Source organism: Lissotriton vulgaris, chromosome 1_1 (genome assembly GCF_964263255.1).
Source record: "Lissotriton vulgaris chromosome 1_1, aLisVul1.2, whole genome shotgun sequence".
Taxonomy (NCBI): Eukaryota; Metazoa; Chordata; class Amphibia; order Caudata; family Salamandridae; genus Lissotriton; species Lissotriton vulgaris.
In genome coordinates this window covers 881227474-881299562 of record NC_141685.1, presented here as the reverse complement: position 1 = coordinate 881299562, position 72089 = coordinate 881227474, and the positions used below count along the sequence as shown (strand labels likewise).

The following is a 72089-nucleotide window of genomic DNA, read 5'->3' as shown; positions in this document are numbered from 1 at the left end:
CAGCCACCCCTCCTATGTCTGGGCACTGCTGGGAGTTCTATGTTCACCCCTCTCCTATGTCTGGGCACTGCTGGGAGTCCTACCCACACCCCCCTTCTATGTCTGGGCACTGCTGGGAGTCCTACGCACACCCCGCTCCGATGTATTGGCACTGCTGGGAGTCCTATCCAGCCACCCCTCCTATGTCTGGGCACTGCTGGGAGTTCTGCGCACACCCCCCTCCAATGTCTGGGCACTGCTGGGATCCTACGCACACCCCCCTCCTATGTCTGGGCACTGCTGGGAGTCCTATCCAGCCTCCCCTCCTACGTCCGGGCACTGCTGGGAGTCCTATCCAGCCACCCCTCCTATGTCTGGGCACTGCTGGGAGTCCTGTGCACACCCCCCTCCTATGTCTGGGCATTGCTGGGAGTCCTAAGCACACCCCCCTCCTATGTCTGGGCACTGCTGGGAGTTCTACGTTCACCCCCTCCTATGTCTGGGCACTGCTTTGAGTCCTATCCAGCCACCCCTCGTATGTCTGGGCACTGCTGGGAGTCCTATCTACACCCCCTCCTATGTCTGGGCACCGCTGGGAGTCCTATCAAGCCACCCCTCCTATGTCTGGGCACTGCTGGGAGTCATATCTACACCCCCTCCTATGTCTGGGCACAGCTGGGAGTCCTACGCACACCCCCCTCCTATGTCTGGGCACTGCTGAGAGACCTACGCACACACCCCTCCTATGTCTGGGCACTGCTGGGAGTCCTGTGCACACCCCCCTCCTATGTCTGGGCACTGCTAGGAGTCCTACGCACACCCCCTCCTATGTCTGGGCACTGCTGGGAGTCCTGTGCACACCCCCCTCCTATGTCTGGGCACTGCTGGGAGTCCTACGCACACCCCCCTCCTATGGCTGGGCACTGCTGGGCGTCCTATCCATCCTCCCCTCCTATGTCTGGGCACTGCTGGGAGTCCTATCCAGCCACCTCTCCTATGTCTGGGCACTGCTGGGAGTCCTGTGCACACCCCCTCCTATGTCTGGGCACTGCTGGGAGTCCTGTGTACACCACCCTCCTATGTCTGGGCACTGCTGGGAGTCCTACGCACACCCCCCTCCTATGTCTGGGCACTGCTGGGAGTCCTACACACACTCCCCTCTTATGTCTGGGCCCTGCTGGGAGTCCTGTGCACACCCGTCTCCTATGTCTGGGCACTGCTGAGAGACCTACGCACACACCCCTCCTATGTCTGGGCACTGCTGGGAGTCCTACGCACACCCCCCTCCTATGTCTGGGCACTGCTGGGAGTCCTACGCACCCCCCCCTCCTATGTCTGGGCACTGCTGGGAGTCCTATCCAGCCACCCCTCCTATGTCTGGGCACTGCTGGGAGTCCTACGCATACTGCCCTCCTATGTCTGGGCACTGCTGGGAGTCCTATTCAGCCACCCCTCCTATGTCTGAGCACTGCTGGGAGTCCTATCTAGTCACCTCTCCTATGTCTGGGCATTGCTGGGAGTCCTGTAAACACCCCCCTCCTATGTCTGGGCACTGCTGGGAGTCCTATCCAGCCACCCCTCCTATGTCTGGACACTGCTGGGAGTCATATCTACACCCCCTCCTATGTCTGGGCACAGCTGGGAGTCCTACGCACACCCCCCTCCTATGTCTGGGCACTGCTGAGAGACCTACGCACACACCCCTCCTATGTCTGGGCACTGCTGGGAGTCCTGTGCACACCCCCCTCCTATGTCTCGGCACTGCTGGGAGTCCTACGCACACCCCCTCCTATGTCTGGGCACTGCTGGGAGTCCTGTGCACACCCCCCTCCTATGTCTCGGCACTGTTGGGAGTCCTACGCACACCCTCCTCCTATGTCTGGGCACTGCTGGGAGTCCTATCCAGCCACACCTCCTATGTCTGGGCACTGCTGGGAGTCCTACGCACACCCCCTCCTATGTCTGGGAATTGCTGGGAGTCCTATCCAGCCACCCCTCCTATGTCTGGGCACTGCTGGGAATGCTACGCACACTACCCTCCTATGTCTAGGCACTGCTGGGAGTCCTAACACACCCTCTTTTATGTCTGGGCACTGCTGGGAGTCCTGTGCACACCCCCCTCCTATGTCTGGGCACTGCTGGGAGTCCTACGCACACCCCCCTTCTATGTCTGGGCACTGCTGGGAGTCCTACGCACACCCCGCTCCTATGTATGGGCACTGCTGGGAGTCCTATCCAGCCACCCCTCCTATGTCTCGGCACTGCTGGGAGTTTTGCGCACACACCCCTCCTATGTCTGGGCACTGCTGGGATCCTACGCACACCCCCCTCCTATGTCTGGGCACTGCTGGGAGTTCTATCCAGCCACCCCTCCTATGTCTGGGCACTGCTGGGAGTCCTATCCAGCCACCCCTCCTATGCCTGGCACTGCTGGGAGTCCTGTGCACACCCCCCTCCTATGTCTGGGCACTGCTGGGAGTCCTAAGCAAACCCCCCTCCTATGTCTGGGCACTGCTTGGAGTCCTACGCACACCCCCCTCCTATGTTTGGGCACTGCTTTGAGTCCTATCCAGCCACCCCTCGTATGTCTGGGCACTGCTGGGAGTCCTATCTACACCCCCTCCTATGTCTGGACACTGCTGGGAGTCCTATCAAGCCACCCCTCCTTTGTCTGGGCACTGCTGGGAGTCCTACGCACACCCCCTCCTATGTCTGGGCACTGCTGGGAGTACTATCCAGCCACCCCTCCTATATCTGGGCACTGCTGGGAGTCCTGTGCACACCCCCCTCCTATGTCTTGGCACTGCTAGGAGTCCTACACACACCCCTCCTATGTCTGGGCACTGCTGGGAGTCCTGTGCACACCCCCCTCCTATGTCTGGGCACTGCTGGGAGTCCTACGCACACACCCCTCCTATGTCTGGGCACTGCTGGGCGTCCTATCCATCCTCCCCTCTTATGTCTGGGCACTGCTGGGAGTCCTATCCAGCCACCTCTCCTATGTCTGGGCACTGCTGGGAGTCCTGTGCACACCCCCCTCCTATGTCTGGGCACTGCTGGGAGTCCTACGCACACCCCCTTCCTATGTCTGGGCACTGCTGGGAGTCCTAGGCACACCCCCCTCCTATGTCTGGGCACTGCTGGGAGTCCTATCCAACCACCCCTCCTATGTCTGGGCACTGCTGGGAGTCCTGGGCACACCCCCCTCCTATGTCTGGGCACTGCTGGGAGTCCTACGCACACCCCCTTCCTATGTCTGGGTACTGCTGGGAGTCCTAGGCACACCCCCCTCCTATGTCTGGGCACTGCTGGGAGTCCTATCCAACCACCCCTCCTATGTCTGGGCACTACTGGGAGTCCTGTGCACACCCCCTCCTATGTCTGGGCACTGCTGGGAGTCCTATCCAGCCACCCCTCCTATGTCTGGGCACTGCTGGGAGTCCTAGGCACACTGCCCTCCTATGTCTGGGCACTGCTGGGAGTCCTATTCAGCCACCCCTCCTATGTCTGGGCACTGCTGGGAGTCCTATCTAGCCACCTCTCCTATGTCTGGGCATTGCTGGGAGTCCTGTGCACACCCCCCTCCTATGTTTGGGCACTGCTGGGAGTCATGTGCACACCCCCCTCCTATGTCTGGGCACTGCTGGGAATCCTACGCACACTCCCCTCCTATGTCTGGGCACTGCTGGGAGTCCTGTGCACACCCCTCTCCTATGTCTGGGCACTGCTGGGAGACATACGCACACACCCCTCCTAGGTCTGGGCACTGCTTGGAGTCCTACGCACACCCCCCTCCTATGTCTGGGCGTCCTATCCAGCCACCCCTCCTATGTCTGGGCACTGCTGAGAGTCCTATGCACACCCTCCTCCTATGTCTGGGCACTGCTGGGAGTCCTATTCAGCCACTCCTCCTATGTCTGGGCACTGCTGGGAGTCCTATCTAGCCACCTCTCCTATGTCTGGGCATTGATGGGAGTCCTGTGCACACCCCACTCCTATGTCTGGGCACTGCTGGGAGTCCTACGCACACTCCCCTCCTATGTCTGGGCACTGCTGGGAGTCCTGTGCACACCCCTCTCCTATGTCTGGGCACTGCTGGGAGACCTACGCACACCCCCCTGCTATGACTGGGCACTGCTGGGAGTCCGACGCACACCCCCCTCCTATGTCTGGGCACTGCTGGGAGTCCTACGCACAACCCCCTCCTATGTCTGGGCGTCCTATCCAGCCACCCCTCCTATGTCTGAGCACTGCTGGGAGTCCTACGCACACCCACCTCTTATGTCTTGGCACTGCTGGGAGTCCTATCCAGCCACCCCTCCTATGTCTGGGCACTGCTGGGAGTCCTTTCCAGCCACCCGCTCCTATGTCTGGGCACTGCTGGGAATCCTGTGCACAACCCCCTCCTATGTCTGGGCACTGCTGGGAGTCCAACGCACACCCCCTCCTATGTCTGGGCACTGCTGGGAGTCCTAAGCACACGCCCTCCTATGTCTGGGCACTGCTGGGAGTCCTATCCAGCCACCCCTCCTATGTCTGGGCACTGCTGGGAGTCCTATCCAGCCACCTCTCCTATGTCTGGGCACTGATGTGAGTCCTGTGCACACCCCCCTCCTATGTCTGGGCACTGCTGGGAGTCCTGTGCACGCCCACTCCTATGTCTGGGCACTGCTGGGAGTCCTGTGCACACTCCCCTCCTATGTCTGGGCACTGCTGGGAGTCCTGTGCACACCCCCTCCTATGTCTGCGCACTGCTGGGAGTCCTACCCACACCCCCCTCCTATGTCTGGGCACTGCTGGGAGACCTACGCACACCCCCCTCCTATTTCTGGGCACTGCTGGGAGTCCTACGCACACCCCCCTCCTATGTCTGGGCACTGCTGGGAGTCCTACGCACAACCCCCTCCTATGTCTGGGCATCCTATCCAGCCACCCCTCCTATGTCTGGGCACTGCTGGGAGTCCTACGCACACTCTCCTCCTATGTCTGGGCACTGCTGGGAGTCCTACGCACACCCCCTCTTATTTCGTGGCACTGCTGGGAGTTCTATCCAGCCACCCCTCCTATGTCTGGGCACTGCTGGGAGTCCTATCTACACCCCCCTCCTATGTCTGGGCACTGCTGGGAGTCCTATACAGCCACCCCTCCTATGTCTGGGCACTGCTGGGAGTCCTATCCAGCCACCCCTCCTATGTCTGGGCACTGCTGGGAATCCTGTGCACACCCCCCTCCTATGTCTGGGCACTGCTGGGAGTCCTACGCACACCCCCCTCCTATGTCTAGGCACTGCTGGGAGTCCTGAGCACACCCCCTCCTATGTCTGGGCACTGCTGGGAATCCTATCCAGCCACCCCTCCTATGTCTGGGCACTGCTGGGAGTCCTATCCAGCCACCTCTCCTATATCTGGGCACTGCTGTGAGTCCTGTGCACACCCCCCTCCTATGTCTGGACACTGCTGGGAGTCCTGTGCACGCCCCTCCTATGTCTGGGCACTGCTGGGAGTCCTGTGCACACTCACTCTTGGGCACTGCTGGGAGTCCTGCGCACACCCCCCTCCTATGTCTGGGCACTGCTGGGAGTCCTACACACACCCCCCTCCTATGTCTGGGCACTGCTGGGAGTCCTATCCAGCCACCCCTCCTATGTCTGGGCACTGCTGGGAGTCCTACGCACACCCCTTCCTATGTCTGGGCACTGCTGGGGGTCCTACACACACCCCCTTCCTATGTCTGGGCACTGCTGGGAGTCCTATCCAGCCACCCCTCCTATGTCTGGGCACTGCTGGGAGTCCTACGCACCCCCCCCCCCTCCTATGTCTGGGCACTGCTGGGAGTCCTATCCAGCCACCCCTCCTATGTCTGGGCACTGCTGGGAGTCCTATCTACACCCCCTTCCTATGTCTGTGCACTGCTGGGAGTTCTACGCACACCCCCCTCCTATGTCTGGGCACGGATTGGTGTCAGTACAACGCGATGTATTACAACGCGTTCCGTTACAATGCGTTTTTTACATCGCAAATACCATTACAATGCATGCCATTACAACGCATGGCATTACATAGCAGATACTTTTACAACGCATGGCATTACATCGTAAGTATAGGTAAGTATATCTTTTTTAAAAAAAATGTAATAAAGTTAATTAAATTAATTTAAAATAATAAAAATAATATAACATTTTTAAAACAGTAATTAATTTAATTATAGTAATTTAATTAATATTAAAATTGATATTAATGTAATATATGTAAAATAATATAATTAATGATATATAAAAAATGTATAAATAGAAAATAATATAATGTAATTAATAACAATAAATATAATTATAATTTAATTAAGTTATAAATAATACATAATATAATTATATTTAATAAAATTAAAAGAATTTAATTAATTAAACATTTTTAAATAATATAATTTAATTATAATCGTTTATTAATACAATTAAATTAATAATTGTAAATATAGTTATTATTTTAATTAAATTAAATAAAATTAATTTAATTAATTTAATTTATATAAAGTCGTAATACCCCTGTACCCCAAAAAACAAACCCAGCCAAAAAACCTAAAAACACCCCTGTACCCCAAAACCCAAACCCTGCCCTAAAACCTAAAAACACCCCTGTACCCCAAAACCCAAACCCTGCCCTAAAACCTAAAAACACCCCTGTACCCCAAAACCCAAACCCTGCCCTAAAACCTAAAAACACCCCTGTACCCCAAAACCCAAACCCTGCCCTAAAACCTAAAAACACCCCTGTACCCCAAAACCCAAACCCTGCCCTAAAACCTAAAAACACCCCTGTACCCCAAAACCCAAACCCTGCCCTAAAACCTAAAAACACCCCTGTACCCCAAAACCCAAACCCTGCCCTAAAACCTAAAAACACCCCTGTACCCCAAAACCCAAACACTGCCCTAAAACCTAAAAACACCCCTGTACCCCAAAACCCAAACACTGCCCTAAAACCTAAAAATACCCAAACACCCCAAAACATATACATCAGTACCCCAAAACATATACTCCTATACTCATACTTATTTTAAAAAATACTTAAATTAATATATTTAATTTATAATATTTAAAAACGAAATAAATATTTTTAAATAATTAATAATAATTAAATCAATTATAAAATATTAAATAAAATAAAAAAAAAAATTAAATACTTACCAATACTTACGATGTAATGCCATGCGTTGTAATAGCATCTGCTATGTAATGCCATGCGTTGTAATGGCATGCATTGTAATGGTATTTGCGATGTAAAAATCGCGTTGTAACGGAACGCGTTGTAAAAGATGCGTTGTAGTGGTAACACACCCTGGGCACTGCTGGGAGTCCTATCCAGCCACCACTCCTATGTCTGGCACTGCTGGGAGTCCTATCTACACATCCCTCAGATGTGAGCAACGTACCCCAAAATTAATTGTGTGTGTACGGCTCGTATCACTATTGCAATGGTGATATAGGCGAGCGTGTAACGCACCGTACCCCAACTTTAATGGCGTGTTTGCGGCTCATATTACTATTGCAATGGTGATATAAGCCAGCGTGAGACGCACCGTACCCCAAATTTAATGGTGTGTGTGCGACTCGTATCACTATTGCAATGGTGACATACGTGAGCGTGTGAAGCACCATCCCCCAACATTAATGGCGTGTGTGCGGCTCGTATCACTATTGCAATAGTGATATATGCGAGCGTGTGACGCACCGTACATGTACACTTCCGTTGCTGCGGTACGTTGTACTCACCGTCTGCGCCGTCGTCTGTTTCTGTGCACCAGGTTGTAGGCGTACAGGACTGGGATGACACGGTCGATGGGGTTCATGGCGTGTCTGTCCCGTACCGGGGTGCGGTTCGGACCGGACTCAGCTTTTACGGTGGTTTTCAGCTCCCGTAGCAATAGGGTCGTACGGAGTGTCATCGAGACGAATCGTACTTGCTGGGCCGGAAACTGCTGCCTGTTTACGTACGGGGTCGTATGGAGTGTCGCCGAGACGAATCGTACTTGCTGGGCCGGAAACTGCTGCCTGTTTACATACGGAGGGCGCATACAGCGTAACCTTGATATGTAGCAAATGTATTTTTGGTTCGTAGTTCATCGTACGTACGGGGATGGTGTAGGTGTACGAATCGTATGGTAAAAACGGACCGTACTGCGATTCGTAGGGGATTTTACCGGATCCGACTTGACCCAATAATGTTTTTCTGCAGTTTTTATTTCAAACCCAGATCTTGCACTATCAAAGCCCTCTTGAATAAACACTCCATAAGACAATGCACAAAGGCACTTTATATCCATCAATGTCTAGCCTCTAATAAAATAATAGCGACAGTTTATACTCATCTCAGATCTCTGATCAAGATCAGGAACACTTATGAGCATGGCTATAAGTGATTTGTCTGGGCTTATTTTTAATTTAGTAGGAGCACATAGTGAACCTGTTTATTTGAGATTTTTCTTCTCCTTTCCTCACACTTGTTGTTTGTTTAATGTATTTACCCGTGTAGGAGGGCCCTGGATATGCATGTTCAAATATCATTAAATTATTTTTATTTATGACGATTGCTAAAATATGGAACTGCTTAAGCATTATGTCATTTTAATCTCAATATTTTTAACTATCTGTATTGTTTTGCATTTCTTGATATTGTATTGTAATGTATTATTTTGTACTTTTATGGCGAAATTTTAACGAGACTAAAGAAAGGTATTTCAATCAAATCAAGAATTACTCAGTGTTGCTGTGACTCACTCAGTTGCATACTCAGTTACGCTCAGTCATTCTCCCTCACTCACTTACATTCATCCTCACACATACTCGCTCTTACTGTTACTCATTTCCACTCACTCTGACTCACTCCTTCACTGACTCTTTCTCACTTTAACTCGCTCACATAGTCACTCCGACATGCCCACAGTGCTGGCATGGCACAGGCCCCTTCATGTACCTGTGTCAGCAATCAGACAGTGTCCCTAGCCGGGCCAGAGGCGGGTCTGCATTTTATTATTATTATACCAAGGGTGACTAATTGTTCACTCTTGATATAATAAAAGGGTCAGAAAACAAGAAGAGTGTTGTGCAGCTGTGGGGTTCATAAAGGAGAGCCGCCACTGGTCCAGGGATCAAATGTGAGGGCCCACCATCTGATGCAATGAATATCGCACCTAATAAAATCAGACGCCCCCGTGCTTGGAAATTATTGGTTATGATCATTATCGGCTACTCTGAGCTATCCCATCAAAAACTGGGCATAACAGACAGATTTTGGAACTTTCAATCGAAACAGGGCGGTCAGATGACCTTTACTAACACTAACACTAGGAGAGAGAGTGTGTGATGTGTGTGTTTACTCGTCCATCCTGGAGCAAGGGGAGGGATATTTTAACAATCAACCAAAGGATCTCATTGGAGTGAGTCCGTGCATTCACACTCCCTCCCACCTCTACCGGGTGCGATGAAATAGTCCTTACTCACACGGCATAAACTGCCTGGAAACAGAATCAACAATACTGAGAACCAATAATACAACATCTTTATAAATGTATTTTCGCATCGTCATTCATTGTTATTTTTACTTAATAGTTAATTGACACCAACTGTACAGAGGGTGTCAGATAGAGCTCTAATTGACAGGATCCCATTGGCCGAAAGGGCATGAGCTGGCATTGAAGGGGGTACTGGAGCTTTTCATTGGCATGAGCCATGTGCAGCCCAAAGGGTCAGTTCTAGGATGCTCTGCTGCGAGCGGTGCAGCTTGCTAGCCAGTAACAAAGAGAGGAGGGATGGGCAATGAAGCACTGCCACCTACAGATGTCCACAGGAGACGGTCTACCGAATTGAACAAGTGGCTCAGTAGGAGGTTCGAGCAAGAAGGTCAGGCCGCACAGGGCAGTTTCTGTCTACACCCCACAGGTGCCGAAAAAATACATTTGCTGGATAGGGGAAAAGGAGGATGCCTAATTGTTAGTAGACTGTCCCCATCAAAGAGTCCGGGACAGGAGAGAGAGGGCAGCTGCTCCATCACTCTCACCAGGCAACAACAAATGACATTTAAAGGAGCAGCAAGGGTAGCAGCAAGGGTGCCCAGGGTTCATGACGTCTTGGAGAATACCATAATATACTAGCACAAGCACATTCTCAGGGATTGATAGAACCTCTCTGGACCTGCTATCACCTGCTCAGCCTTGCCTGCAAGTCAGTGAGCCTGAGGAGTTGCAATGAATGGAGGATGGGGCAGTTTTCGGTCATAGATAAGGCAAACATTCACATTTGTGATTCAGCCGTGTGAAGGCTCTTTACGTCACTTAACTCACCCTCATTCTTTTGCATGTTTCTTCCTTAGTATTGTTTTGTTATTGATTTATATTTTGGATACCAACATCCTTGTTCCTTTGTGTCTGGTGAATGTTGCTAGTGATTGGTTTGCCTCCTGTTCGACTGTCGTACAAATGACATTCTTGAGTGGTTTTTGTCAGAACAGTGGAACGTTTATAAAAAGGGGCGCAGCACAAAATTGTTTTAATTCATCAACTTTCTAGAGCACTGACATGAAAGCACAGAACATTGTGTGATATGATACAAAAAGGAGAGGCAAAAGGAAACTGCATCAGCATTATTATGAATGTGAATCAGAAGCAAGTCGTTGCTTGTTATTAGTAGTGTAGCAACAATGCCATGGGCCATGGTGCAAGTAAGGAAGGGGCCCTCTTATGTTGTTGCGGTAGTAAAATACCGAGGGGCAGATGGCGCATTGCTGGAGTTGCGTCGCAAGTGCGACGCAGCTCCAGCAAGTCTCGGGGTGCCCTATCTCTAACATGCTGCGTCAATCCTTGCGCCTGCTTCAAGCAGGCGCAGGGTTTTGACGCAGCATGGCCCTAAAAGTGATTTCACTCAGCCACTTTTAGGAGGCGTTCCTGCACCGGAACGCCCCCCCCCCCCCCCCCCCTGCGCAGGAACGCCTTCTTGTGGCGCAGGGCTTTGCAACGTGACGCATCTCCCAGATGCGTGCCGTTGTAAGTACCCCGCACCATGGCACTGGATTTGCGCCGCCGCTGCATCACAAAAGTGACGCAATGGTGGCGTAAAGGAGGTGCAAGGGGCTTGTAAATCTGCCCCAGAGATTGTTAGGGTTCAATGAGGCCCACATGGCTCTGGTGTCACTGCACCTGCTGTAGCTATGCCCCAGCTTGCTAGAAGGAAACAACGGAATGTAAAGAAACAGCGAAGCAGACAGAGAGGAAGGGGTGCTTATGGGCATGGCACAAGAAGGACAGAAAATAAAAGTGAGCGAAGGGAGTATGGGTGGGGGGTGCACAAGTGATAAAGTGGAGTTTTGCCTGGACATCCGAAAAATATTGTACAGTAGCACATAGAAAACAAAAAGAGAAAGGAAGCCTGCAGATAGAACAACGAGATGGAGAAACAGGAGTGCCTGTTAGGAAAAGAGCAGTGAATGATTAGAAGTTGGCTGTTGGCGCGCTTGGAGTCCAGGAAAGATGAAAGAGTATTAGCGCGAGCGAGCAACATCGCGCCAGGTTGGAGAGTAGGGTCTTGGCAGAGGGAAAGTCAATAAACCCCCTGGCAGTGCCTGAGATCGGGCAATGCCTTTGACTTGATTTGTGGCATCCTGGCAGATCTCCGAATAAAACTACTCAGCTCAGCTCCAGTTCTAGAGTGCGAGGCCGGCCAGTCAGCCACATCCTACATGTTTCCATGCCTCTCTTTCCCTGCAGGGAGAGGAGTCAGTATGCTTGTGAAAAGAGGGTTTCTAAATCACCCTGCATCCTGCAACCCCGTCGTGCACAGGTCAGCCCTCATGACAACTCCTAGCAGAGGCATTCAATGCCTCACCAGATGTATTCTCCAAGAATGGCTCGCGTGAGCAAAATGCAGAAGCTTAACTGCATGGTGGCCTCTTGGTCCACTAATAATTATTGTCCGCTGCTGGCTGCTTCCATCTCTTGGGCCGCTGCTGCATAAACGAGTCAAGATAAGGAGCCCTCTGAAGGGACAGGCTCAGCTCTATCATTTTATTTCAAAGGGAAGCCAATGCACTACTAAAACGTGTTACTGCAAGGAGAGCGACCCCCCTGCAACTCTCCTACAGCCCTCTGTGATGACCAACTAAATGCTGCCGCCCACCCTTGTCCTCATCGGTCTGTCCCACCCCCAGGGCCGGACTGGGAATGCAAACCGGCCATAGCAATTAAGTCTGACCGGCCGCGGGGGTGGGGGAGAAGGAGGGGGCTTGGGTTCTCTGGTGGGATCACTGCTGCTACTTTTGGTACAGGGGGCCGATAGTGCAGTACTGCTGCAAAACCTGCCCCCTGTACCGAAACCGGACCCCTGCCAGTCCAAAACCGGCCCCCAGCCTTCCGGCCGACATGGAAAATGCCCGGTGCTGGCTATGGCCAGTCCGGCCCTGCCTACCCCCAGCCATTGAAGTGCATGCAGTTTTGCTAACTGCTCCCAGGGGCACTGTTCATGCGCCCCAAAAGCCACCGGGTCAATGGTACTCTATTTCAGCATTCCCTCTCATGTGACGTCACTGCTGTAGCCTGCGCCTCGCCCTGCTGGCACCCACAGGAGGACACCTCCAAAGTTCATCGCAGTTCACCTAAGAGGGCATATTCAGCAGACTGTCTCGGATTAGTAATTTGTTCTCAGCTGCTCCTTGCTTTTATTCCTTGTTCTTGCCAGTCACCCCAGGGTGACTGGCGCAGCCGCACCCCTTGCACCCATTAACACCCGCCACCCCTGCCAGAACCGTCTGCAGTGAGGAAAAGAGCCGCCCAAGCGATCACTGCAGAGAAGGACCGACTGTCGACATGACCTCCACTCAGAGCCCCCGCTCTCACAGGTGAGTGACAACTGCCCTCTGTCTTCAGCCGACATCCACCCTCATTCCTCATGCCTCCTCTTCTTAACCCTTTCTTTGCCACTATTTCTGGTGGGTTGGTGTCTGTACAAATCAGAGGTATCTTTTTGTGAAGATGATGGGATCTCCCTGGACCTCGCGCCCCATCCTTACAAACAACGGGGAGGCTTCTAAACCTTTCGAGCGCTGGTAGTAGGCTCATAGGCGCTACATGGAAGCCAGTCCACAGGTGTTTGTGGGCTGAGGGCACAGGCATGTTGGGTATGTGCGGGGAATGCAGCATTTTTCGGACTGCATGGAGTAAGTTACTGACTGGGAGAGAAATAATTTCCTTACCTTAGATAGGGAACAGACCGGAGTGGTTGTCTTTGGTAACCCTTCCCAAAGACAGGGGTGGTGATCGTCTCAGGGGTGGTGATCGTCACAACTAGGGACATACCCAATCCCAGTGTAAGAGGCAAGAAACTAGGGATCGTATTTGATTCCAAGGTGACCTTTAAACCCCAAATACCGCGACTGATCTCCCAAAATATCTAACCGACAAAGTACATAGAGTTCAGAATGCGTCAGTGATTCAAAACGTAAGTGCCGGGACCCTCCTGTGGAGCCCACTGCAGTCTACACCACCCACTGCCTCTGCCAGCGCTGCCAATGACAGAACCAACACATGTACCAACTACCGCACTCCTACAGGGTGACAGTTCAGACTATTCCAGGCACCCAGAGCTATAATTATGTCTTGGGTGGCGTGTATTAGTTGTTTTTAATGTGCATTGAATTAACAACTGTTGTTGTGCTCATCTATAAATTAGACAGATTGTCATAAGTGCTTGTGTTGACAAGTGCTGGTGCTGAGCACTGGAAACCACTGGCTCAAAGTAAGCACTGGAATGTGGCGGGTAGACTGGTCCTTGGACTTAAGTGCAGATCGTCAATCTCAAATCATCTTGGCTAGCTTCACTGGATTCCAATGGCAAATAGGCAGTGGCGGCTGGCTTGTACCGAAGGCGGTGAGTAGGGCACAAATAAATTCTCTTACCTTCGCAGAACGACGTCCTCCTCCCTCGGTGTCTTCCAGGAAGCTCCAGATGCAGGAAACTGTAATACCCAATTCTGGCGCTGCTCTGACACCATGAAAGCAGCGCCAGGATTGGATAGAGCAGGCTCTCCCAGCGCTCCTCAGAGCAGTGGAGGCTTGCGCTTTCTCTAACCCAGCAATATAAGACAGCTTGGTTAGAGAACTTTAAAATGTGCATGTCTGGCTGGTCGTCCCAAGACGGGCAATCAAAGAGATAAGCACATTTAAAAGTGCACAGCTCCCTGCTACTGCCACTCAACAGTTCTGGTTCCCACCCGCCTTGACAATTAGGAATATCTCCTTTCTGCCAACCACTGTTCATTTTAGAAAGACAGATCATAAAGCTGTAATGCGAGTTCCTGTTTTTCATTTTTAAACAACAGCTGTAATGATGATCCCTCACCAGCCTTCCACATTGGCTCGTGGCAGAAGGCACTATGATGCCACAACTCAACTGTAATAAGTTATTACAGTTGAGCAGCTATATAATTTGTTTTGACGGGTGACTAAAGACATCACAACTCGACTGTAGAAAGGAAATGAGAACAAATATTTATACACTGACTAGCTTACCCGTCGCGCGTTGCTGCGATCTCAGAAGAAAGGAAATTTAAGGAAACTTGTTATGATAACATTCAATTTACATTGTGTCATTTTTATTAAAACGTATTCATTTTAATATGGAAAACATTTCAAAGTGTCTTTTTAATTCAGTTTATTCATTCGAGTGCTTGTGGATACACGCTATTTTTTGTTTTTCCGTCTGGTGCGTACACAAATAAATCAGCTGGCCACATAGAGTTGTCCATGTGAGAAGCACGGATTCTCCAAATCTAGTCCACACACTTGCAGCGATTGTCCTTGTGCTTTGTTGATGGTTATTGCAAAAGCGAGTCGCACCGGAAACTGTAAACGTTTGAATTCAAATGGCATATCTGTTGGGATCATTGAAATACGTGGCAACAATACATCTTCGCCGTTGAATTTCCCATTTAAAATTATAGCTTCGATGACATTGTTACTCATCTTTTTCACCGAAAGTCTTGTACCGTTGCATAGTCGTGGTGGATTGATGTTTCAGAGAAGAATGGTAGGCACGCCAATTTTTAATGTTAAAATGTGAGGGGGTCCGATATTTAACAAATTGTTATGCCAGAAACCTTCGCGGGAGTGTACTCAACAACTTCCCAAAGTTTCATGGCGATCGGATGAATGGTGTAGTAATGCATAAAGGACAAACAGACAGGCAGACAGAAAGACATACATTCGTTTATATATATATATAGATTGTAGACTGCCCTGTATACTAATCAGGCCCACATGAATTATGTGGCAGGGGAAGACCAAATGATGGGCTGACAATATATTTGGTGGCAAGAAAAGGCAAATTATGCAGCGTAATGTGACACATTTTGCAGTAGTATCTCCTCATTATTTTATCCTTTTTAAACATGTTAACACCATCTTGGAAAAGGAAACACCCCAATAGTACCAGTTTGACTCCTAAATACAGTAATAAGCAACAGAAAAGTGACAAGTCAAACTTTACGTCGGGCTGGACCCTGCATTTCAACACGTGCACCTGCATTTTTAGTAACTTTTGAGCCGTTCGAGCTAGAAACAAGTTGTTTTGTTAAATTCTGAAGATCACGGGTTATGTGACAAATGCGGAAAAATCCACAATTATGCGGAAACTACAGCGTCCACAAAATTGTATAATTCCAGTGGACCCCGATTATAATTTATCATTTATACTTGCACGATGTTGGGGTGATCCAGGCATCTTCTACAAGGACAGCAGGGAGTGAGAGAAGGGAGTTTTTAGGATAGGGCTTCTTTGCCATGTGCGTGTGTGGAGTGTTTGCTGTAGTTAACTCGCTGCAGAGATTAGCAGAGACTAAGGTTATATATTGTCATTGGGGAGCTCATGTTTCCCTCTCAACTATGCCAAAAGCTGCATTCTCGCGCCCTCGTGTGGACATTGGTGATGATGACAGAAGCAAACTGATAAGAAGTAATGTTAATGTGGCGCCAGCCCTGAATTTTTAGATTCTTTGATAAAGTTGTTGTTTGCAAAGACAGGTTTAGTGCTCCTTCCCAAACTGTAATAGGAAGGGGGAAGGACTGAAGTTGAGGTTTCACTGGCTTGCGCACAGGTTGAAAGTGCCTGCCTTCAAAGTTTTTGTTTCTTTTCTAATATTTGATCTGCTGTGGAATTTCCTGCTGGCTGCTCCAGTACAAGGATTTTCAGAGTCCAAGTGAACTGGTAGTTACTTCCCCACAAATTAAGCACTGGCTGTAGTATCTCAAGCAGCTTGGCAGTGTTCGTGCGTTAGAGGGCAGTGTAATATTACATGCTACCTCACAGTGTAAACGCACTAGAGGAACGTTTGATATCGCAGGTAGCATAAAAATACACGCACCCAAAAAAACCAAAAAGACAGTGTAGTATAATATAATATGCAACCTCAAGTGGCTTGTGCATTAGGGGAAAGTGTAACACCAGATTATCCCCAGATCCCTCCTGTCCTCGTCCTATTCATTACAGCAAGTGAGATAGTCCCATCTCACCAGCAGAAGAAAACAACAAAGGAATGCCGGCCCTACCCCACCACTGCCCACTGGGAGTATATAAATGTACCATACCCAGCATTCCCTCTGTTCTTTTTAGGTCGAGCCTAGCGTTGCAGCGCATGCGCTGCTCGCTTTGTGAGGCATGCTGTATTAGGGTATGTTTTAGAAGTGGTGTGGAAGCCCTGCCCATATTTCTCATTGACTGGCGTCGTCATCCATGGTAAATGCTGGCTTCCAATTGATAATGAGGCTTCTTAGTCCCTCTTTGTTACCGCCCTGTCTTCTTTTAGGACCACCCATGAGGACTGGGTCTTTTACTTGCAGCGTTACACTGTCTCATTTATTAGTCAGTAAGCACTATATTTATTTACAATGGCGACTGCATTTTCTGGTATTTGTATTCAGGGTTTTAGAGCACGGCTGGAGAGCCTGAGAACCAGGTCAGCAGAGCTGTTGTAGAACCAGTGAACCAGGTCAGCAGAGCTGCTCTAGAGCCACAGAACCAGGTCAGCAGCAGGCCCGGACTGACAATTCCGGGCACCGGGCAATCCCCCGGTAGGCTGAATGGGTTGGGGGCCGGTTTTATGATGGGGGCCGGTTCTGTTGCTGGGGGCCGATTTGGCCGTGTCAGACCGACCGTACAAAATAAAGCTAAACATAACATTGCATTAAGAACAACCCTCCGTGACGTGACGTGAGCAGTGACCCGCCGGCCGATTTTAATTTTATTTAGGCAGCAGCAGGCAGCCTACTATACCGGACTTGTTATGATTTATTTTAGAAAACACCTCACCATGTGATCATTGATAATGATGAATGACGTAGACGCAGGCAGCGCGCAGATGTCACCTTCTCCGCGTCTGCTCTGTGGTTTTAGTTAGTTGAACTTGTGAAGTCTGCTGCCTGTGATGCTCATGCGCATTTGGCTGGCTCACGCAATAAAAAGTGTGCGCAGTGTGACCTCCGAGGTCGAGGAGGCGAGGCAGGCATCTCCGAGGCCAGGGAGAGACTGGGAAAGAGCGAGACACCCCCTGATTATATTCCCCCTGTCTGGACTGCCGCCCGCAGGTGAGTCTATTCACGACTGGACCGGACACCGTCCAGTCGTTTTAATTGCATGCAATCCTTAAATCCATTGACTGCGTGCTCATAATATTGAAACACCGCGTGCTGGCTCCGTCTTTCTGTCAAACTTAAGTAAGAGTGCATTGTGCAGGCCCAGGGCATTGTGAAGTGAGAGATTGGAGGGTTTAAAGATAGTAAATTGTGTAACTCCTTAGTATCGAATGCGTACAAAAAGCAGGGCTTTACATTTTTGGTCTCCTACGCCCAACAATTTTAACTAGTAGAAGTTATGAATCCTCACAGTGGGTTAATGTGCCTGCTGCATGTAAACTGCAAGGAAAATATTAGAGCCATATCTTTTTTGCCCAGTCTTTCGTTGTCCTAATTTTACAAAAGGGATTCATTTGAGGAGAAATCAAAGGAGAAATCAAATCTTATTATTAAAGAAACAATTGTGTTACATTTTAAATTAAATTAAATTCAGAATTTGTGCTTAAACTACACTGCCTACCAGCAAGGATGACCTGTGACTCTTACTTCTTGTAGGCCTCTGTCATATGTAACCTTTCCTATATACTGATTTGCACAGTGATGATAGTCTCTGTGCAATGCGTGTGATGTAAAGTGTTCTGACATCTTAAAATCATATGTGAGGTGCTATAAAACTAAATGAATCTAAGAGACAGTGGTTATGGAAACTTGGGGGGCATTGTCAAATGGTGGTAATGAGGTAATCCATGGCGGAGGTGGTAATTGGGGGGGGGGGCGCCAACAAACATTGTCGCACAGGCTGCCATCAGTGCTAAAGCGGCCCTGCTTTAATGGATGCTTCCACCCGACGCGTTGACAACCTATACATTAAAGGCTGGCTGCTTTTGTCGTCAAATATTGTTCATGAAAATGTGCTCTTACCTTTCCCATGTTGGCTGCTCTATAGAGACGGATGCTGGTGTGATCTGGGACTACAGTCCTTATATACAGCAGGCTGGTGTTGGTGCTAGTCTGTGACCTCAACAAAAGGAGCGTTTTCTCTATTCTCAGATCAATCAATCAATCAATCAAAGCATTTATATAGCGCACTACTCACCCAGAGGGTCTCAAGGCGCTAGGGGACGGGGGTCCGCTAATGCTCGAACAGCCAGGTCTTGAGTTGCTTCATGAAGGCGAGATGGTCCTGGGTCAGGCGGAGGTGGGTCGGGAGGGAGTTCCAAGTCTTGGTGGCGAGGTAGGAGAAGGACCGTCCCCCTGTGGTGGCTCTTCGGATGCGGGGGACGTCGGCGAGGGCATGGCCGGCCGATCGAAGCTGGCGTTTGGGAGCGTAGAAGTTGAGGCGGCTGTTGAGGTATCCTGGGCCTTGGTTGTGTAGGGCTTTGTGTGCGTGGGTGAGGAGACGGAAGGTGATTCTCTTGTTGACCGGGAGCCAGTGCAGGTCTCTCAGGTGTCCGGAGATGTGGCTGCGACAGGGGATGTCCAGGATGAGTCGTGCTGAGGCGTTCTGGATCCGCAGGAGTCTCTTCTGGAGTTTGGCGGTGGTTCCGGCGTAGAGGGAGTTGCCGTAGTCCAGACGGCTGGTGACGAGGGCCTGGGTGACCGTCTTCCTGGTCTCGGTGGGGATCCACCGGAAGATCTTACGTAGCACGCAGAGGATGTTGAAGCACGACGAGGAGACGGCGTTGACTTGTCTGGTCATGGAGAGGGAGGAGTCCAGGATGAAGCCCAGGTTGCGTGCATGGTCTGTTGGTTTGGGTGCGCTGCCTAGGGCGGGGGGGCCACCAGGAGTCGTCCCAAGCGGACGCATCACATTACTGATTCTTTATTGTTGAGAGGGAGGTCACCTTTTTGTCCAGCTGGTTTTGCCTTTGTTCAGAGGTAAGGATTGGAGCTTCGGCAGAAGGAGCAGGTTATGTTGGCAGGACCACCTAGCCATTGCATAGAATTATCCCGTCTTCCAGCAGCACTTGCACTTGACATCGCCACGCTAACTTTGAAAATTGCTGTTCCTTTTGACCTTGCTGTAGTGTAATGACGCTCATGTGCACATGATTAACATACTAATCAGCAAACAGGTGATAGGTATTTTTATGTGCTGGGGGGTGTTCCTTCTTGATTCCGCCTGCATCAGCAGAAAAAGTGCGTTGGTGGCGGGGGGAGACGAGCCTCTGAAATTACAGTGCACTGTGGTTAAACGTCTGGGAAACCTGAATGAATTAAAGCTGACTGATTAAATGCAAAAACATGATTCGTTTGTTTCAACATTCTGCATTCAGTTCTTCCACTAAGCTCTTCCACTGTGAGAGAGTGGATACGTTTGTCAGGTCTAGCCCACAAACTCGATCTAAGCAAAGTTTTTAATCAACGCCTCCATTTCGCCTCTATCTAATCAAACAACAGTTTTGGAATTAGCATGTAGATATTCCCTTTACTAGAGACAAGTTTCACACAGATGTGGCACTCCTCATTTTATGACCTGTTCCCCTGAATTACTGAACCTGGGAAAGTAAAAGGGGCAAGGGCTTAGTTAGGCCCCGGGCTGGGAGTTGGATGGGAACCGGTCCTTTCCCAGACCTCTGAGGGGGGTGATAGCTAAGTTTGCGCTGACACCTGTGAATATTTGCATGTTCTGCCAGAATTCAGTTGTGCCGCAATCTACCCTACAACAGTGGGTCATTGAGGATGGGGAAACAGAGTGGAAGGAAGAGGAAACAAGAGGAAGAAATGAGAGAAGGAATGGAATCAAGTAATGAGGTGAAAGGAAGGATGAACAAGGATAAGGGAGAGAGGAATGAGAGCGCATTAACCAGGATAGGAATTAAGTAAAGAATCTTAGGTGATCATGGAGAAATGGTAGAGAAGAATGAAAGGGAAAAGAAAGGAACACAATGGAATGAGAAGGGAGAATATATTTAGAACATGGGTTAGAAAAAGGGAGAGACAAGGAGGATAAGAACTGAAAGGATAAGAGAGCAGAGGAAAAAGAGAGGCAAATAAAATGGCAAAAGTTTAAGAATGGAGAATTTGACATCTGAGTAAAAAGCGCAGGCGCGGTGCGTCCATAGGGGCGGGGGAGACACAGAGGGAGAACTGACAATGCATGCCAGTCAGCATGACGTCGGGAGGCGTCATGTTGATTGACATGATTGTCACCAGGCAGGCAGCAACACGACTGCCCATGCGTGGGGACGGAGGGTGAATTTTTTACCCGTGCCCACGCATGCGCACTTGTGTTCGTGCTTTTTTGCGCATGCCCATTAGGAGCCCTTCGGTCTCCTAATGGGCGTGCTGTGGGCCTAGAGTAACCTGTGCCCCTGCAGCGCCAGGATTGTCTGAAATATGGAAACAATTAGTGCGGACATGGCAGCCTGTTGACACGAGGTGTGCAAAAGAGTGTAACACGCAAGTAAGGAGGAAAAAAGTGTTTTGACGTGTTTTATTTGTTTAAGATGCCCGACAGCACTGCAGTGCTGAAAGAAGAAAAGCGTGCAGTCTTAAGTAAAGAGTGCACCCTGTACGGATGTGTGCAATGTGGCTATTAATCAACCGTAGACCGTGTGAAAAAAGTTCAGTGGGGATGTAAATCACAAACTTATAGCCAGTTTCTCGCAGACTCCTGTCAGGTCAGTTTTCCTCCAAAGAGACCACGGATGTTTACAGTAAGAGTAAAATGAATGTGAATATATTAGATGGTGGAGTTGGGGGACCCAGCTTAAACGTGATTGGCCAGTTTCTAAGAGCTGCAGCACAGGAAATTGAACAGGGAGAGTGGGTACATGGATGGATGCATGCATGATGGGTGGATGGATGCATGAATGATGGATGCAGGTTGGATGGGTGGGTGGATGGATGGGTGGATGCATGAATGAATGATGTATGGATGCAGGATGGGTGGGTGGATGGATGGGTGGATGCATGAATGATGTATGGATGGATGCATGGATGCATGCATTATGGGTGGATGCATGATGGATGGATGGGTGAATGCATGAATGAATGATGTATGGATGCAGGATGGGTGGGTGGGTGGATGCATGAATGATGGATGGATGCATGGATGCATGCATGATGGGTGGATGCATGATGGATGGATGGGTGGATGCATGAATGAATGATGTATGGATGCAGGATGGGTGGGTGGGTGGATGCATGAATGATGTATGGATGGATGCAAGGTGGTTCGGGCTAGCTCGCTGAGCTCGCTCGCTTCGGTGCAATATGCAAATTAGTTTACGCCTCACCACTTTCAAATGTCACCAGCCGCCCCTGAAAAAGCGTAGAAGGCAGGATTAGGAAAAAGAGTAGCAAGGGAAAGAAAGGTAACTGGGGAGAATGCCCTTCTTTCTGGGAAAGAACACGTTTAAAAAAAAAAAAGCATGATGAATAGCTAGATGAAGATTATTGTTTCTGGCTGAAAGTACTTGAACAGGAGTGAATGTGAAGAAGCCAGGGCATCTCATAGATAGGAAATGTGTTTAATAGCCAATAGAAGTGGTTGGGCTCGCACGCTGCGCGCGCTCGCTACGCGTTGGATGGGGGCTGGTCTGGCTAAATTTGCCAGGGCTGCTTTCAGTTCCCAGTCCGGCCCTGGTCAGCAGGGCCACTATAGAGCCAGAGAACCAGGTCAGCAGAGGTGCTCTAGACCCAGAGAACCAGGTCAGCAGAGCCGCTGTAGAGCCAGAGAACCAGGTCAGCAGAGTTGCTGTAGAGCCAGAGAACCAGGTCAGCAGAGCCGCTGTAGAGCCAGAGAACCAGGTCAGCAGAGTTGCTGTAGAGCCAGAGAACCAGGTCAGCAGAGTCGCTATAGAGCCAGAGAACCAGGTCAACAGAGCTGTTCTAGAGACAAGGAACCAGGTCAGCAGAGGTGCTCTAGACCCAGAGAACCAGGTCAGCAGAGCCGCTGTAGAGCCAGAGAACCAGGTCAGCAAAGCTGCTGTAGAGCCATAGAACCAGGTCAGCAGAGCCGCTTTAGAGTCAGAGAACCGGGTCAGCAGAGCCGCTCTAGAGCCAGAGAAACAGGTCAGCAGAGCCGCTCTAGAGCCAGCGAACCAGGTCAGCAGAGCCTTTCTAGAGCCAGAGAACCAGGTCAGCTAGCTGTTCTAGAGCCAGAGAACCAGATCAGAAAGCTGCTGTAGAGCCAGAGAACCAGGCCAGGAGAGCTTCTGTGGAGCCAAAGAACCAGGTCAACAGAGCCGCTGTAGAGCCAGAGAACCAGGTCTGCAGAGCAGCTGCAGAGCCAGAGAACCAGGTCAACAGAGCTGTTCTAGAGACAAGGAACCAGGTCAACAGAGCCGCTGTAGAGCCAGAGAACCAGGTCAACAGAGCTGTTCTAGAGACAAGGAACCAGGTCAGCAGAGGTGCTCTAGACCCAGAGAACCAGGTCAGCAGAGCCGCTGTAGAGCCAGAGAACCAGGTCAGCAGAGTTGCTGTAGAGCCAGAGAACCAGGTCAGCAGAGTCGCTATAGAGCCAGAGAACCAGGTCAACAGAGCTGTTCTAGAGACAAGGAACCAGGTCAGCAGAGGTGCTCTAGACCCAGAGAACCAGGTTAGCAGAGCCGCTGTAGAGCCAGAGAACCAGGTCAGCAGAGCTGCTGTAGAGCCATAGAACCAGGTCAGCAGAGCCGCTTTAGAGTCAGAGAACCGGGTCAGCAGAGCCGCTCTAGAGCCAGAGAAACAGGTCAGCAGAGCCGCTCTAGAGCCAGCGAACCAGGTCAGCAGAGCCGTTCTAGAGCCAGAGAACCAGGTCCAAAAGCTGCTGTAGAGCCAGAGAACCAGGCCAGGAGAGCTTCTGTGGAGCCAAAGAACCAGGTCAACAGAGCCGCTGTAGAGCTTTAAATACAGGTCAGCAGAGCTGCCGTAGAGCCAGGGAACCACGTCAGGAGAGCTGTTGTAGAGCCTGAGACCCAGGTCAGAACAAGTGCTGCAGAGACTAGAGAGATACAAACTTAAGCAGACACAGAAGAGGTGCAATGATGCAACGTAATATGGCACATTCTGTCGCAATAGTACTGTCTGGGTAAACGTTTCTTCTTAACAGCACTCTAACACACAAATACAGCTGTCAGCCACGAAATGGTGCGAGAATCAAGAGGGAGAGAGAGGACCAGAAAGCTAGTCCAGATCCCCGGTTTATATGTTCAGTAAATCAAAAAGAGACTAGCTAGGGATGGGGTTAGTATGACATTAATATTGTTATTGTCATAGCGACTCAGTGTTGTTTTGCCAATTAGTGGTGGCACCTGTTAGGTGTCTTTAGAAAGCCCTCACCCACCAACCTAGTTGGTGGCATGCTTCATCATCGGGCACACCCAGTGACACCTAGCGTGTCCCGGGTGTGCTTCGACGCCTGATTACAGCGGAGCAGGTATGTCACTGTGTGTGCGGTGAAGGGTGTTTTGGTATGTGAGGTTAAAACGGCTTGGCGGAGGTCCCTGGGGTGAGGATACTTTATTAAAAGGGCCTCCGTCAGAGGTTAAAAATAAGGCGGTGGGACGTTAGAGGCGGGTTACGACCTCCTACGTCCTTAGAGTGTCAACATGTTTCAGCCAGTGCCTTATTACTAATCTGGCTTTCTTCAGGACAGTAAAATATGTGTAGTTAAAATAGGGGTTGTGTGGTGTAGTCTATGTGTCTACACGCCCTAAAGTGTATATAACTGTGAGAGGGGGGATTCCCTTCTCAAGATCACGCTATTTTTGGCTTGCTTTTGCTCCAAGGTTATTGAAGTGGCAAGGGGTGGCCAGGATTTCTGGCCAGCATCGGCGTGGGACCTGTTGTGCCTCCTTCGCATCGGAGCCGCGTTGAGGGAAGGCAGGCGAATAGCCATTGCAGTAACCGTCATTTTCTGAGCAGAAAGGAAGGATCCCCCAATAAACGCATAGGCTCATGAGGTCTTATAGTTGAGAACTCTAAGTTCAATCGCCAACTGGGCGCAACTACATTCACTAACATAAAAACACAGTTAGGAACATTACACATTGTTGTAATTATTTTTAAATACACTTTTACATTTTACATGTGAGTAAGGGGAGGGTAAGTGCTTATCCTTTGTCCTGAAGAAGGGGCCTACGAGCTCCGAAACATGTTGACACTCCTAAAAGTGGTTACGATACCCTAATTTGTATCTTTTTAACCACGCCTTGCACTTTTTTAAACAATACCAGCCGGGGATTTAATTAAAACTTTTCTTTCCTCCCACGTGCCAGGTATTTTTTAACTATTCACCATTTTTTCACCTCACCTCACTCACACTTTGGTTAACACACACCCCTTCACATAGTTCACTTCCAAGTGCTCCTGCGTATCCGCGAGTCGTAGCACGCCGCATCCCGTAGAGGGGTGCGAAGGCCCCGATGATGAAGCATGACACCAAGGGGCCTGTTGGTGTGTGAGGGGCATTTAAACAACACTGTGTGTTCCCCATCACTTTAGGGATCACCATCACTTTGAGTGGATTCTACTTTGTTTATTCATATAACTAGGGAGACTGAATCCACTGACTCGCTCTCTCCCCCCTTCTGTTATAATTTGTTGACAGTTAATCTTTGCAATGCTTTTTAAAGCCTCTTTTGATCCATCTGAGATAGAATCAATGTTTGCAATTGATACAGAAGATTTGAATCATGCGGCAAGTGTGGAAAATATGTACTCTGAGAACACGGCGACCACAATATTGCGTTATTCCAGTGGTCCTGCCTATGAGCAAAGACTTGTAGTGTAACGGCCTTGATTTACTGACTGTGTTGTAAATCCATGGAACTATCCCCCAGAAGAATATTTGGGGGGAAAAAAACCTTTAAGTTCTGATTCTGTGGTACTGATAAAGTAAGGGTAAAAGTGGAGGCCGCCATGCAAGGTCACTGAATTCAGGAAGGAATGGGCAGTCTGGACAGCATTGTCATTCTCCAGATAGGAATTCCCATGCAGGGCAGCACCAAGTAGCTGGGATGAAACAAGCATTTGCAATGCAATAGGTCTCTCATTTACGCGAGTTGAAGCTATTAGCATTGTAAATGACAATGTCTTTTATTTATGTTTTAAAAACCAAAACATAAATAAAAGGCATTGTCATTTACAAAGCCAATAGCTCAAACTTGTGTAAATGTGAGACCTATTGCACTGCAAATGCTTGTATTCTGTCTGCCGACAGAAAGGACAAGCAGGAGCAGTGGAGCTCCTGTATACTTAAGTTTCTGCTGCTGGGCAGCGGGGACGTCGCTGGTGTTCTTGTCTCCCTCCCTGCCTGGCTGGGTGGGAGACATGCTGGTTCCACCTGGTGTCATCTGGATTTCCTGCAGGGGTTCTAGACTGTGCCTCCTAGGTTGCTAGGCACGTCTTCAGAGCTACTCTGGGTTGCAGTCACTCCCGGGAGGTGGTTTCTTTTTGGGTCTGAGTTGCCTGACGTCCGTGGGATGGTGCAGGAAGTCAGGCATTAATCGGATATTCGGCTGTGAGGAGGTGTTTCAAGTTTCCTTGAAAAGCTGTTCTGAGTAAGTACCGCATAGCAAAGGTATTTTGACAATTTCTTGTGTTGCGTGCTGATTTTTATTTCACCTCCTCTAGCCTGTTCGCGGCGGTGGGCGGTTCGAGCTGGTACCTGCGGTTGGAATCTTTGGGAAGTTGTGTCAGGTTCCGACTGCAGTTCCTGGTGTAGCTCTTTCGCCCATGCTGTCTCTCTTTGTTAGGTGTCAATTACCCTGTTGTGGAGTTCCCTGGTTTAATTCCCAGGTTTTAGGCACAATTTTGAACTGTTGAAGTTGAAGTTAAAGGACTTGTAAAGCGCTCGATCACCGTGCGGTTTCTTGGCGCTACGGACGGAAGGGCCCAAATGAAACAGAGAGGGCTGCCTAGGGCGAAAAGGCACGTGAAAAGAGGAAAGTCTTGAGGGCTTTGCGGAAGTCACAGTAGGTTGAAATGGACCTGATAGTGAATGGGAGGACATTCCAGAAAGGCGAGGCCAAGGTGAAGAACCTCAAGCCCCCAGATTTCTTCTTCCTGAAGCGGGGAACACATAGTAAAAGTTGAGAGGAGGAGCGCAGGTCTCTGTTGGGGAAATATGCTTTGATTTTAGAATTAATAAAGGCTGGTGCAGTACCTGCCAGGGCTTGAAAAGTCATACAACCCATCTTAAATAAGGAACGCTCAAGAATGGGGAGCCAGTGAAGGGTTTTAGCAGAGGGGTGACATGGTGAAATTTGGGAAGTTTGTAAATCAGTCGAGCTGCATGGTTTTGAATAAGCTGAAGGCGCCGAAGGTCACAGGCCGGGGCGCCAGTGTACAAGATGTTGCCATAGTCAAGACGTGACATGACCATGGCAAGAAGAATAAGTTTAAGGGCTGCAAAAGAAAAAAAGCGGGAAATTTTACGTATGGTGCGAAGTGTCAGAAAACATGATGATACCACGGTGCTGATCTGGGAGCGCATTGTGAGGTCGTTGCTAGCTTTGATCCCCAGGGTCTTTACCGAGGAGGAGGGTGAGGGGGGGGACCAGGGGAAAGGGGCCAGAAAGTAGAGGTCCAGGGGCTGGAGCTGCCACCCGTAAGTACCAGCTCGGTCTTGTCGGGGTTTAGCTTGAGGTGATTGCCGTTCATCCAGTTGCTGATAAAGGTCATGGTGGTTTGAAAATTTTGATTAGAAGCAGAAAGAGGAGAGAGATTAAAGATCAGCTGGAGGTCATCGGCATAGTTGAATACCGCGACATCCATCTGTTGCAGAGCAAATATAAGAGGGAAAATGTAAAGATTGAAGAGAAGGGGGAAAGAGAAGAACCCTGTGGTACCCCACAGTGAACGGCACGTGTAGGAGCGGAAAAATCTGCTAACTGAACAGCCTGAGTGCGGTTCTCTAAGAAGGAGGTGAGCCAAGCCAAGGCGGGTCCCCTGATGCCAGCGCCTCCGACGCGGTCGAGAAGGATGGAATGGTTGACCGTGTCAAAGGAGGCGGACAAATTAAGAAGAACCAACGCCTGGGGCAAATTGGTGTCAGCACCCCCTCTGAGCTCGTCCAGGACAGAAAGAACAACAGATTCGGTAGAATGTGACGGGCGAAAGCCAGCCTGATGGGAGCTAGAAAACAGCTCTCCTCAATGAAAGTGCTGAGAGCTTTGGTAACATGACATTCTAGAATTTTTCCCAGGAACGGGAGCAGGGAGATAGGGCGATAGTTAGAGAGAGAGGTGGGATCAGCGCCTGGTTTCTTTAGGATGGGGAATATTTTAGCTGATTTATGTAAGTCAGGGACAATTCCCTGCATGAGGGAATTATTGAGAAAAGTTAATGGGGACTGGGAGCAGGCAGAAAAGATCTCTCTCAGTATGTGGGCGGGACAGCTATCAGAAGGGGATCCTGATTTGACCTTTGTTAACAGAGTGAGGAAGACTTCCTTGGAAGTCGAAGGGAATTGATCTAAAAAGAAAGGATTAATCGGAGGTTGGGGACATTGAAAGGAGAGGGAAGGGGGGTATATTAGACTTAATGATAGAAATGTTTTGAAGTAGTCATTAAGAGACTCGCAGAGGGATTGTGAAGGAACCGGCTTGAGAGTTGCTCTATCGGAGGAGGCTAATTTATGAAGAATAGTAAATATTTCCTTGGGTTTATTCTCGGCGAGAAGGATCTTGGAGGAAAAGTGTTCAGATTTTGCATGGAGGATGGCTCTTTTATAGTCCTGAAGTAAGGTAATGTACTGTAGTTTTAGTACGGGGCAGTATCCACGCCTCCAGAGACGCTCCGCTTGCTTAAGTGCAAGTTTTTTGTTTTTAAGCACGATGGTGAACCATCTGTTAGCCTTGTGTACGCGCCGGGTTCTGACGCGTTTAAGAGGGGCAACTTGATCACACGCTGCGGAGAGCCAGCTGTTGATGGCGGCGGCCTGGAGGTTAGGGGAGAGGCCAGCAAGATTGGGGGGTGAAACTGAAAGAGAAGAACAAAGGGGAATATTACCAAGCAATAGCGATAATTATCGCTATTGCTTGGTTAGAGACAAAAATGTACCGCTTAGCTGCGGCGATTTTTATCGCAGATAAACCTTGGTATTACCAAGGTTTATCGCAAATGCGATAAAAATCAGCCGCAATGCATGAATATCGCTGAAAAGTCAGCGATATTCATGCATTACCGAGCTAATGCTCTTAGCCATGTTATCCACCTCCCATTGGATAACATGGCTAAGAACTGCTCAGGGCAGGTGTTAGCTTTTGGAGATATTCGTGCTTAGCGCAAATATCTCCAAAAGTTTGTAATAGGAGATAGCGATGTTAGCGACTGTTTCCAGTCGCTAACATCTTGGCACGCCCTCTTTGCATGTCATTAGTGATAAATATCACTGACATGCAAAGTGGGGCCCAAGATGGTCGCTATCTCCTACTAGCTGTCGCTAACTGGTGTTAGCGACAGCTAGGTAATAGGGAGATAATTTTATCTCCGCTTTCTTGGCTTTTAAAGCCAAAAAAGCGGCGATAAACCCCCTTGATAATATGCCCCAAAGTGTGGCTAGGTCCACATGGTTCCAATTGCGAGCACAAGTGTTGCTGGGAAGAGGGAGCTTCATGGCGAGTCCTTGGTCAAGGGTGAAGGAAATAAAGGAGTGTCAGACCAGTAGTAGGGAGTGACCAAGGGGAGGGGGGGGAATAAATGTGTTGACTGACCAAACCTGATCCAAGATGTGGCCATGCGTATGTGTTGGCAGGTGAGAGCGTGAGGTGAAGTTCAGATTGAGGAGCAGCTCTGTAAAATCTTTGGACATAAGGTCTTTGTGAGGATCAGTAGGCCAAAAATTAAAATCGCCTAGTACCAAAACAGAGGAGTTATTGACTACCAGGGTGGCCAGCAGTTCCTGTACTGTGGGGATGAAGTAGGGCATTGACTGCGTCGGTCGGTAAAGGAATACACAGGTAAGAGGGACCGTAAAGGAGACAGAGTGGACAACCAAGAAGTCGACAGCAGTAATGGAAGGGAATGACAGCGGTTAGAAGTAAAAATTTCAGCGGATAATCAGAGCAACCCCACCTTCGACCTTCCCTGCGGGCCGATCGGCGCGTACAGCGTAATAAGAGTGGGGGAGAGCCGCTAAAACATCAGGCAGAGAGTCAGGGGAAAACCAGGTTTCCGTGAGGAACAGAAGGTCTGGTTTGACCGTGTCTAAAAAGGTGAAAAGCTCAAGTTGGTGTTTGACGGCTGACTCGGTGTTTAGAAGGAAAGCTGAGATTGTGGAGGCAGGGCAGGGAGGCGGAAGGAGCAAGGGCAGGGGAGAGAACGCAGGTGTGATGGGGGTCAGAGGGCGAACCAATGGTTCCACTTTTTGGGGGAGGAGGGTAGTGGGATTAGGTAGTATACCAAGGTTGCCAATACAAATGAGAGTGGGGACACTGAGTGGCCATGAGACCTGAAGGGTGCGAAGTTGCTCAGAAGAATAGTATACAAATTGGGCATAGCGGGGGGCCCGAGCCCCAACCGGCCGTGCACGTGCGCAGCCGGGCTTGCCTTTGGCGCACCACCGGCACGTCGCCGGCGCGTCCGCTGCGCGCATGCGCATGGGCCCGTAGTTAAGTAGGTCTCAAGCGCGGAAACTAGAGCGCTGAGCTACGGTGTTTCTGCCAAGATGGTGCAGGCAACCACGACAGCCCTCCGAATCAAGCGGCACACAGCCGTGTCGGACCGGGGCTAGGGGTGCAGGCAATCAAGTAAGGAAGTACAAAAATTAAAAGCAATGTTTTTTGTTTTAATAAAAAAAGATGCTGTATTTACAAGGAGCAAGCCACACCACACCACAGCTGGCAACCACCCTCTGCCACCGGGTTCAGTCACATCCCTGTTGACTTACTTTCATCCAGGTTGGGGACTGTCCTTCCTCTTATTACATGACTTTGTCGGCTCTAACAAGAAGGGGGCACTTTGAGTTGTGTCTGGCTGGTGGTGCCTGTTTGAGGAGCCCCTTGAGTCTTCCTGCTCCTGTTGGGTCCTGGTGGCATCCTGGTGCTGGTGGTATTGGGAAGCATTCCAGGAAGCGCAATCATGCTGCTCGTTTATCCTCTTCCTATTCAGAGATTTCTTCCTCTCCCCAGCTCTCACAGGTTCCTGAGCTTTTGCCCTCAGCGCAGTCATTATCAGTTTCTTGTTCTGCCTTTCGGCCTGAGGTCGGCCCAAGGGTGTTCACCAAGGTGGTGGTGCCATTGGTGGCATCTTTCCATCTTCAGGGTGTCCTTATCTACACAAACCTGGACGATTGGCTGCTCCATCTCAGGATCAGTTGTTGATGGACCAGGAGTTGGAATGTTTGGCATTGCGGGCTCTTGGGTTTCTTCTGAACCAGCCCAAGTGTCAACTGGAGCCCTTGCAGGACTTGACGTTTAGCGGGGGCACTTTCGCACCGATCTGAACCGAGTGTTCGTACCTGTCTCTCGGGAGGTGACCTTGAGTTCCCTTGCCCATCAGTTCCTGGTCGGGTGTTCCTTCATGGTCCATCTCTGGTTGAGGCATCAGGGTCTCAGGGCTGTGGCAGTATTCACGGTGCCTTGGGCAAGGTTCCATCTCCAGCCTCTGTGGTTACACCTGGTGGCCCCTTGGGATCCTTTGTCTCGCATTATGAACCTCTTGGTTCCGGTGTCTCTTTCTATCCTCCCTGCCCTGCGCTGGTGGACAGTGTCAACCAATCTCTCCAGGGGTCTGAAGTTGCAGCCCTCTCCTCTGGTTGTTCTGACAACGGATGCCAGTGCTTTCGGGTGGGAGTCCGGTTTGCTTCAGGGTTGTTGGTCCCTCCTGGAGGGGAGGCGTTCTTTGAATTGATGGAAGTTGACTGCTGTGTCCCGAGCTGTCATGGAGTTCCATGACCTGTTGTTGGATCGCAATGTGGTGGTGCATTCCGACAACATGGTGACATGGCCTATCTGAATCATCAAATGAGAATCCGGTCCAGGTCCCTGAATGCAGTGGTGATTCCATTGTTTTGTTGGGCGGAGGAGCATCTGCTGTCTCTGTCAGCGGTCCATATCCAGAGTGGGGACATAGGGTGGCAGATGCCCTAAGTCAATATTTCCCTGCCTCACAGGAGTTGTCTCTGAATCCGGAGGCCTTTTGGCTGGTGAGCAGGAGGTTTGGTCTACCCTTACTCGACCTTTTTGCTTCCCGACACAATGCTCAGCTTCCTTGCTTCTGCTCCAGGGTCTGTCAGGAGTGGGCTCGGGGGTGGATGCTCTGACCAACTCCTTGGCCATCGCGCTTGTTGTATGCCTTCCTGCCCCTTGTCCTGATCCCCCAGTTTTTGGCTTGCCTGGTGATGGAGGCTTGGGAGGTGGTGGTGGTGGTCCGTTTTTTGCCTTGCCGGTCTTGGTTTCCCACTCTGTGGCTGTTCGGGTCCTCGGTTGCTCCCATACTGTCCGTCTCCCCTACGGTCGTCCCCAATGTTGTCCATCCCGCGGCTGCGGCTGTCGGTTTGGAGGTTGAGAGGCAGGGGTGGCGGTGTCAGGGTCTCACCGAACATTAGCGTTAGCTCTGCAAGAATCCCAGAAGCCTTCTATTCTCCAGTCCTGTGGTCAGCATTGGGGGAATTTCCAGCATGGGTGTCTTGGTCTGTCCTTGTCCCCCCTGGATTGTTCTGTGCCTGGGTTTTGCAAATTCACTGGGATGGTGTTGAGAAAGAGTTGTCTGTTGCCACTTTACGTGCTCAGTGGGCAGCGATTAAGGCTTTTCGATCTCCTTGGGGAAATTTGTCGGATGTAGATGACTTGGTCTCTAGGTTGCTGCAGAGTTTTTTTTGGCCCGTCCTGTGGTGCAGCCCTTGTTTCCTTTTTGGGACCTCCCATTGGTGTTACGCGCTTTGGTGGCCTCTCCCTTTGAGCCTATGGCAGAGGTGGACATCAAGGTTGTGTCTTTGAAGGTGGTGTTTTTGGTGGCCATTACTTTGGCCAGGCGCTTTGGGGAGTTGGGGGCTTTGATGGCATGTGAGGCTTTTTTGTCCTTTTCGGAGGATGGATTCCTTGTTTGTTACCAAGGTTCCTCCTCAGTTCCATCGTTCCCAGTTGTTGGTTTTGCCTGCTTTGTGCTCTGATCAGGCATTTGGCGATGACCTTCCTTGGGCTTTGCATACATATCTGGATCACACACCATCATTTCGAAAGTACGACTCCCTGTTTGTGTCTTTCAGGGTTATCTCTCATGAGGGGAAGGCTTCTTCTTCTTCTGTTGGTCACTGGCTGAAGCAGGTAATTATGTTGGCCTACTCACTTTCGGGTTCACAACCTCCAGTTGGTGTGCAGGGGCATTCTACCCAAAGGGTGGCGGCCTCCTGGGCTGAGGTTCAGGGGGTGTCCCTGTCTGAGATCTGTACGACTGCTACCTGGGCATCTGCTAATACTTTTGTGAGGCATTATCGCATCCAGAATGTGCTGGGTGATGATGCTGATTTTAGTTTGAGGTTACTTCATGATGTGAGCTCCTGAATTTCTGTCTGCTCCAGTAAATCACTGGGTGTTTCTGTTTGCCTTGTGTCTGGGGGGTTTGTTGTCGAATGAATGTCCGTTGTTGCTTGGGTATTCTCACTTGTTTTAATGAACGGGACAAGGACAGGAGGGGCCTTGGGGTAATGTCCTATTACTTACCGGTAATCTTCATTACGCCTGGTCCTGTTGTCCTCATCCCATTCATTACTTCCCTTCCTCCCAGACTTGCCGTCTTCATCTGTGGCTTGGTAGTTCAGAGGGATTGCTGGGTATAGTACGTTTCTTTGTTCTCTTTTTTCTGTTGGTGAGATAGGATTATCTCACTTGTTTTAATGAATGGGACGAGGACAACGGTACCAGGAGTAATGAAGATTACCGGTAAGTAATAGGACATTCAGCCTCACCATTCACATGCAACAGAGAGTAGTGTAACATCACATGCACCCTCATAGCATAACCTTGGAACTCTTCTCTCTCCTCAGTGCCGTGGGTGACCTATCCGAAGCCCTAAAAGAGGCGATAATTGAAGTGCACAAGCAAGCACAGGATACCGAGTTCATGAAAAACTTCCTCAAAAGGCAGCTCTCGCTCGATGAATTTAAGGTACTGTTGGACCTGGCCCTCTCTGCAAGGCCACCCCCAAACTATTTGCCTTTACCCCTCCTGTGTTTCTGAACCCTTTTTATCAGCCATTAGGAATCTGTACACTTGACCACTTCTAACCAGTGCTGTGTTCATTCCTTTAAACATAGTAAAATTGGCTTAAACCAAATTGGCACACTTAATTTACTAGTAAAGAATGACGACATGTGCCCAGGACCTGTACATTAAATGCTGCTAATGAACCTGCAGAACTTATTGTGACAAACACTTAAGTAGCCTTTTCAAACTAGTCTCAGGCCTACATTTGCTGTTTGTTTACAGTTCTTAACTGCCAAACCAACCTGGATAATATACCTTTTGCCTAACCTAAAATTCCTTTTCTAATACATATATGTCACCCCTAGGGTAGGCCCGCAACAGCCCATAGGGCAGGGTACAATGTATTTAAAAAGTTGAACATGTACTTTTTTATCGTAATCAAACGAGAGAGAGAGAGGAACAGTGTAGGCTAGTTCACTTCCCCTGGGTATAGTGGTAAGTATCAAAAGGAACTAGCTTATGGGTGTAGAAGCTAGATGTCTATGTTGGGAAACACCATTTGTTTTTAATGAAAACCCTCACCCACCAACCTAGTTGGTGGCATGCTTCATCATCGGGTTCCACCCAAGGTGCCGAGTGCACCTCGGATGTGCTACAACGCCTGATTACAGTGGAGCTGTTGTTTTTTGTAGTGATTGTGTAATGAAGTAAATAAGTGCAAATTAAAAGGCTGCCAAATGGGTCCCTTGTAGTCACAAAATGTTATGGTGGGCACTTGGCAATGTTAAAAGCAATAAGGCAGATATGTGTGGCGATGTAAGTATGTCTCCTATATCCTGTTTGTAAAGGTCAGGTCTACATGTTTCAGCCAGGCAGCTATGTTGGATGGCTTTCATCAGGACCTATGTACAATGTGAGTACGCAATGGTCATGTGTAATTTATGTGACTGGTAGAAATGCCGCATTCGCTAAGGTGCGATCCTAATGGGAGGGTGTGTCCTTTCCTTAAAATGTTCAAAGCCTGTGAAAGAAAAAATAAACAGACAAGACAACAAACATAGACATTTAGGTCGAGACAAGTTTCTAATATTCATACTATAATATTGTGACTAGATGAAACGCCGTGTCCGGTCACTATGCAAATGATTACGGTAGTGAGTCGGAATGTGGCGCATGTGAATGGTGGCTTAAATAGATGCCGACTTGTACGCGCTACTGTGACGCTATACATTGCTGTAACAATTGGTGAATGCTTGGCATATGCTTACGATTAAATTTTCAAAGCGAGCAACATGAATCCCGTAGGGGGTCAGGACCTGGAGTCACACACTGCGTGCGTGTTGAGAAGGTCAAAAGGAGAAAAGGAGATGAAAAGGTGGACACCATTAGCAGGGGAGTCCCCTGTCGTGTATGGAGGAGTCTTCATCCGAGGTCGACATTGCGGACCCCCAAGCCCAACTTACTTCTTCAAGATCACTGGCTTGCTCCTCGTACCTGCTTCAGCCTACTTATGGGACTTTGTCGATGCAGGCTGGTGTGGAGGTGTTGGTTTAAATGTCTGTCATCTCCCGCCACTGGCCGCCCGTAATTGGTGACATGTGCGTCATGGCGCCGGCTGTCATGGCATCATGCGTGGTTGGCAGTGAGGAATGGATACTGAATGCAGGCTAGGAATCAGACAGTGTGATGACTATGTGTGGTATTTCAATAAAGTTTAAAATGTGGAAGACAACAAGTAGGAAAAGTGATCTTGAAATGGCCCTTTTGGATGGGCTTGTAGTGTAGTTCCTATATTCCCAATAGGCTCTGCGCATTGGAATAACATAAACGGCAGGTTAGACGTAGGACTTAGGTCGACTAGATCTCTTTTGAATATGTTAGACATAATTGTGAATGCCAGCTAGCTCAGAGGTCACTAGAAACTTTCTCGAATACACAAGAAGGGATTAGTTTCTGACAACCATATAACATGACAACTTTGTTTCCCAAGAATAAGAAATATATCATCAGAGTCGCGGAAACAATAGATAGCTATTTTACTCAGTCAATCGTGCATGCTTCGTTTCACCAGAAGTGCAGAGAAATAGAGAGACATGCGTTTTTAATAAAAGGTTATTTATTGAGCAGTCTTCTTTCTCATGCAAGAGAAGTGAATTGCTACAATCGTAATACTTGCTATGAAGTAAAGTACGTACAGTAAAAAGAGTATTATGAAATAATACTGTAAAAGCATTTATATGGTTTCTAAGCCATAAGATACATAACATAGATAAAATACATACAATGATAAATAATGACTAAAAGTACTCAACTGGTGCATCTAAAATACGCCTACCTCGGTGTACCTAACCTAAGTCTAGTACGAGGAAAGAAGTAAGTGAGGTGTAGCTTAAGTTAAATAGTTTCTGCCAAGAATCTATCCAAGAATTCTCTAAGGGTCTAATCAGCTCCGTACCTTGGTTACAGAATGAAGGAGGTCTTGTATCTCTCTCTCAGGACTCGATCTCCCAGTAACCCGCAAGGGTAGCAGGGAAACACTGGAGCTGGATTAGAAATTATCCAGACAACGCTGACGGTAATTCATATGTGAGATGCATTACCGTCAGCGTTATCTGGATCAGCAATGGTCGCAGAAGGTTGTACCTGTGTGCCGCTTTCATCTCGTACCTCACCGCCACCGAGTCGTAATGGTGAGGTCTCAACGAATGCCGTCATCAGAATTGGTAGCCACTGGGGACAACACGTTGCATGAGCCGTTACCGAACCAAGCAAAGTATCGACATCCATAGGTACTGCTAATGGAAGTGAGAGACAGATGTCTAACACGCAGAGCAGGCATCGTAGAACAGGTAAGATGCCAAGCCGAGAACCTGTGTTATCCTATTTCGGTACCGCAGTGCCTGGATCACTTGTTCCATGGTAACCTGGGTATCGCTGGTGACTGGACTTGCCATATCGGAGCAGAAGGAACAAAAATAGAATTCCTGCTACAAGTCCCAAAATGAGAGGCAGATCGCCGAACACAGAGTGCCCGAAAATCGGAAAAATGCTCAAGACTGCTTCAAAGGGTGCTAACAGTCCCGAGAAAAGTGTCTTAAATAAATGTGCGATGCCACTGGTATCTGACATGTTTAAAATTTGACCTAACATTTCTACAAAATATACGGGCAGTTTGTTGATAATAATGTATATATCTCTGCTGAGGTCCTTGCAACTTGCAGATCATACGTTTCTCTAGACGAGGTCAAAGGCAGTTTTTTGTAAAAGAATGGCTTTCGTTCTGCTTAATGTATCAATTCGAATAGAAGAGATGTTCAATGAAGGCCAAATCGTTGCCTCCTTGTCTGGCTTTCTGTTTGGATACAATACTTGCATACAACAAGTGACCCTGGATGTAACACTGACGAGATAGGGCGTTCCTGGCAACATGCCACAACAGCTGTGGTCACTTAACATAACGTAGCTATCGTTGGAAAGCTGCCTGAAAACAGGTTCTATTTGTGTTGCTGAAGTGCCGTGCAAGTGGCAAGAAAGATCATTAGATGAACCCTCACAGGCTCCATGTAAATTAATTTCTTGACATAGAAGTGAACCACTTAGTGACTTTTAACAATGTTTCCACTAAGAAATACCTCTTTGTTACCCCCACTCCAACATCTATGTGTGTAAGGTAAATTCCAGGTCGACTTAATGTATCCTTTGCCCAACCTTTCATACTGGCCCGCTGGTATATGGTGTAGGCAGTGTTGAAACTGGAATCTCGTTATTGGTATTGTTATGGTACCATGTATTATCCATTCAATGACAGGTTTCTCGGAAACTGTTAATGGTAATCTTTCTAGTTTTTCAATGCTCAGCACCGTATAGTCTACTCCTTTTTGTGCCAAAGAGATTTGTTTATCTGTAAGGTTAAAGATAGAAAATAATGACGTTGTGTTGATTAGACGTCAAGGCACGTAGCCTGAATGCAGATTTCATAACGTCCAGCCTAACTGTACAATAGAACGTAATTGGGACTGGCCATGTTGTAACATTAGCATATCCTGTTCTATTATATCAATAGCAGATGATACAATGCTGTCCAAAGAATAAATTCTGGAGGACAGAGTCGTTAGCACATTGTCCACTACAGACAGTGATTTTTCCAAATTAATACGATCAATTTCTCGTATTTTTTCAGCAGTTTCAATTTGTGTTACTTTCCAAACTTCGTTGTAAGCAGCATATATACCGGCGTATATGAAACGTTTTTGACGCTGTTTGCGGGGTCCCAATAAGAAATCCCGCAAGTCAGCACCTTCTTTAAGTAAGGTGAAGTGTTGCTTAATTTCAGGTAGTGTGGATATCTGTAGCCACTCAAGGCATAGTTTTCCTACACTGTATGTTGTTATTATCCCTGGATGTTGTCTCTGGGAATATCTTGGGTCTGGCCTGTTCTCTTTGAACCCCTGTGTTTTGTCCAGGAATCTATCTTGACAGTTATTAGTGTCTGTGGGCCAGATCAACCATTTTTTCCAGTCAGGATCAGTTCTGTTTTTGGTGTAAAATATGGGACACGTCTAACCCCTCATCTGTAGTGCTATTTCTATCAGGCATAGGTTTTGGTATGGACGGGTTGTTTAAATCTTTTATCTTAGCTAGGCCAAGACAGGTTGTTTGTTGAATGGTGTCATTCAGGAACATTATTTGTTCTGAGATCATGCAGGCTCTGAATAATGATTCTAATCCCTGTACTTGCCAATCTTTTGAACCCCAAATTGTTTTTGTTTCAATGTTGTCTTTGAAGAATTCAAAACCAAATGTAGACAGCTTTTCATAAAATTTTGCAGAATATATCTGTTTTGTATTGGTTAACATATTTTTCATTCCTGTCTTATTCACATTTTTTAAATAAAACATTTCTGGATCTGTGACATTAAACCCTGAGAAGTATGGAAATTTCTCATAAAATGTTTTCGAGCTGCCTTTTGGCTGTGTTGGACAATGTTCCCATTGATTATAATTTAAAACATTTCTAGGTTTTGTAGATTTATGCAAATAGTGGTGTCCAAAATGATTAAAGCAATACATTTCTTCATAATCAGATGAACCTTCTAAATAATCATGATTTGTAAACTTTGCTGACATTTCTAAATCAGACATCATATTATTAATAGACTCAAAGTCCCAATCATCAGAGAAACTGCTCGGTGAGAAAAAGTCACTGAAGGAAACCTTGAACTGATGTGGATACTTCAAGAGTTCAACCGGGCCATAGATGTTGTAATCAGTAGTGTTCTACGCTACACCACCAGGTATAGGAATGGCTGTGATGTTTACTGATGACAGGTCTCTTTTTTCAACATGAGATGACTTGTGAGGCTTTAGGACCAAGTTGATGTTCTGACTTGCTGTGTCCATAATACTGTATTTTCCATCAATCATTCTTCCCAAGCTTAAAACCAAAATGAGCCAGAGTAGGAGGAAAAGTACACCTAACACAATCCACAATTCAATCCATGGTGAAATCAGATATATTTCTCCAAGTTGATGAAAGAGTTCTGTTATTTTTTCTTTGAATGTCTTGTTTGCTGGCTTTTCTTCATGTTCACTGGGATCTTCAGAAAAGTCATCGAAATTGATGAAATAGCCAAAGGCGGTTCTGTCAATTGTTGGAATTGCATCAGGATTGTTATTAATCTTTTTAGTTGCTTCATCCTTTATCATTTCAGTATAGTCAGAGGCTACCTCATTATAGATAGGTGTTTCTTGACGAACTGTTGTAATTTGGGTTTCAAGAGGCACATGTTCCATGGCTTTGTTGCATAGTCCTTTTTTATTCACTGCAGGTTTATTAAATGTGATTAGTCTCTCAGTTTGAACCTCTTGAATTGTAGCAAGGTTTGGTCTTCTGCTACATCTTGGGAGTCCACTGGGCCTACTACTTATCATTGGCCACATGGTTGTGGTTTTACCAGGTCGATTAATACAACTCTGTTCTCCTTTTTACCAGCAAGGGGCGGTAGTACTACTGATCTTGTTCCGTTGATTGCTAAGACAGGTACTGCTTTTCTGTAAGAAGGCCCAAATTCCTTCTTCACCACAATCTTTTCTCTGACCAGATCCCCAATCTTTGGAATCCAGACAGGTCTTGCTCGGACAGGTGGTTTTTCTTCAGTGGCTGTTGGCTTTAGCTTTGTGTTACCCAGACTTCTTCTTGTTTCATTTAAGTCCTGTAAAACAGTCAAACTATCTTTGATATCAAAGGTTTTTTGTTCCACCACTGAAGTCTGACTATCGAGGTCTTCGATTATCATTCTAGTACCAAACAAAAGTTCATACGGAGTGATTCCACCCAGAGAATTTCTTTGCAGATTATTTAGACTACGTTGGACACTTATTAGATGTTTGACCCACCCATCACCCGAACCTAATACCCTCGCTGTTATAGATTGCTTTATGTCACGTTTTTTTCTTTCCACTACCGCATTACCCTCAGGATGGAAGGGACTAGAGTACCGCAATGCAACGCCCAAGCTGGCCATGGCCTCCTTGTAAGCCCGAGAGCTAAATGCAGGACCCTGGTCAGAATGTAGAGTGCCGATTGCGTATGTGCCGATAAAAACTCGCAAATCTTTTATAACAGTTCTGGCGTCAGCCGAGCGCTGTGGCCACATCCAAATAAATCTTGTCTTAGTAGTTGCGGGGTCGCATTTGTCCGTAGGGAAGCCTGCGTGTAGACAGTCTAATGCTATCTAGCAGAGGTGTCTGGGCTGGGCTGACTGTGCTATTGTCAGTCCCCTGGTCCGGTTTATGACTGCGATCTCTGTTGCAGTTTTGACAATCCATTGCAAAGTTATAAATTTGCATGCTCATTCCCGGCCACCAGTACTTCATTTGTAATTCTATTAGGGAAGTTAAAATCCCTTGGTGCCTCAGACCCTTCCCATGTGTGCTTATTGAACTAAGTAAGCCCTCCGTTTCCTGTTTGGAATTGCTCTGTACCCCACTCCAGGGATTTGAGCAAAAGGAACGGAGTTTGCATCAATTATGAATGTATTTCCGAGTGGATAATTTAGAGGTAACGCCGCATAATTGACTTCCATTGAGGCTTTTACTGCTAGTAGCGTTTCACCGTCTATTCTTTTTGTAGAATGCTTAATTGTAGCTACGGAAGCCGTTTGGACAGCTGCCTTTGCGGCTTCATCAGCCAATGAATTCCCTGCAACGTGAACGCCATCACGTTGATGACTCAGTGTATGAATCACGTGAGTCTTTCGTAGTTTTCTGAAAAAGAACTACTTGTTCCCATAGCTTTTTATGCTTGATTGTGCCACCTTTTGCATCTTTGAAACCGTTTTGAACCCAGTTCTGCAAGTATTCATTGTAAGACTGGACGCAGTAATACGAATCGCACAGTATGAGTGTGGGATATTCGCGATCGGCATTTTCAAGCGCCATCTTTAATGCCTGTAGTTCAGCTCGCTGAGCTGTACAGTTTCTGAATGATTGAGTTTTAGTGACCATTGGTCTGAATTTACCTATGCGCCAGCGACCTTTTACAATCACACATGCCGCATTGTATACACAATCCAATGTTGCGCAGATCCGTCTGTGTAAATTTTACAGCCGTAATGTTCAAGAGGCAGAATTTCGGTCGGCAGAGGACATTCATACTCGTATTGGAGAAATTCTTGTGTTTTCAAGCTAGGGTCAAAAACGTATACAACGCCTGTTGCAGCAAGAGAATTAACCCATTGTATCCATCTTGGATGTAAAGCTTTAGCATTTGGAATGCTCACTCTTGTTACTGCCTCTAAGGCAGGTACAGGTGTAACGACTGATATGCGTTTTCCCTGTGCGAGGGCTCTTTCTTTTGCTATAGCAGTTTGAACCGCTGTCAGAATTTTCTCAGTTGAAGCGAATTTTATTTCAGCTTGTGTGTACAAGTGTGATTTGTAAGCTATTGGTACCGTTTCACCTTCGTTATAGGTCAGGTACGTGAATCCGCATCTTCCTGGGATGACTCGGATTACAAGGTTGCGTACGTTTACGCGTGTTTGCAGCTTTGTTTTAGCTAACATGTCTGTTTGTATTGAACGTAAAATTTCTGTGTGTTTCTGAGTCCAATTAGTTTGTTTGAAATCAGGTTTTATTAATTCGTAGAGAGGTTTAACCCTCTCTGCGTAATTCAGAACGTAAGTTCTTCCAAAATTCAGGAAACTTAGAATTGATTGTAAGTTTTTCAGGTTTTTTGGTGCTTGGAGCAGCGCACATTTTTCTAAGAAATTGGCTGCTAGGCTTTTCCCTTCACTTGATAACTCATATCCTAGAAATAGGGCAGTGAGGGGGGCAATCCGTGATTTTTTAAAGTTGAATTTGTACCCTTCAGATGCAAACCCAAGTATAATGGTGTTCACTCTTTTCAAGTGCTTGTCCAAATCATCGTCTGTTAGATAGATGTCATCGACATAAGATAATGCCTCATCATCATACATTTGTAGTAACTCTGTTACTCTGGCTGAAAATAATCCTGGGCTATTCTTGAATCCCTGGGGAGACGGCAAAATTGCCTCTGGGCCCCCATACTTGAGAAAGCGGTCAAATACCAGATTTCTGGTGCAATGTTTTGACAGAAGAACCCATTTGAAATATCTAATGTTATTTTATATTTTTTGCGCACAATGTTATTCATCAGTGCGGCACTGTGTGAATTTTGTACTGCAAATGTTTTGCAACAAGAGTTTAAGTGTCTGTAGTCCAATACTAGACGATATGAATTGTCTGGTTTGGAGGCAGGAAACAAAGGATTGTTCATTTGTGAGGTGCATGTTTCAATCACCCCCTGGTGCTCAAGTTGATCTAAGATCTCCCTGACTTGATTTTTAGCTTCTTGCTTAACAGGATACTGCCTTTGTGCAGTAGGTTGATTTTTTAACTGGATTTTATGATGAGGGGATTCCTCATCCCATCCTACATGATTTTTATATAATGCAGGGGCTTGGGCCACTGCCCATTTTCTTGCATATGTGTATTTTTTATGAATTGGAATATGATTTGAGAAGGCAGGCATAATCATTTCTTCGCCATGTGGGCACTCCCTAACAAATTCTGGTGGCCAGTCTTTCTCAGCTAGAAAAATATCATATCCTTTAGATAGCTTCTCCCAAAAGAGAGTTCTTATTTTCCTAGTTATGTCCCCTTCTATACGCAATGTTATTTTATATAATTTATGGGGCACACTAACTCTGGTGTCTGCAGTTTCCACTTTAAAGCACTCATTCGTGTCCACTGTCTCCAGAAGATTCATCAGGATCTTGCGAGCTATGGTCACTTCTGTTGCGCTGTCTAGAATTGTTTGGGCCCACTCCCCGTTCTTGAGGTGTGTCCTCAGGATCCTCGCAATGTTTTATCTTTATGCTTGCTACCTTTTTTTGGGAAAATTGAGATTTTTTACTTTGGTGAGCGGGTTCCTTGTCTTTGGACTTGACGCGCTCTTCTTTGTGTTCTGACCGTCCTCTTCTTTCCGATTTCTGTGAGGAAGTCTGAAAAGATCGAGAGGGACGTGTATCATCTTGATATCTGTCAGGTTTTTTCAAATTATTCCTATTTCTAAGCTTATATCTTTTCTCAGAGGGCTCCCGTTGTGGAGACCTACCCCCCCACCCCCCCACCCCCGTTCTGGAGATCTATCTCTCCGTTGGGGAGACCTTCCTCTGGACTGAAACTTTTTTTCTCTGCGAGTGGTCTGTTTATTACCCTCCCACCTCTTTTTAGGTGTTATTAAATTATTTTTAATGAAAGTCTTTTCAGGATTTTCTGTTAGTTGTGGTTTTAGTGATTTCCCACCCAAACTATCTCTACCTAATTCTTCATAGGATTTTTCAATTATTCTGGCAAGTTCAAAAGGCTGGTCTGCTATTTCTGTTACTTTTAATTTTTGGCAGATCGCCACAGATGCTGCTTCTCCTTTTATGTTGGCTAGTAGTATAGCCGAGACTTGCTTAAAGTCTTTCATTAATTACATATCTAGATTTAAAAGCAGGCTCTGGACCGTATTCATTTTGAATCTGTCTTAGTACGTCTGGTATAACCGCCATAGACAAAACACCATGTGTTTTTGTGTAGATTGAAGCAAAGACTGTTCCCCAAGTGTCACAGTCCTCCACATGTGGTGCGATCCCCATTGGTAAACAGATTGTCAGAATTCTGTGTTTTTCATGAGGTGTACTGTCAGGGAATACTGCCTCTATTTGAGTAATCTTTTGAGCCAACCAGAACGGAATTTGTTCCCGTTTTGCGGGTAATTTACCAATGACTGATTGTATAGTCTGTGGTGTAATTTTGTTTGTATTCCCCTGGTGAGGGGTTTGCTGTAGAATTTTTATAGCAGGTTGGACTGTTAAAGTCTGCATGACATATTGGACCAATTGTCTATGGATTTTAATTCATTGTTTTAATTGAACTAATAGTTCTCTGTCTGACATTTCTTCAATGTCAGGATGTGGTGTATAGCTGGCTAGAACCGGCCATGTGGCTCCTGGTCTACCTAGTGGACCGAGCCTGGTAATGTGATTTTGATGTTTTAGGGCGCCATTAAACAAGAGCTGGTGCTCCTGGTAAGTTAGTGGAATTTCAATGTCCTCGAAAGGAACGTATTCCGCTGGAGGTTCCTCTGCTTTGTAGTAGTGGAACTCGCGTGTCACAGCATTTGCTGCTGGAAAAGTTATCCATGAATAGAATACCTCTGTCTGCCGATATTCGTGTGCCTCTACCACAAATATGACTGTACCACCTCTTGATGGTACACCACTATTTATTAGTCTGTAAGTTACACTCTTTCTTACATTTATCGGGATGATTATTGCATCATCTTCATTTTCATTAAACCCTGTAACGTCTAAACCCGGTTGATTCGCATCTACTGCAGCTCCACCGGTTGCGTTGTTGTCGCCGTTAGTTGACATTGTTTAATGAAAGTTTGCAGAGCAAGTTTCAAGGGAACAAAGATGAGGTGCACAATATTTTGGAACACTGTATCCTTCAACATTGAATAAACCAAAAAACTAATACATAGGATTCTCGTCCTATTTAGTTCTGGCGGATACTAACTTTTTACCCACTCCAGACGTCTATTGGAGTTTTTACAGAAAAAGGGGTCTGTGTGAAAAGCACGACTGAGTTACTCTAGTATCTAGCGTTAAATTATCGCCTTACCAAACGTTGGGCGCCATGTACTGTAGTTCCTATATTCCCAATAGGCTCTGCGCATTGGAATAACATAATCGACAGTTTAGACGTAGGACTTAGGTCGACTAGGTCTCTATTGAATATGTTAGACTTAATTGTGAATGCCAGCTAGCTCAGAGGTCACTAGAAACTTTCTCGAACACACAAGAAGGGATTAGTTTCTGACAACTATATAACATGACAACTTTGTTCCCCAAGAATAAGAAATATATCATCAGAGTTGCGGAAACAATAGATGGCTATTTCACCAAGTCAATCGTGCATGCTTCGTTTCACCAGAAGTGCAGAGAAATAGAGAGACAAACGTTTTCAATAAAAAGGTTATTTATTGAGCAGTCTTCTTTCTCATGCAAGAGAAGTGAATTGCTACAATCGTAATACTTGCTATGAAGTAAAGTGCATACAGTAAAAAGAGTATTATGAAATAATACTGTAAAAGCATTTATATGGTTTCTAAGCTATAAGATACATAAAATAGATAAAATACATACAATGATAAATAATGACTAAAAGTACTCAACTGGTGCATCTAAAATACGCCTACCTCGGTGTACCTAACCTAAGTCTAGTACGAGGGAAGAAGTAAGTGAGGTGTAGCTTAAGTTAAATAGTTTCTGCCAAGAATCTATCCAAGGATTCTCTAAGGGTCTAATCAGTGTCCGTACCTTGGTTATAGAATGAAGGAGGTCTTGTATCGCTCTCTCAGGACTCGATCTCCTAATAACCCGCAAGGGTAGCAGGGAAACACTGGAGCTGGATTTCTCGGCAGGAGAAATGACAGCGTCTCTCTCAGTGTGTCTGCTGGAGGGTCGGCTTCCTTCGGCACTCGCATTCAGCAGGGCATCGGGCAAGTAGTTAGTCGATCTGCTCCAAAACCACCGTGTGTTTGCTAGGGCAGATGCTGGTATATTTATACCTGGAAGGTGCCAATGTTTGACGTAAGGGTGGACATAATAACGTCACTAAGAACTTGAAGTTCTTTACACGCTCCAGGAGTTCTGGGACAAATCAATACTGAAGCAGGGGGAAGTCCCGTACTGCCGAAGGCTGGTTGTCTTCAAGAACTCGTTGTACTCTAGGAGCTTAGTGGAAGTAGCCATGCCGTATTTGGACTGCATTGGCTGTGCCTAAATATGGTTATGAATCTTATGCCGATATAAGAATATGATAAGTTATATCTATATAAGGGCATGAATCGGGAAAATTACACTAGAGACCTAGATACGTTACACCAGGCTCAGGGGCAGCTGCTAATATGGGGGGAGCAAAGAAGTGCCTGCTCGGATTTCAATAAAAGATCTCACTCCACATCCCCAGGAATGTGCAAATTAAGGCATTGTTGTTTTTTCTGCGGCCTTCCCTCACATCCGGAGTCCAAGCACAGGTGTCCCAAAACACAAGAATAAACAACCACTATTGGTCAAAGTCCCCTCCTCGGTTAACTGGCAAGCAATGGTGACATGGGTGAATGTTCATAGCAACACAGTGGCAGTGCAATCATTGTATGAAGGTTATCCTAGCATTGCCAGGACAACAATCGAGAAGGAGATGAAGCTGGGGAGGGTAGCAGGTCCATTAGTTTTGATCCTGCTAGGGAATTTTGTGTGTTCTCCGTTAAGGGTGGTCCTGAAGAAAGATTCACTTAATTCCAAAGTTTTCAGCGCCTACAAGTCAGTCTGTCAACGAAGCTATTCATGGACACTATGCTCAGTCAGGTACAAATCTCTGGACCAGGCGATTGTAATGCTCCAGGAGTCAGGACCAGGGTCATTGTTAGCAAAGGTGGACATTGAATCCGCTTTTAGGCCGCTTCCAGTATATCCTGATGACTTTCATTTACTGGGCATCCAATTTCTGGGTGCCTTCTATTTTGACAAATGTATGCCCATGGGTTGTTCATTCTCCTGTGCTTACTTAGAGAGGTGTAGCACTTTCTTGGAGTGGGTATTCCAGCAGACATACTGGGTGCTCCAGGCACAGCAGAATGTGGCTTTAGAATCTTTCCAAGAATTGATGGGAATGTTTGGAGTACCCCAACACAGGCAACGACTTCTGGGCCAACTACAATTACATTTCTTAGGATAGAGTTATATTCCAAGGCAGGTGTGTCTAGGTTTCCCTGGGAAAAAGTCAAGGCGTTCGCAAGGGCATTAAAAAAATATAAGACATTGCATCTGTTGCAGGTAGTGGCGGGCAAATTAATTTTGCTCTCCGTTTCATACCCCTGGGCTGCCCATTTTTCCAGGTCAATCGTGCAGGCCATGTCTGGCCTGAAGTTGAGGCATCATCATACTAGGTTGTCATGCAAAGTCAGGCATGGTAAGAGAATATGGGAGGCATTTCAGAAGGATTTCAAGGGTGCAGTAGTATAGACAGGCCCCTCAAAGACCAATGGGGAGTTGGGCTTGTTTACAGATATTGCCAGCAGTGATAGGTGTGCCCCATTTTGGGTGCATCCTGGTGTGCACTCGGTGGCTGTGAGATTAGGTTGAGTCTTGTTTGGTGGCAAACATTGGCTTCTTGGCGCTCGTTCCCAACATGGTGGTTCTCACTATATGGACAACCGTAAGAGACCGCTGAAGGAAATCATACTGCTATGTTTGAAGCTGAATGTCAATTTTAAATCAAAACATGTGCCTAGTGTTTTAAGATGCAGACCTTCAGGTACCACGACCCAGAAGCAGTTGAGTACCCTTCACCATTCCCGGCTATGGCGGCTTGTGCCTCAGCCTACCAGACCTCGTGGCTGCCAGCCTAGCGCCTAGGAAAAGGTGTGCCTATGAGAAGGCATATTACACCTGAGTCTGTAATCACTTTCCTTGAGACATTGAGTAGGAAGGGTGACGTGTGTCCTACGCTAAGCAGCATACCGCTGCAATTTCATTTTTTGCGAAGATGCTCAACTATCATATTTTGTTGAATAACAGAATTTCTTGCATGGCTCACAGTCCGGTTTTCGACCAGGTTTTTCAACGGAGACTACTTTGCTTGGAGTTACAGAAATGTTACGCAACTGTGTGGATAGCGGTGATACCATGACTCTTATACTCCTTGATTTAAGGGCCGCGTTTCACGCGGTCTCTCATGCGTTACTCCAGCAAGCTTTGCAATCCTTGGGAGTGTCTAGCGTAGCACTTAACTGGCTTAAAGGTTTCCTGGCAGACCACGCGTTCCGAGTTTTCTCTCCCACATCCAATTCTAAAACGTATTCTTCACCCTATGGTGTACCTCAAGGCTCGATCCTTAGCCCTTTATTATTCAACATTTATGTTAGGCCTATGGGGCTGATTGCGGAAGAATCGGGGTTGTCTCTTTTTTCTTACGCTGATTGTCTTTATCAGCTGACAGGGCATCCAAACCATCCTCTCTTCAATCTGGATTGAGGAATATTGCAGGATGGATGCAAGCCAACCTGGTCAAACTTAATGGTTATAAGACAGAGGTGATGATATTGGGCATGAATAAGGATCTTTGGGGCCTCCAACATTGGCCACCTGAAATGAGTGTCTTGCCCCAACCCAATCAGCAGGTTCGGAACCTAGGTGTTATAATTGACGATCAACTCTCAATGAGGCAGCAAGCAGTGAAAGTGTTGTCCACTTGATTTACTATCCTCAAATGGCTCAGGGAAATCCTCTGGATGAAACCTTTGTCCGCACCTCATACTGTGGTCCATGCTCTCATTACATCTAGGCTGGACTATGGCAACATTCTGTATCTTGGAGCCAATAAGGATGTGGTACGGAAGTTGCAGCTGGTACAAAACGCTGCAGCCAGACTGCTCTGCAAGGTCCCTAAAACAACTTCTAAGTCCGGCGCCCTCCGTGATCTTCATTGGCTCAGGGTTGAGAGCCGCATAAAGTTCAAAGCCCTGAGCTACATGTTCAAAATCAAAAATGGTAAAGCGCCTCAATATCTGAATGCTCTAGTTCATCTTTACCTTCCTTCACGTTCCTTACGTTCTTCCACACAGGCTAATTTCAAGGTGCCTAGGATCAGGTTGTCCCGCATGGGCAGTCGGTCCTTTTCTTACCTTGGCCCATCGATGTGGAACTCTCTTCCGATAGCACTTCGGACTGAAACTAGTTATGAGAATTATCGTAAGCGCCTAAAAACCTGGCTGTTCAATATGTAGAATCTTCTTTTGGGTAGCTGTGCGCCTAATAAGATCAAATTAACATTACATAACATAACATTATACAGCCTCAAAACCACATGATCTTATGATTTGTGTCAGGGGGGCTACGTACATACTAAATAATGTCGGCTCAGGGAGGAACCCAGTGGAACTCCTTTATTGACTAGTAAGGTGTGTGATTTAAAGGGATCTAAAAAGATGGTTTGGGGTCGATTATTAAGGAAATCTCTGAGCCAATGTATTGCTCTGCCATATATTCCTGCGTCATTCAGTCCGTGGATTAAGATCAAATGAGAGAACGTATCGAAGGCCACAGACAGGTCTAGTAATACCAACCTCACTAATGTGCCTGCATCTAGTGGCAGTCTGATGGTATCATTGATTGCCACTAGTGCAGCCTCTGTGCTGTGCATCGCTCTGGAACCCGATTTTGAGGGGTCCTGGATTTTATGTTCCTCCAAGAAATCAACCAGTTTTCTGTTTATGTAGCTTTCAAGAGATTTTCCTAGCAGTGGAAGCAGGGAAATCGGAAGGTAGTTAGAGAGAATGTCTGGGTTGGCGGCAGGTTTCTTTAAAATTGGAGACACTTGGGCAGACTTCAATTCTGCCAGGAGTTTGGTAGAGGCTAAATATATTTTACAAATAGCCATTACTGGCATGATGAACTGGGCTACGCAGGAAGTAATTCTGGGGAATATAACTAGCATGTCCTGGACTTAGAGAGTATGGCTCAAGTTTTTCCAGGACATTAGCGACATTAGCTAAAATCAGCTACGTCCTCCCGCTGATCTTGGTCGACTGAAATGTTGAGATAGATGATATCTATCTTTTCTATAAAAAAGTTAGCCAAGGAGTTGCATAATGTTTGTGAGGCCGGGATGGTACAATAACAAGCTTAAGGCTTTGTGGAGTTATTCAGGGCTTTGAAGAGCTCTTCCGTAGAATTTCTTGAGTGTTTTTCTGTTTTAAATATAGCTTAAGGGCTTATTTGATCTTTTGGTGATATCTGCTATGTGTAATCATGTAAGCTTCTTTGTACAGAGGAGATTAGGTAGCACGTCACCTACATTCCAGATGTTTACAGTTAGACTTCTCCAGGCGCAAGTCATCAGAGTACCAGGGGTCTTGGCCTCTGGTGAAGAAGGATAACATATTTTTAAATGGTTCAACCTGATCTAAACCCCTTGACAGGGAGCTATGATATGCTGATCAAGCCACATTTATGTCTGTTGTGAAGTAGTTGTTGTAGGTGTAAGAATCTTGGAGAAAGAGTCAAATCAGACCATCTTCCATTGACATTTAACTCCACTGGCAGCTAAACTGGGCTTAATCTGTACTTTGTTGAAAAGGAGCGAGAAACTTGATCATGTAGTGGTCTGACCACGTGATTAGCACTGGGGGATCGTTTCTTACTTCAGTAGAATTTGTAGAAATTAGATCCAAGGTGTGACCTACTTTATGCGTGGATCCTATTACAATTTGTTTGAGCCCAATCATCTCCATATCCATAACAAGTTGAGCCACACTGTGTTCTCTAGATTTTTGCATTGAAAATTAAAGTCACCCAGGATCAGAAACTTACTTGATGACAAAGATGGGGAGCATCGTAGTCAATTAGTGCGTGGCTAAGGTCTTTTTTCGCACCAGATGGGCGATAGACCTGTGCCCCCTTCCAACAGTCTGTGGTGGAGATTATGATTTGTTCAGATACAATGTTTTGTGTCAGTTTCCCAAGTGTGAACAGAAATTGCACTAATCTTGCCATCGTCATCATGATTGACACAAATATTTGCTATCATTTTCTATTTCAAAATTTACAAGCCATTTGTTGTCCAAATAAATCATTTTAGCACTCCCTATAACTTTTTGATACTCGATTGTTGTTTCTAAGATTTTACTGTTACTGAATATTGTCAACAATCATTTAATATTCTTAATTTTACTTGTGATATTGTTACATATGGCTACTGCTTCTCTTTGTATCTGATGGCTTGGCTTCCACCTTCCTTCTCATGGTCTCACTTAATGCTGCTGCTGTTGTCCAATTTCAGCAAATCCTGATCTTTGTTGACTGTTTGTCTTTCATCTCTTGTTCTCAACTGCATTTGGTGATGTTATCCTTGTATATCAAGTATTGGTGTTTACTACATGTGATGGTTTAGCAACTATCTTTCTTGATGTCGATTGCAGCTTGTGATGTCGTCCTTGTATTTCATCTACGATGCTTTGGAGGAGGAGATTGAGCGTAACAAGACTCACCCGGGTTATGCTCCTGTCTACTTCCCTGATGAATTGCACCGCAAAGCTGCACTGGAGCGTGACCTGGAATACTTGTTTGGGCCACAGTGGAGGCAAGAGATCCCCTGCCCCAAGGCCACCAGGAAGTATGTGGACAGAATCCATTATGTAGGCCAGAACGAGCCTGAAATTCTGGTAGCCCATGCCTACACCCGCTACATGGGGGACTTGTCTGGGGGGCAAGTCCTCAAAAAGATTCCTCAGAGAGTCTTGCAGCTGCCTACATCTGGCGAGGGATTGGCCTTCTTCACATTTGATGAAGTGTGGAGTGCCTCGAACTTCAAGCAGTTGTATCGCGCTCGCATGAATACCATTGAAATGGACGACAGCACCAAGAGAAGGGTGCTGGATGAAGTGAAGAAGGCGTTCCTGCTTAATGTGGAGGTGAGTAAATGGTATGGACGAATATTGTGCGATGGTGAATGGTAAACATGGGTCATCTTCCTTGACTAGCAGAGCGCTGCCATTACTACAGCTTCATTGGCCATCATTTACTGACCTCAACTGAGATCTCCCAGCATTATAGGATCCTTGGCTAACAGTTGGCTCACACCAAGCTGGCTCTTCTAGCACTAAAGCCTCCATGGCCACTACTCACTGACACCAGCCTGAGTCCTACACTCATGTGCCCCTATTCAATGACACCAAGCTTAGTACAACATCCTCAGGGGTCCACACTCACTGACACCGAGCTCACCTCTCTCTGTATTACTGCCGCATGGGCCCCCTACACTCAAAGACACAAAGGTGAACCAATGCCAGTATTACAGCCCCGCATGGGCGATACTGACTGACCCCTAGATGAGATCTCCCAGTACTACACCTTCATGGACCCAAACTCACTAATACCAAGCTTCGCTCTCCCATTAATACCGCCTCAAGGGTCCCCACTCTCGCGGACATCATTCTAGGCTCCTTTAGTGCCACACTCTTAGGGGTTTATACTCATTAACGTCAAGCTGATCTCTTCCTGTATTACAGTGTCACAGGCCCTCCTCAGTGACATCAAGGTCCAAGATAAGCCCTCCCACACACTTCAGTTTCTTGACCTCACACTAAATGGTAACGTACAGAGCTATATTTTGCTTTGTAGAATTTACCTGCCCCAAATATGGGCTCTGTCTTCTGATCACACATTGCCACTTTACTGGAGGATAAGTTGGGTGGATCGGACTTCTCACCTTTTCCGGACCTCAGTTTCACTCACTTTTTTCCCACCTCGCTTCCAGATCTTTGACGAGCTCAAGAAGTTATCTTCTCACTCTGCAAAGAAAAATGGCAGTCTCACCCAAGAAGAGCCTGAAATGCACAAGAGAAGCCCGTATGACATCTCTAACGGTAAGGTCCTTGCATCAGAACTCTAACCAACGGGTGAACAAAGACAAACATACTGTTTACATACGTAGCTAGGTGTATTCGTATGCGCTTTCATGCGGCTGAAGTGAGAGCATCCATCCACCACAAGAGACATGCATAGCTTTAGTTGGGGTGTGACCCTCTCCAAATAATAGAGAGAGAGAGACCCACCCATCTGGTGGCTGAAGTTCAAAATGTAAAATAATATAACCTGCAATCAATACTGGCTTCTCTGCTTGTCCAAATTGTATGATCCTAAGCAAATATTTTATTTCAAAGAGCACTCTTTTCTTTATTATCGCATATGAGTGCACTTTTAAGTACTTGAGTTAAGGTTGTGCTCGGTACACTTGATTTAATAGACTGTAATATTGCCCCAATTTAAAAAAGAATCTAGGCCAAGTTTTGGGGTTACACGACTAATTACTTGCCTCTTAGCTAATGGCATTGTCATTGGGAGGCGAGCCATGAATGTTCTGAAATTATTGTGTCATATTTTTATATTATGTTTCTTGCACAATATACATGCCAAACATTTTCATAGTTTGGCTAGAGCACTGATTCCCAGAACCAAGCATGAACAAAGGCTTGGGTTTCATATTAATTTGCCCTCCTCTATTTGCAACTCTGGTTTAACACATTGGACCGTCAGTCACTTGGTAAAATGATTCGTCAACTGCGAAGACTAGAAACATGAAGCCCTGCTCACATGCACTGATTTGAAAACTCTACCATCAAGGCTTCTTGTAGCAGAGATGAAGAATAGTGAGTGCAGTGAAAATACATTTAAAATACGTGATCCCTGGGTAGGGTCTTCAGGCCATTGTGTTGTACGACACCGTAGTGAAGAGTTCCCAGGGAGAACTACTAGGTCCAGGTGGTGGGCAGGGACGTAGCTACATTGGGGGTGTTTAGGGTGTGACACTCCTTAGAATGAATGCTTGGTTCAGTAGTTGGGTCTGGAGGCCTTGAGTCAAGTCTGCAATTTATATGTCGGTTATTCTCATCATTCTCATTTCACTAAGAGGTTTTAACTTGTTCATGTGTTGGATTATGATCTTAAATATATATAGTGACTTGTTTACAAAAAAACATAGCAAATATGGACCTATAAAATGAATGGCTGCAAATGTAAAACTTTTTGCAACTCAAAACTTTGGCAGTAGAAGGGTTGTAAAGCTGCGCTAGTTTCAACTGTCCAGGCATACTACTGCCAATCAAACTTCCAAAAGGTGATGAGATGAATGCTTGGAAATAGTCTAATTAGTAGCAACTGCTAGCAGTAGCATTCCACACCACTGTTTTTCACCCGCTGAGCCACTCTAGGCAAAGGTCCACCTAATGCAATTCAGTACTAACCCATCTCCTTCATGGAAACAGCCCATCCTGTTCCTTGACCATCTCATTCCTCCACCCTGTAGGCCCCTGCTTTTTAGTTGGGACATTTGAGATTTACCCCCTTTGAATCTCACTGACTAAGCTACACCCCTGACAAGAGAGCTCCTTGGACATACATAGACTACATGAAAACACTGACAGGTGAGCAGTAACTAACACAACTTCTTGGAGGGATTAATGTTTAACGTTTGTATGAGTAGACAGAAACACATAAAGTAGCAGCTCAGTGCAGCCTCTGTGGCCGCCAATAACTATGCCACATACAGAGCTTAGTATTACACGTCTTTATTCATGTGCGTGTCACTGCAAACTCCACATTCAGAAGCAAACTTTCATTGCGTTCCTCTCTGACACTATTCCACAGCTCTACAGAGTCCGTTCGGAGCCAAAAGGGTTCCGTCATAAAACTCCCAAAACACTACATCTTCCCCTCTTTTAAATAAAAAAATTAATTGTTTTACAAATCAGTGTGTGTATATACATATGGGGCACGGACTCCAGAGATTCGTCCTTAATACGTTTTTATTCTTTTTTACATGGCAGTATGATGCGTTTCGGCCATCCTGGGTGGCCTTGCTCACATAATACAACACGCTACATAGACAGCTTATATATTCCGCTTCCGCATCATGTGACTCATTGTAACCATGCTCATGAAAAACAGACTACTCGTGAATTCACAGACAAATGAAAATCTTTCTCCAGATATATACGTGATAAATCTAGTTGCCTGTAATGTTAGACTAAAGGCCAATATAAAACCACAATAAACCAGTAATTGTCTTATACAATAAATTCCTAGTCCGGCTTGAATGCCTTGTAGTTGCTCTTCAATTATTGCATAATTATCTGAATAGATATTTTACATGGTCCTTCATTATTAACAATATATTCAATAAATTGCATTAAATGTCATCATAATATACTGAAAAACAGAGACAACATTAATGACTAAGAGAATAGATCAGACAAATAATCATAGCTGGAATATTGTGTTAGACAATACTAATCGATATAACAATAAAGTGCAACGTGCGAAATCAATCTATTTTGCTATTTATCTGTTTTCTCCCTAAAGTGCTTTGATTACTTAAAGTGCTCTTTGCAAAGTGAAACTATCCCTTAAACTCAGTGAGCTGTCAGAAACGCAGCTTGAAATAGGCTCCTATCCTACAGATGAGCCTTAGACGTTTTTTTCATCCACTAGCACCAACATTCTATAAATATATAAATAAATACATAATGTTCACTGCTATCAAAGTGTCTCAAAATTGAATGTACAGGGCATAACTCTTCTGAGATGAAATTAGTGTATATATTTATAAATATCGTTACCAATTTTATAAATGGAAACTAAAGGCAGCTGATGTTGGTTGTTAAGAAAGTCAGTGCTAAATAAATGTCAGAAGTGCTACATGATGTATCAGAGAGGCACAGGTCAATTGCTGTACATGTACAGATGCATTATTGTCAAATTATGATAACTCATCACTGCTAGCAGGGGCTCAAAGAACATTATGAAGATCTTCACTCTGATTCAGTCCATTTGGAGCTCTAGAATCAAGTTCCAATATAAATTTGGACTCGAGTTGTCTGAGGAGTTTTTCCCTGTTGCCTCCTCTCCTTAATGGTGGCACTGCTCTAAACACAAATTATCTTAGACAATCCAAAACGTTGCTGTGTACTGCTTTGAAGTGTCTGGCCACGGGGAATGCCGAATTGGAATTGACTATGGCCCGTAGATGCTGCAGAATTCCGACATGTACCTGTAACTTTGTACTGCCTACGTATTGAAATTCCCATGTACATGTTAAGACATATACCGCGAACTCAGTCCTGCAGTTTTATATAACCTTCAATGGAGTGGCTTTATTCCCAAATGCAGAGGTATATTCAAAGGTGTTCTTTCCAAATTTAAATGCTCTGCAAAAGCTACACTTGTAAAACCCATGTTTTAATGTTAACCAATTTCCTTTGGTTGTGGACAATCGGATTGGTAGTTCAGGATTAGTTCTCACTAAGGCATTATTCATGGATATGGCTCGTCTGAAAGTGAGAGCGGGTGTCGCTGGTTGACGCTCCCCCAAGATAGTGTCTGTCATAACAATGGGCCAATTGCTGTTAACAATTTACCAAACCTGCCTCTGTTGACGACTGTAAGTAGTTATAAGGCGAACCTCAGATTTGGCCCCACCTTGGCTTTCATCGCTGGTTCGTTTATCATGGTTGGACTGGGATTCTAGTTCTAAAGGCAACAAATTGTCCTTTGAAATGATCCTCACTTTCTCTAAGGCTTGTTGAATTATGCGTTTGTCATACCATCTTTCATTGAATCTGAACGTGGCCTCTCCTGTGCAACAATGGAATTCTTGATCAGTACTACAAATCCTACACAGCCTCAAGAATTCTCCATATGGGATACTTTTTATAATATGGTGTGGATGGAAGCTGGCGGCATGCAGGGTTGAATTACCAGCAGTACTTTTGTGATGTAAATTTGTTACTACTTTATTGCTCACTATTTTGATATGCACATCAAGAAAATTAATGGCTAACCTATCCATCTCAGCATTAAATTAATTACATATATATATATATATATATATATATATATGTACTGGAAGCTGGGAGCTGTCATCTTCAGTGTCAGAGATGTTACGAAGACGGTGAAGAGGTAACAGCATTCAATGAGCTTTCATGTTCAGTCTTTCCTTCACCATCTCGATCAGAAGACCGATTAATCAAATGCAGAAAGTGAGAAGAGTCTCTGGTAACAGACTTTTCAGGACGATGAGCAGTCTCCGTGTGTCACTTGGTGGACCTGCATGGAAAGGTTCATCTTCATATGGAGCATCTGATTTCCCTCTGCGCATTTGTCAGGAGATAAATAGATCTCCTCTCTTAAATACGATGTTCTTTGCATGTTGCCTGTTGTCTGCATAGGCTTTAATGTCCTGCTTATTAAACAAGTCCTTTGTACAAGTTGTGTTCTCATTTCCATGTCTTTTGTTGGACAATTGTGGTTACTTGGTGGTCATTGCTCTCCCAAACCTCAGAGTTGCAGAACTTTTGCATGTGGTCGAGTGAGGTGTTAAACGATAGGCTTGAAGAGTAGAATTCAATGCAGTTTTTAAACTGAGCCTCTCAAGAGTGGCACGCTGTACTGCCTTATTTAGCATACTCATAAAACACTAAGGGCCAGATGTAGGAGACCAAATACAGGTTGGTAACGGCCGATTTCGGGCGTTACCGACCGGTATTTGGGTTTTGTAATGTAGGAGGCCTTTGATTTACAGAATCGGTAAATTTACAGATTCTGTAAATTTACAGAATCGGTAAAATACCGCATCGGTATATTTACAGATTCTGTAAATCAATATGTAGGTGGCACTGAAAACAGTGCCAAAGGCCCCTAAGATTTTGTTATTTACCATGTAATACTATTGCATGGTAAATAACGAATTCCTGTGTACATTCTCATCTGTGCATGTTCACCTGTGCCATGTGGCACACAGACATGCCCTAAGGGCATGTCTGTGTGTCACATGGCACACAAGCCACAAACAGGGGAGCAACAGGGTGTCAAAGTGACACCCTGTCCCCCTTGGCAATTCGGTATTTTTACCGATTCTGTAATTACGAATCAGTATTTGCCATTGATTCCTATGGGCTTCAAGGCCCATAGGAACCAATGGCAAATCCCGATTCGGTAATTACTGAATCGGTAAATACCGAATCCTACCGATTCGGTATTTGTTACCGAATAATTACCTACATCAGATTTACCGATTCATGAATACCGAATCGGTAAAATTCGGTATTTATGAATCGGTAAATCTGATTTACCTACATCTAGCCCTAAATGAGTCAGTTTGACAGCAGCCATAAAGGTGTACTCTTCTCATGCTTTATGTTCAAATGCTCCACAAAATCCTTGAATTCCCGACTGTTAAAAGGTGAGCCATTATCAGACTTTACAACGGCTGGAACACCCCATGTCGTAAAGATGCCATCTACTCTCTGAATGACTCGCTTGTGATTTGTGGATGAGATATCTGCTATTAATGGAAAATGTAAGTATTCATCCACGATTACCATCAGCTGATGTCCATTAACGAGTGGACCAAAGAAATTGATGGTTAATCTCTACTATACACGCTCAGGGAGTTCTGACTTGTTAAGAGTATCTGAGTGGCAAAAAGTGGGGGGGTTACTGCAACAGAAACCCACTTTCCTACATAGACTACTGATGCACTTTTCCCTGGTGTGCCCTGGGTTTCTGCCAATCAGGTTCCCAGGGCCTGTGTTCTCTCCCAAAAACTAACCCAATTGGCATCTCTGGCCACAGGTCAGTCCCTGGTAAATGGTACAACAGGTAACCCAGGGCACTGTGACCAGGGAAGACCTCTAAGGACTGCAGCACTTATTGTGCCATCCTTAGGGGCCCTGTACCCTGACACTCACACACTGCCTTGGCAGGCTGCATGTCTTGGTGCAAAACAAAGTGAAGAGTCGACATGGCACACATTCCTGTGTGCCATGCCCACAAACCACTGGCCTGGCACAGATCAGTCACCCCTCTAGCTGGGTGCCCTATGCCAGTGGTGAGGGTACAGGTGCATGAGCCCTGTACCCCTACAGTACCCATGTCAATTCATGGGCACTGTAAGTGCAGTGCTGCCATTAAGAGTATATGGTGCTGGGAGTTTGTCATTACGAACTCCACAGCACCATAATGGCTACACTGAAAACTGAGAAGTTTGGTATCAAACTTCTCAGCACATTAAACCCACGCTGATGCCAGTGTGGGATTTAATGTAAAATGCACGACAGAGGGCATCTTAGAGATGCCCCCTGAAACTCGACCAACTCCTAGTGACCTGAATGAGTGCCTGCCTAGGCTGCTACCACCCGACATGTTTCTGGACCCCTGGGTCGAGAGCTTGCTGCTCTCGGAGGCCTGAAACAATGCACATCCTGGGAAGGGGTGCCAAGCCCCCACCCTCAGGATGGGCAGGGTTCACGAAGGGAAAGCTTCAAAGGCATGCCGCCTTTGTGAGCCTCTCCAGACCATTTGCTGCTTTCAGCAACTGGCCCCACTGGTTCTACCCTCCACTTTGGGCAGGAGAACCGGCAGGAAAAACAAGTGGGGAAGAGAGGTGTGCCACCTCTGCCAACTCCACCCCTAATGTGGGGGAGGCGAGGTGAAGCAAAACCTCGAGTCCCCGCCATCTTGAGGATGGGGGGACCCAGCCAACCAGGGACAGGCTCCTGCCCCCATCCCACTGGAGAGTGGCAGAATAGGGGGTGTGCGCACCCCAAGGAAGGGACCCATTGGTCCCTGACCTTTGCCTACCAGTAACGCCCCTAAATGTAGTATCTAGGAGCACCCTGAACCTTCCTTCCTCAGATCCAGCAACAACAAGAAAAGAAGAGGTACGAGAAGCCATGCAGAGCTAACAAGAGGACAACGCCCCCTACAGGCCTGTCTCCCCTCAAACCTGCTCCTGTGAAATCCTGGTGTGTCCAGCGCCAGCAACCTCAAAAACCCCGGAGGACCTGCCTGCAACCACTTTCCAAGCTGTTTCTCCCTAAACACCGGACGTGTTTAAACTGCAGCTTCTGGTGCCAACTAGGAACCGTGTACCCAGCACCCTCTGCACCCACTGAGCCCGGCCCGTGTTTGAGTGAACAAACACCACAAGGAGGTCCCCCCCGGCGATCCTGACCCGAAATCCGGCGACCACTGACCTGCTTCAAGCCTCCAGATGACGCCTGCAGCCTCAATCCAGAGGACCCCCCTACCGCAACCAGAGCGGGTAAGAAAATCCGCGTCAAAAGGCACCCCTGCACCCGACGCCCCACGGCCTTGTGTGCCCAACCCAGCGGTGCCTAACCAACCCTCTACATACCAACCTACCCCTCGAAGTGTTGGTCGCTCCAGGAAGATCCTCGTCCCCGAGCCTGCAGTGTTTCTTTGTCCCGGAGAATCTCCATTGAAAACAACAGGGCACCCAATCTCAAAATGGCACCCTGCACCCGGCTGCCCTAGCGCCGCTGAGGGTGCCCCTTTGGTGCTAACTTGGTCCCCAGCGTGTCCTGAGCTTAACCCTAGGAGCTGTGCTACCCCAACCCTGTGGCCTGCTTGCCAGCCGCCACTAAGCAGAGCGCCCTATCCTCCAAAGGATAACTTTGGGTCTCAACACTCTGCACTCGGCTGCCCGAGTGCCGCTGAGGGTGCAACAACAGTGCATCACTGACCCTGGGAGACCCCTGAGTCTAACCCCAGAACTCTAACTCAAAAGACCGATTACTTACCTTCAAACCGATAACTCATTTTTCCTCATTGAATAACATTGACACTTTTTCTCACAAAAAGTTTCTAAGTGTTGACTTTTGAGAACTGGAAATATTCCTTAAAAATCACCTGATTAACCAAAACACATTTTCTCAACTGTTTTCAGGAAATGACCCAGTGCTGAAACTAGGTATCCAACACTGAGTAAGAAAATTAACGATAAAGTACTTTACCTGCAAATTGAATTTCCTTCCATAGGATAACATTGGTGATTTCATCAGAAAAAGTTTTTAAGTGTCAACTTTTGAAACACAAGGCTGATACAGTTGGGCTAGGAGCATGAAGTGGAGGCATCATGCTGGGCGATCAGAAGCTGTAGTGGCATATGGAGGCTCTCGAGTCCACCGGTAACCGGTGGACCAACGAGTGTCTCATATCAGATGGTAGCAGTCTCCCAATAGGGGACTTACTTATCATTGTTTGCCTCCGTCTGCCTGGTGTGCTGGCGAGGGCGAGCTCCGCTAGCGCCAGTGGCTGTTATTTAGGCAGTCAAGCCCACCCACACCACGTGGACTGCGTCCTTGGCGTCTACGTAATGCACGTGACGTCACTGGGATCATGAGAAGTGTAATTTTGCTACAGTTACGGTAACCTGAAAAGAGTGAGGGACTCGAAAAAAACACACACCCAATAGAAAAAAGTGTGCGAGCAATGCATAAGGCAAACTCAGTGTCCTGAAAATCAGACACCTCAGGCAGCCATAACTCCTGAGGCCACATGATGTCAGGGAAACCTCAGATTTATAAAAGGTGGCCTTCTGGTACGTGGAGGGTAACCTCTCCAACAAGAGTGGACGGTGGTAAGCTTATGAAGCTATGGTTGTATGGAGCTAAATAAGCTCTAGGGATACTTTCTCACTTAAACATTCTTACAAGTGACCTGTCCAACTGGAGTGGAGGATGGTGAGCTCCTTTATGGTCACGGTTTGTATGAAGCTGAGTTAAAACTAGGGAAACTTGCTCGCGTCTACATTCTTATGAATCTCCTGCATTTAATATAATATAGGGGGTGGGCTGGCAAGTAGCCAAGCCCAATGCCTGGTGTATCTTAGGTCAATTATACCCTATTAGAATGTTCGATTACAAAGTGCTGTGTGACATACACTACATGCCATCTAGCTGAGGGATGTTAGAACGTCAGTGTTCCAGGCTTGTCCAGGGTATGTCATCATTAAGCCCTTGACTATCACTTTTAAGCCTGTAGACCCAGCGTTGTTCTCTATAGAAGAAAACTGACTCCAAAGTCCCCATGGTGATGGTGTAATTAGGTTTGTCTAACACCAGCCATGTGATATCATTCTCAGTGTGGGCTACCTCCAAGAAGTGTCTAGTCAGCTTTGTATTGTTTTTCTTACACTGTAAAGAGTTGCGGTGTTCAACAATCCTTGCGCGTACCTTGCGAGTCATCATCCCAGCGTAATTCAGTCTGCAAGGGCATCTCAATTAGTATATTACTCCTTTGGGGTTACAGTTTGCATGCTTGGAGAGTTCCCATGGTGTCCTTAACCCTACATCAATCTGAGTTGTTGTTATGGTGTATGGGCATAATGAACATGAACCACATGGAAAGTGTCCCCTCACCGGCAGTAGAGACCAAAGTGTATTTTGTGTTGACTGAGTTTGTTCTAACCGTGGTCTTGTATGGACTACCATGTCTTTGATGTTCTTGCTGCGTTTGTGTGCAAACAGTGGACAATTCATATTTTTTTCACCTGTATTCAATATATGCCAGGTTTTTTTTTTACAATTCTCTTTACTGTGTTAGTGAAGTGAATATTAGTCCCTACACAGACTAGTCTGTCATCACGTTGTTTAGTGTTTGTCTCTAGTAGGGCGTCCCTATAGTTATTTCTGGCACGTTTTGCTGCTCTATTGATTAGATATTCTGGGTAGGCTCTCTGGAACAAGTTGTTTGTGAGTGTTGTTGCATGTTGTTTGAACTTTCTTACTTCAGTACAGTTCCTCCTTAGTCTCAAAAATTGCCCTACTGGTAGATTGTCCCTCAGTGCGTGGGGATGAAAACTATTATAACTCAGAAGAGAGTTCCTAGCCGTAGGCTTACTAGAGAGTTCTGAATAGATCCACCATCCGGGTAGAACAAGAGATCCAAAATGGTAAGGAGTCTGTACTGTATTCGCAGGTGTATCTGCGATTGGGGTTCCTGGTATTCAACCAGCTTCAGAATGCCTGGAGAGTCTCTGTCACCTTCCCAGATCACCAAAATATTGTCTATATACCTCTTCCAGATTTAAAAGTTTTCCTTATATGGATTGTTTGGAGGGTAGATACACAATATTTCAAAGCTGTGCTTGTACAGGTTTGCCGTGCTAGGGGCAAAAGTGCTCCCCTTTGAAGTCCCATTTGTCTGCCAGTAAAGGTGATATTTATACTGGAAAAAGTTCCTTTTCATTGCAATGGTTGCACATTCTAGTATGAACGCTTTAGGTGTCATATCTTCTAGTATTCTAGAGCTAAGAAGATCTCCAATGGTCCTCAATGTGTCATCTTGCGGAATATTGGTGTATAGAGATTCTAAATCATAGGAGACTAGTAGCTGTCTCATGGGATGGAAAGTAATGTCTGTAGTGTGTTCAGAACATGCTTTGTATCCTGGAGGTAGGATGGCATCTGTGATACCCAGGGTCGCAGGAAGCAAACCACAAATTGTGATAAAAGCTCCAAATATGAGCCAATCCTTGACACTGTCGGTCTTCCAGGAGGGGGCCTAGCCGGTTTATGAATCTTTGGGAGTATATAGAAATAAGGGACCTTGGGTTGAATTGGTTGTAAGAACTCTGATTCACTCTTTGTAATACATCCGCTTGATATCCTCTCTCCACCAGGGTCTTGATGGTTTTCTGTAGTCTCTGAGTAGGGTCAACTTGTAACCACTGGTAGTAATGGTGATCAGTTCATTGGTGGAGGCATCCTGATGGTAACCTATGCTGTTCATGATCACTATGGCTCTGCCCTTATCAGCTGGTTTAATGGTCATTGAATCGTTTGATCCTAGATCTTTGAACCTAGATCCTTCACACCATCACCAGCAAGATTTTTGTGATATTTGATAATCTTTTTGTTGTCTGTCTCTTTAAGTGCATCAATGAAATCATCAAATGTCTCTATCTAAGCAGTCATCTATCTCCGATATTTTAGTCTTTGGCTGTATCAAAAGGTGGTGGTGGTTTCAGCACCTCAACAACGTTGTAGACCAGTGTGGAACTTAATGACACCGCTAGGGGATTCCTGGGATTTGGTTTAGGGATCTCATATTTGAGACCTTGCAACTTGCTGGTCTCTGAATCATTTTTAATGATAGCTGGAAACGTGACTTTCTTCGCAGCCATCTGAAAAATGTCTCTATTCCGAAAGGCACTCTTTATTCTTCGAAGACCTGTGAAGTTGTTCTGAGCCCCAATTGACAGTTTTGGTGGCTGGCCACTTTAGGTATTGATGGCTCAGTAAACACGACCCCTGGCACTTCTGCCTGAACCACTTCACCAAGTGCTGTGGTATAATGACTCTCTTTAATGGATTTGGTAAGTCATTTATTTCTTATCTTCTAAAAGTCAATTTACATTTCCTGATACTTAGTTGATCACTGCCTGGCAGTGATTCTGTTCGCAGCGTTATTGGGAAAGTGCTGATTATCAGCTACTTCTTTCTGTAAACCTGGTTGAATACAACTTCAGCAATAACACTCCAAATAGTGTAGAACTTTATCTTGTGTGGCACAGCAGTACTTTTAAGCATGAACTGACCAACAGGTTCTCAGCCAATGATGTGTAGATTCATTGCAACTGTTTTACAGCGGCTGGAGTTGCACTTTGTCTACACATGCATGATGCGTTGATTCTGTATTTCGACAGCAAGACATGTTGCATGCAAAAGCAGTTTGAATGGACCACAGCAAACTATCTGGGAGAGCATGTCGTTCTTCGGGTTACGTATCCCATATCTCGTCACCAGTTGTAGCGTCTTCTCCAGCCTGGGTACCCACCAATAACTACGCCTCACATGGAGTTTAGTATTACACGTCTTTATTTGTGTACGTATTATTTCGAACTCTACATTCTAAAGCAAGCTTTCATTGTGTTCCGCTCTGACACCTATGTCACAGCTCTATGGAGTCCGTTCGTAGCAAAAACGGTTCCATCATAAACTCACAAGACGCTACACTTTGAAGAAAGGTATTTTTAAATGTGCCCTACCAGTGATGCCGAAAAACAAATACGAGCAGACAAACTTAGGTTTCTGGATATGCAGGTCTTCGCATGTGCAAAATATGGAGCAGGAGGATCCAGTATATGTCTAGAAGTGGCAGATCCATGCCAGATTATCAGGCCAAACATGGAATATGTAAATGTATCCCATTTAATAAATGAGTTGTTGATAAGTATGTCTTATCTGTTTTCATACAAATCTGCTGCCATGGTTCGGCCTTCCTGAGCCCCCTGCCCTCCAGATTGTGTTCTCTCAGGTGTTGAGCAGTTTCAATTCAGTCAATTGAAGGACTACACACTGGCCCTTTTGGCTATCCCTGTTCTTACTTGTTGACATATAAGCGCTAGTGCTTGCCAGCTGTTTTATGGGGTTTGCTGTTGCATCACTATCACTTTTAGGACAAAACCTAATCATCACAGGTTATTTAAAATATGGAATAATCCTATTTTATAATAAAAACCACCCTCCAATGGAAAATGCCTGTGGGTAGAAAATGCTTATCATTATCCTTCAGGTGAGTTACAGAATTGCTAGAACTTCAGTGTGCAGTAAACAGTTAATTTGCACACTGGAGTATTTATGTAGTACTATTACTCCATCCGAATATTGTCTGAAAGCACTAAGATGACCGGAGGGATAGAAAACAGACACCAGGGGAAACAAGATAGAGAGAATGTGGTGGATGCATTCAGGAGATGGTGGTCTTGACCAAAACTCACTCAACTCATGGATGGAACGAAAGAAAATTGGGTGCAGTTGGTCTTCGGAATCGCGCCTGCTCCTTTTAACAGGGATATGTATTTTGGAGAAACTACCATCGGTTGGCCTTCTCTCTGTAACAACCTTGAATTCAAACCTGATCTTGGAGATCAAACCAGCTAAACCAATAATAACATCCTGATTGCTACAATCAAACAGAAGGACAAAAGCATCTCACAACATAGATCCAAACAATTGATTGTGAAATCCTGCACTGTGAATTATACTGGGAAGAAAATATATTTAAACAGCAGTGAAGTAACCAGTTGGCAGATATTGACAGCATCAACTAATCGCCTTGCCTAGAATACCAACCCGACATTCACAAAAACTATAAAGTTGCACGTCCTGTCTCATAGTCAGTCAACATACATTTTAACTCACCTAGACTCACTGCATTCCATAAGTGTAAACCCGTCAAAATTAATCATGCAAAATCAATACTTAATAAACTAATAAAATTGTAAAATGTGATTCTGAGATCACCCAAAAAAACGAATAACTAATCACCTTTTTTGCTTTTATTTGCTTTAGGGTCTAGACCAGCAACATACAGGAAGGAGAAGATTGGGATGTCGTCTCATGAGTCCACCTCTGACACTTCTCCGCTGCACTGGGGTGTCTTGGCTGCCTTTTTGCTTGTGGTAGTAGCTGTCTGCATGTACACCATCTGAGCCTGCTGATCCACCTGCCTGACCTGGAGGTGCAGGGCCAGTTTGGCCAGATCTTTCTTAGGCTAGAGGGTATGAAAGGGAGAGACACTCTTGCTCAGGTTGAGCACCAAGACCACGTGACTGTTACAAAGCCAGGGCCCTGGAGAGATCAGCAGCCCTGGCATGTGAACAATAGATCCCCCCAATCAAACTGGACTGAACATTTTGTCATTCCATCAGGATGCTCCACGTTTTTGTACATACGTTAGTGTGTGTGTGTGTGTGTGTGTATTGCTTTTAATATTCTTTTTTGTATTCGTATTTTTGTGTGTTTGTTTCTAATCAAATTACATATATCGTAACCTGTCTATGGTCTCTGACCTGGGTGATTTTTTTATTTCTTTAAAAAAAAGATGAACCCCTTTTTTATAAACCCAATCACTGTAGTGCTGAGGAAGTCTAACAAATTTAAATGCAAATTAATTAGAATAACTGCTGGATGTGTAGTGATTAACGTGCACATGTAAAGGTAAAAAATGACACACATTTAAAATGTGCAAGCTAAACTAGGCAGTCAGTCGAAGTTATTAGAATAGACCATAAAAACATAACACGTGCATTTGTCTTGGCGCTGAATAACAGATGGTCATTGTTACCCAACTCACAGGATCCTTCAGTGGATGCATTAGTCCACTGAGCCACCAGACCATAGAAATGCTAACTTGACAACATTGACATCTGTGCACTGCAAGAAATTTGACCTTAATGTGACATGCTTAAAAAATATTCATCATAACTGCAGAATATTCTGGTTAAATAAAATGTATTATTTTTGCAAGGTGCCAGATCATTCACATTAGCTCAGCTTCCTATTTTTTACTTTCACATAATGCTGAATAGAATAGCTGTGCACTTCAGTCAATAATTCTTGTTCATGATAAATGAAATGCATCACCTAATAGTGGCATTGCAAATTACATTTCCTTATCTTTAATATAGTCTATTGTTCATGCAATTGAAACATCTAACCCTAGAAGGTCAGAAATGATGCTTGATGCATATTGGAACTGCCACTTATGTTTCTAGGGGCCCTTATGTCAAAGACACCTTTAACTAACCTTGTGAGAAAAATGTGCTAGCTGCTTGCTACTTCGTAGGAAAAGAAGAGCTGAACCTGCTCATGGACGAGTGATGATTTCTGATTGGACCAGCAAGAAAGAAGCCTGCTACAAGGAAAACATCTTTTACAACAAAAGTTTTACAACGCAATGCTATTACAACGCAGGTTTTACAACGACAACCATTACAACACATTGCGCTGGGGGGCGCTCTAGGATAGGGAATAGATTTAATTTACTATCCAACACCTTCCCTAGTGGCTACGGGGACTGGAGTTGGAATAGTAAATTAAACTATTCACTATCCAGCACCCCAAAGCGCTATGCGTTGTAAAGGTTTGCGTTGTAAAACTGGCGTTGTAACAGCATGCGTGATAAAAGCATGCGTTGTAACGTCATACATCCCTGGTACAATGTCTGCAACATGTGTTCATGTATTTTATGTTAGTGCGTGTTCCTAGGGTAGTGTTAGCATTCCTTACCCATTCCCTTGCACTAGACTGACGGTTGTGACTACTGCTGCTTCTGTTCATTACTTTATTTTTGATGCTTTGTTTTACAGATTGCTACTGCAACTGTATGGTCACTTGCTCTTATAACTGAGACGCGGCTGAGTTTCACAAACAGCTCTATATGGGAAGTTCTGCTGCTTTGATTTGGCTTTGAGCTTTATGCTCTCTTGGTCTCACTCTTTTCCATTGAATTAGGACTCTTCATGGGTTCTACTCATTCTGAATCCTGGTCCTGTTCTTTAGAATATGTTTGTTATTCTTTTATGGAACACACTGATGCCTTTGTTGGATGACTTGATCTAACCATACTGTTATGATATTTTCTGTAGACTGATTTGAACTGATGAACTAATTTTGAATAAAGAAAAAGAAACATATTTTCTCTTAATGAGAAATAAAACCTTTAAAACTAATTCAAACTCTCATCATTGACTGAACCTGGAATTGTAATTTGACTTGTGATGCCGAAATAGCTCCTTGAGTCAAAATACAGTGCAAAAGATCTATCCACTAAGGGGGAAAGAAATCAGCGCAGGAACAGGGCATGCACAGAGGATTGATGGTAATTGCAAGGTTGAACCATGTTATTTAAATTTGGGTCCCTGCCACACTGTCACTGCTTTTTGTCCGATTGTGAACTGAAACTGTTTACTCACATTTACAAGTATTGATCTTTGGTGTACGATAAACTTCCTTTATTTTTGCTTCGGTGTACAAACATTTGAGGTTTCTAAATATTAATTGTCAAAACTGTTGCTTCTTAATAATCTTCATCCTGCAGATATCCTGATAAATCACCTGAGAGCTTTCTGGGTGATGGTGGTAGAGTGACTGAGAGTATACCTATATGTCCATTTTGCAGAGCAATCGGTGTGGATTGGTGGTCGGTCACTGTAAGGTACCATTAATTGTGTACTTTAGGCAAGAACATTAGCACCCTCAATAGGAATTGATTATGTTAAAATGATTCGCGGTTTATTATGTGGTCTAAAGCAATTGAAGATCCCAGTGGGTTTACTAGATTATTTGCTAAAAAGGTACCTCAGTTGGCAGGTGAGGTCTCTCAGTCGACTACATAATCAGTCTGGCATAACTGACTGAGGCATGGGAGACTAATAGTACGTGTAAAAGGTCTGCGTGTTATTTCATATGCTACTCCGGCATAACCTTATGGGAATGTGCAAAGACCTTGGCCAAAATATAGTTGACTGAACTGAGCCCACGGGATCAGGATTAAAATCTACTCCTTAAATACTGGGATTTTCTACTGGAAGGTTCATCATCTTTTCATGGTTTGACCTGAATTCTACATAGTTGCCAAATCCTGTGCTCTGTTGCTACTTTTTTAACATCACAGCAATGTTTTGACAAGACTAACAAAGCAACTCTTACTCTATGGACTAAGTATGAGGCTTTGGGAATAGATAGCACCCTTCTGCACTCAGTCTACTTAAAAAGAATATGTCTGGAGGGTGTCCTACTTTTGCTTTTACTTTGTTTGTGACTGCTAGACTTACTAGCCGCTCACATTAGGGAATCCCTTTTTTTGTGCTGATTTAGGCAGATGAAGCTAGCTGTGATCAAACTATACTATGCTGTTAAAAATGGGGTGTATAATATGGTGCGGTAGTGCAACCTCACTGTGTCATACACTAACCAACCACTTTAGGACCCTTAGATTTTGTCTGCCAAGACTCCCATGTATGTGCTTAGAAACACGATAAAAATACCCAAGAAATATAGCTAAGCAACGCGAGCGCTGTCCGCCCGAGATCACTGCACCTGTTTCCATGGCAATGTATACATTGCTTGACTCGGGCAAGTCCTACAACAGTGTTCACCGAAGATTGTGATTGGCCATCTCCGGATCACGTGCTCACCACACGTGACCCGGCCACGCCCAACGAGGAAGTGTTCACATTACCGGCAAACAGGCACCGGAGACACTCCACGGGGCACGCCGAGCAAGAACCAAGTAGGTTAATCGGTCTGATGAACAGAAGCGACAAGTAAGTACACTTGAAGGATCGCTAAGCGGGAACGACCGCCTGTATTATTTACTATTTCTTCTTGGGGCAATACTCGATTGTCAATGCGCTTTGATCACAGCGCTGACACTGGAAACTTGTTTTTTCACCTACAGGAGAACGGAATCCTGTCCACTTGGTAACGCTGGTGCCTATGAAGCGAGAGTTTCGCTTTCAAGCGTAAGCACTGAATAACCAGCCGCCTCAATACTATTGAGACGGTTTTTTCTCACGACTGCTCACAATTATTTGGCAGCCGTTCACAGCGCAGCACGCTAACAGGTCACTCTCCCATTTATCGACCCCTGATTTTCACGTATCCCAGACGCCAAACCATTTCGACACCTCTCATTTGGCGGCTGCCCTTTGATTGAAAGGCACCTCCCGGCATTTATCACTATATTTCTGTTGCCACCCACGCAGTAGATATGTTCTAATCACGATAGTGATATGCTGGTATGATTCCACACGTGGATATTATGATTGTTCCTAAATAATCATGATTATATATGTTACATGTGGTACAATCCATTTTGTCTACCCCTGTGTGTGACCCCTTCCTGTTTTTTGTTTCCCTGTCTTTTCACAGGTTTTTTCAAAAGTGAAAAACGCACCTTTTTGCACGAGATCCCTATTTAAGATCTCTAAATTGAACTAGGGCAGGACGCTCCTTAGCGTGGGCGGACCACCCAGTTCAAATCACCTACGGTCCTGACGAAAACCCTTGAATCCATGTTTGGGTTGAAACATGTAGACCTTTTTAAACAATAGTTTTGTACATTCACATTCACATAGCACACTTTCGCTATTTTTATATATTTTAACACGACTTTTTGACACCAAAGCCTTCCTAATTGGGCAAAGGTGCCACACTTTATTTTTACTAAGGGTTCAAGCGCTCAAGAATAAATACTTGAAGTGAGTAGTGTTGGCCCTTTTTAATACACAATTTTGATAGTCTTGTACACATAAAAACGAAACCAGCTCCACTGTAATCAGGTGTCGCAGCACACCCTGTAGGCACTCGGCCTATGGGGTGGGACCCCGATGATGAAGCATGTCACCAACTAGGTTGGTGAGTGAGGGGTCTTCTATAAGGATATGCTTTATCCAGTAACAGGTTGGGGCAAAATGTGCTAACCAGAGCACTAGTGCTCATTGTAAGAGAGTTACCTTTCTCTCTACCCACGAGGGTTTACTCCTTTATTGTTTTTTCAGATTAACTGGGGGACCAGGAGTTCCCACCTCACATAGTGCCTAGCATTATTATTTTCCCTCTCTCTCTCCATTGTTGTGAAAATTTAGGCAGCGCACAGCTGCGAGAGTTGTATAATACATATTAGACACCACACTACACTTGCCAAAACCCTTTGGCAACATGGCCGAAAACCAGGGTCTATCATATACCTCTGCAGAGGTCGATGAGATTATGAGTGACCTATCTGTGTTCGCAGATGCAAATATAGCACAAAGTATTTCAACAACAAAAGATTGGGAGAATCTTACAGAGATGAAGAGAAACAGAATCAGGACCATCTTGCATGGGACAATTCTAAAAGAATACTTGAGTAACAGTATGGCTCCTAAAGGGCTACTGGTTTCAAATGCACCCCACATTTTCCTTGAAGACGAAGCCTTCCGAAAAGACTGGGCGGCCATAGCATGGCACTGTACGCACGACTGGATCGTTTTGATATTAAAGACAGCCTTAAGACTGTCCGAAACAATACAAGTCGAGATCCAGGTGACAGAAAGCCACATGAAGACTACGATTACAGGCTTTAAGAAAAAACTTGATGAATTAAACAAGGAAATGACAGATTATAAAGACAATTTGACCCAGCAAAAAGTGCAAAAGTTCCATAAGGATCTAAAGAGATTTTCTTATACCAAGGCATACCCATACTCTGACCCAGAGTTTACCCCTCAATCTAAAGGAGAAGATACCTCAGATGCCTCCAGTAATGCCTCAAGCAATACTTCTAATTCAAGTATAAATTCTGGAGGAAGCAACTCCAAACCAAGAGGGAGAGGACGGGGTAGAGGTCAAGGGAACTGGTCACATTACGCACCGGTACCAATGCAAGGACCACCTGATCCATACTATCACCCACAAAATATGCCAATGTATGGCTGGCAACCACCATTCCAGCAGCCGTTTTTCCAACCAAACCCCTACACACCCCCTTTTTTATACCGGGGCGGAAGAGGAAGGGGAAAACGAAGAAATCAAAACCAGGGAGCTCAGGTACACTGGGCAGCGGAAGATCCGAGCACGAACCAGAACAAGCCCAGACCGCAACAAGCAGGACCAAGCAACCGGAGAACCTAATAACCAACCTCGCAACTAGACCATTGAGC

At 46.0% G+C, this 72089-nt stretch overlaps 1 protein-coding gene across 1 annotated transcript; it reads left to right on the top strand.

The window, feature by feature from the left end:
- Positions 1–12701: 12701 nt before the first annotated feature.
- On the top strand, positions 12702–66929 carry LOC147748085 (heme oxygenase 1-like). The gene is made up of 5 exons (XM_086958525.1): positions 12702–12857; positions 33500–33620; positions 51217–51708; positions 52554–52662; positions 65953–66929. Exons 1-5 carry the CDS (start codon positions 12826–12828, stop codon positions 66090–66092), a joined length of 894 nt encoding a protein of 297 aa, XP_086814651.1. The 5' UTR covers positions 12702–12825; the 3' UTR covers positions 66093–66929.
- Positions 66930–72089: the final 5160 nt, after the last annotated feature.

Coding starts and splice junctions, on each gene's coding strand:
- LOC147748085 (XM_086958525.1), top strand. CDS start 12,826: ATGACCTCCACTCAGAGCCCCCGCTCTCACAG. Junction 51,709..52,553: donor CGTTCCTGCTTAATGTGGAG/GTGAGTAAATGG, acceptor CCTCGCTTCCAG/ATCTTTGACGAGCTCAAGAA. Junction 52,663..65,952: donor CCCGTATGACATCTCTAACG/GTAAGGTCCTTG, acceptor TATTTGCTTTAG/GGTCTAGACCAGCAACATAC.